Source organism: Apium graveolens, chromosome 10 (genome assembly GCF_009905375.1).
Source record: "Apium graveolens cultivar Ventura chromosome 10, ASM990537v1, whole genome shotgun sequence".
NCBI lineage: Eukaryota > Viridiplantae > Streptophyta > Magnoliopsida > Apiales > Apiaceae > Apium > Apium graveolens.
This window is the reverse complement of record NC_133656.1, coordinates 175,793,160-175,865,248: the sequence shown is the minus strand read 5'-3', so window position 1 is coordinate 175,865,248 and position 72,089 is coordinate 175,793,160. Positions and strand designations below refer to the sequence as shown.

The 72,089-nt window shown below is 35.2% G+C and overlaps 1 long non-coding RNA gene across 8 annotated transcripts; it reads right to left on the bottom strand.

Moving 5' to 3' along the window:
* Positions 1-40,394: 40,394 nt before the first annotated feature.
* On the bottom strand, positions 40,395-62,074 carry LOC141693986 (uncharacterized). 8 transcript variants are annotated; one of them, XR_012563329.1, is made up of 5 exons: positions 61,796-62,074; positions 61,169-61,441; positions 60,877-60,980; positions 41,605-41,682; positions 40,395-41,143 (listed from the first exon to the last, which is right to left on the bottom strand). It is a non-coding gene; the product is annotated as an uncharacterized LOC141693986 (long non-coding RNA). The 8 variants fall into 8 exon arrangements; XR_012563326.1 differs by lacking the exons at positions 40,395-41,143; positions 41,605-41,682 and adding exons at positions 59,403-59,610; positions 59,738-59,845; XR_012563327.1 differs by having other exon boundaries at positions 40,395-41,682.
* Positions 62,075-72,089: the final 10,015 nt, after the last annotated feature.

Sequence of the window (72,089 nt, the reverse complement as noted above, 5' to 3'; positions counted from 1 at the left end):
TTATCATTAAAGCCCTTCCAGCTCAAGCCAAAGAAACTGCTACTGATACAGTTATAACCCCTCCTGTCTCACCTATTAAAGCTACAGATGATGCTGAAGAACACACTAAAAATTATGAAATAGATATTCATAATTTGAATATACCAAATGTTCTTTATCTGAAAGCTCCATCTACAAAAGCTCAGCAATTTACAACTCAATTTCCAATTTTAAATGCTGAGATACCTTCTACATCAACCACACCAGCTCTGGAGATAAATTCTGATGTTCAGAATTTAAATGAAACTGTTCCTGAATCTCCAGTTGCTTCACACACTGTTGTGTTGTCAGAACATAATGAGTCTTCCTCAAGTTCTGAAGACAGTGATTCTGCTGAGACACCAGTTCCAATACTAGGAAAGGAAGAATTGGTGAAGAAATTTATTGAAAAGGAAGCACCTATTCCTTGGGAGGATACTCACAGAGGTGTGGAGTGGACCAAGAAGTGGAATGACATTAATTTCATTTCAAGTTCTAACATTCTGAAAGAGCATATTTCTAAAGCTGATGAGTTGCTCACAAATGCTGATTTAAAGACACAACTCAAGATCACTGCTCTATCTACCAAACATCTTCAAGGTCTACATTCTTCTAATCTTGAGAAGGTTGATACACTAAAGGAATATGCTGATAAGCTAGATCTACAGCTTAAGCTTGACAAGAACAGATATATCAGACCTACTCTTGAGAAAATTGAAGCCATTGAGAAGATTCAAGAGAAGCAACAGGCCCAAATTGATGAGGTCCTGGATAACCAAGTTTCTCAGAAAGCCCAATTGGAAGAAATCCAATCTTCAATTGAACTTCTTCTTTCTCTCTTACTTCCTGATGATGCCAAAAATGGGGAGAAGGTAGTTAAGTCCAAATGCTCACCTACTGAAATACTGAAGAAAAAGGATGATAAAAGTGATTACCAGGGAAACTCTGATAAGAGTAGAGGTCAAGTAAAAGTTCAAGAAAAATCTTCTACACAGAACAAGTCAAGTTCTGATGCTGTGAATTCTAAAAGACTGAAGTCAAGTTCTGATAAATAAAGTCTGATGTCAAGTTTTGATATTTTGATTCAGTCAAGATCTAAATACTCTCAGAAGTTTTTACAAACTCTGAAGCTAAAGGGGAAGTAGACTACTGTTTATTACAAAAATCCTAAAATCCAGACACTTGATGAGGAGAGAGCAAGAATATTATTTCTGAAACAAAATCCAGGAATGGATTTGGAAACTCTCAAGGAGGAAGAAGCTAGATTTGCTGCTGAGAACACAAATCTTAAGTCTAAAGCTTCTGATGCAAAGAAACCTCCAAGGCCTAAGGAAAAGGGCATTGTGATCAGAAAAAAGTCAAAATCTGAGACTTCAAAGTCCAAGACTAGATCACAAACTCAGATTGTTCCTAAATCAAAAGGAAAAGAAAAGGTTGGTGAACCTTTAAAGATTGAGAAAAAGATAAGTTCTTCCATTCCAGTCTATCAAACTACAATACATGATGATTTGATAGAAGATGAAACTGTTCAAATTCTGAAGAAAAGAAAGATAATTGAAGAATCTAAAACAACCTCTAACACTGCTCAAGTTGTTCAGGATGAAGAACAACAAGCTACAGAAGAAACAACAAATTCTGATCAAGTTAATTTGGAAAAGATGACAATTGCTGATAAGAAGAAGAAGCTGTTATGGAAGAAAGCTACTCCAGTTGAACCAAAATCCAATCTCTTGATGAATCAACTTGCAACATTTGGATTGAGATCCAAGCAACCTAGAGATAAAGCTGGATTAGGTTCTGATGAAGAGGAAATACAAACAGGATTAGAAGTTACTCTAAGAGATCCTTTTATGTTGACAGACAAATTATATGAACAAATCAAACAAAAGCACCTTGACAAGGTGTTGTCTGCTCAAATCGTGATAGATGCTCATGATAAGGAAAATCTAAAGGAGAAATTGATTTTATTTCTCTATGATGGATTAACTTACAGACTAGTTGATACTAATGTCCTAAAAAAGTCTGTCAAAGAACTTCAACATATTCACTATCTTCTGGAAGTAAAATCTGATGTTACAAGAAGATGGTCAGAATACATTTTGAAGGCTATAAGAGATCTATTCAGAATCTCTAGTACAAAGACTTCTCAGTATATACCAATGATTACTGAAGATGATGGAAGAGAAATTACTATGCTGAAGAATTCTGCTAAGGTGGAAGTTATTCTGAAAGGAAAATGTTTATGTTATAATGAAAACTCTTCACATCCTAGAGTTATCAGAATTGGTGATGGACTTGAAAGAACATCAATTCAAGCTCTCAAAACTGCCATTTATCAGATTGGTGATAGTAAAGATGAAGAACTAATGCAGGTCAAAGCACATTTAGTTGAAATTCTGAGGAAAGCTGAAGACAAGCTGGTAAGAGATTTTGTTAAGAATCATTATGGATTCAGATTGATCCAGTGAAGTTGGTAAAGCTGAAAGGACTGTAAGTTGTACTTAATAGTCTTATTAAACCCTTATTGTATTTGAACTTAAAGTTTTTTGACATCATCAAATCTATTAACTTGTATATTTTGCACAATTTACAAGTTGGGGGAGATTGTTAAATATATTTGAGATGTCATGTCTAATATGTTTCATGTTTAGTTTTCAGATCTTAACAAAGAGGAAATATCAGTACTTACTGGAATCAGTACTTACTGAAAGTAAGAACTTAAGGATATCAGGACTTAGATTATCAGTAGATAATATCAGAAGATGGATATCAGAACTTAAGTACCGGAGGACTAACAGTTAAGTAAGGAAGCTGATTTACAGGAAAGAAGATCGGGACTAATACAAAAAGAAGATATGCATGGAAAGAGTTAGAGGACTTAAAGAATTATATAAGATATCTGATTGATATATTTAAGGAGACAGAATTATATTCCATATCAATTAGAAGTTATCTTGTAACTGTGTACTATATAAACACAGACATAGGTTTACACTATATGTGTTATCATTATCGAGAAGATCATACATTATAACCTAGCAGCTCTAGTGATATTTGTTCATCACTGAGAGAGAACAGTTCCATTGTAACAGAGTTTATTATATCGAATATATCTGTTTACTGTTACTTGTGTTCGAAATCGATTTGATTATATTATACACTGTATTCAACCCTCTTCTACAGTATTGTGTGACCTAACATGGAAGAAGAGGTATATGTTGAACAACCTCCAGGCTTTGTAGATCCAAAATTTCCAAATCATGTCTACAGGCTTGACAAAGCACTTTATGGCCTTAAGCAAGCTCCTAGAGCATGGTATGAGACTCTGACTCAATTCCTTCTGGAAAGTGGATTTCACAGAGGCATAATTGAAAAGAATTTATTCTACCTCAATCATGGAAAGGACTTACTTTTGGTACAGATATATGTTGATGATATCATCTTTGGCTCTACAAATACAAAAGCTTTGTGAAAGATTTTCAAAGCTAATGCAGTCAAGATATCAAATGAGTAAGATGGGAGAACTTAGCTATTTTCTGGGACTTCAAGTCAAGCAAACTGAATAAGGTACTTTCATAAATCAATCCAAGTACACCAGAAATTTACTCAAGAAATTTGGAATGCAAGACAGTTCAGCTGCATCCACTCTCATGGCCACTGCCACCAAGTTAGATAAAGATACTGGAGCATCAGTAGATATTACTAACTACGGAGGTATGATTGGCTCTTTACTCTATTTAACTGCAAGTAGACCAGATATCATGTATGTTACCTGTCTTTATGCAAGATTTCAGGCTGATCCAAAAGAACCTCAGAATTTTCAAGTACCTCAAGGGTACAACAGATCTAGGATTGTGGTATCCTAGGGAATCAGATTTTAAGCTAATAGGTTACTCAGATGCAGATTTTGTAGGTTGCAAAATAGACAGGAAAAGCACTAGTGGTACCTGTCTTTGTGCAAGATTTCAGGCTGATCCAAAAGAACCTTATCTAATAGTTGTGAAAAGAATTTTCAAGTACCTCAAGGGTACAACTAATCTAGGATTGTGGTATCCTAGGGAATCAGATTTTAAGCTAATAGGTTACTCAGATGCAGATTTTGCAGGTTGCAAAATAGACAGGAAAAGCACTAGTGGAAGCTGCCAATTTCTTGGAGGCATATTGGTTTCTTGGTTTAGCAAGAAATAGAAATCAATTTCCACATCAACTGCAGAAGCATAATATATTACTGCAGGAAGCTGTTGTGCACAGATTCTTTGAATGAAGAATCAGTTACTGGACTATGGGTTAGAATTTTATAAAATACCTATTTACTGTGATAATCAAAGTGCTATTACTATGACAGGAAATCCAGTCCAACACTCAATGACAAAGCACATCAGCATTAGGTACCATTTCATAAGGGAACATGTGATGGAAGGTATTGTGGAATTGCATTTTGTTCCAACAGATCAACAACTAGCAGATATCTTCACAAAACCACTATGTGAAGCTACTTTTACAAGACTGGTAAATGAACTTGGAATGGTTTCAGGTTCTTTCTCAAAATTTGTTTAGTTTTTGTTCTCATACATAAAACTTTATGATCAGTATTTACAGATTTTCTTATCTCAATGTAATCTGTGCTTAAATTGTAACATATTAAATACTGCTTATTATCTGATATGATTCTATAAACTCTGACAGTGTTTTGAATGTTCTTTGACTATTCAATCCAATGAGGATTATCTTGTTAGATGTTGACTTACTAGTCTTGAACAAACTATGTATCCCATGTTTGAATTAGTTATTTATGTGGAAATCAATAACACAAGCAAATTCTGATTTTGATCTTAGTCAAATTTACTTCCTTATCTTATTACTAAGTCAAAAACTAGATTATTGCTTCTTATCTGTCAAATTCTGATGTCAGTAAATCTTAAGGATGAATTACATGCTTAATAAGCCTCACTTATCTGAAGAAAATAAAAGAAAAGAAAACTTGAAATAAGGTACTCCTTTGAGATCTAGAGTAAATATGTGAAAGGGAAGATCCAAGTGCATTGATGGTATTAAATTATATGCATTAGAAAAGCAATAATTTTTCTTAGTGACTTTTCACATTCTCTTATTACTAGAGAAATATTCTGATAACAGCATAAATTCTGATGGCGGTTGTAACTTATTTACACTGCGAAGCCATTGTCAAAAGAATTTCAAAGGATGCATAAAATAAGCACAAACAATTGAGGTGAATTCTTGCATAACTTTATTCTATAGTAGACTTCACAATTCAAGACAAATTTTAAGCATTTTTCTTAGTTATGCCTTATTTCTAAGATATACTGAAGTTTATCAGACTTTAATCTTTATCTGATCATTTGCACATACACACACTATCACTCCATATGAATGATGAAAATTAATGTGGTGATTAAGTTGTTTCTGATAAACAGTTAAGTATTATTTGCGTAAATTCTGAGGACAAGTTCTGATTATGTTCTGATAATTAAACTCTGAAGAAACCAGTCAGTATTTGTGTGAAGAAACACAGAAACAGTCATTCACTTTCTGAGTACAGAAGCCATGTTCTAATGACCGTTAAATTCTGATAATAGTCAAGTTCTGATACAAACTCTGATGCTTACGTGTCATATTTTAATTGGTTGATTCATTATTAGTTTTTACTGTAACGGTCATTTTATCAGAAAATAATTAAGTGAGATAAGAACAGTAATAATCATTTGATTAATGGGTTGCGTGTTGGTTTTTGCATATGCATGTGTGTAATAATTACTGCACATTTCTCGTGCCCACTAATTACTTCCTTGACCATTTACTGCGTGACAGGTGTAACTATGTCGGTTTTACTTCCAAAAAGAGCCGTTGAGTGGAAAGAGTATATATATTAGAGATAAAAGATTATACAAATCTTTTACCTTCTCTCATACTTTATCTCTTATTTCTTTTACTCTCTCTCTCTCTCTCTCTTTTTCTCTCTATTTTCTGACGGACTTTCTTACAGGCATTTTATCAAACACCTTGCGAACACACAACTTTTCACTTAATTTTCACAGAAATGGCACCTAGGGATCTTATCTATGATGGAGCCAAGTTTGTCCCCAACAACTATATGGCTATTCTCAACAAGGACGAGGCTCCTTCAGAACTTCACTTCATTCAAGATTTCTCGCTCGAAGTGAAATTGGGTATGCTCTGACCCAACCACGGACTCTCTCAAGCAAGCAAATTCTAGAGTTTTGGAGGTCTGGAGTCTATGACAATGATGGTGAAAATGGGTCCCCAAGCATCATTTTTACAACAGGGGAAGATAAGAACTTAGTAACCTTGTCAACTGTTCAACAAGCATTGCATCTGCCAGAAAACTGTACTTACAGTTCACAAGTTGGGGAGTCAGCTCTTCAAAACATGATGGCAAATCTTGGCTATGAGAAATCTTTGTCCAAGCTGGGACAACTGAAGAGGCCATATATCAGGAGGGAGTGGAGCTTCTTTTTCGATTGTATTACCAAAGCCTTTGCCAACAAATGCTCAAATTTTGATGCTATTCCAATCATGAGTTAGCAAATAGGGTATGCACTTCTTAATCAAACTCATTTTGATTATGCTACTGCTATTTTGGGTTTTATAGGTGATAAGATGAAAGAAGATAGCAACATAGTATATTTTGCTAGATTCTGTCAGCTTATATATAGTTTCTGTTGTTCTGATGCACCTCAAAACTTTAGTGAGTTAATTGAACCCTTTAAACTTCACAAAAGGGCTTTCACGGACTTATTATCTACTGATAATAAGAAGGAAATACTAAGACCTCTCCAAATTCCCCAATCTGTCAAACAATTCTTAGTAAATTCTGATCCTCATACATACACCACCATATATCCTGATGTTGCACCTACACCCCCTACTACTTCTCAACCTCCATCAACTCAGCCTTCCAATACTCAACCACAGCCTACTATCTGAACCTACTATTAACCAGCACAATCCTCTCAACCACAACCATCAGCACCTACTATCAGAACCTCATCTCTCAAATCCAAAACCAAACCAACCTCTGGTACTTCTCAAAAGGTGCCAGTTGTAAAATCTGACACATCCTCTAGGCCCAAAACCAAAAGAACTATCTCTGTGCCTAAATCTCCACCAAGGAGAAGAAGAAGGATGATTCTGAGAGATGAATCTGATGAGGAAGAACAAGTCCAGGTTCCTGCATCAGAACCTGTGACAATAGAAGCTGAAGAGGTAACTCCTCAGAAACAGAATGAAGCTGAGGGTTCTGGGATTTTGAAAAGGAAAAGACCTTCAAATTCTGATATAGATCATATCACTCCACCATCTAGAAGATCAAGGAAGACTAGAGTAGGTGTGAATTTTGCACAAATTTAATTTAAGGATGCTGAAGATGCTGAGGAAGGGGATCAAGAATCTCTGATCTCATCAGAACCAATTGTAATTGAAGCCCTTCCAGCACCTGGAGAAATTCTGATTCAGGAATCTGAAATTCCTAAAGTTCACATATCAGAACTTGTACAAACATCTGTGATTTCTGTTAGGTCACACACGCTGTAGAGGGGGTGAATATAGTGTAAAATACAATCAAATCAAACTTTAATATCTTAAGTAACAGAAAACAAACTTTATTGAAACAATAAACTCTGTTACAGTATGGAACTGTTACCTCTCAGTGATGAACAAATATCACGAGAGTTGATAGGGTTACAATGAATAATATTCTCGAATATGATAACACTTATATTGTAAACCCTATGTCTGTGTTTATATACTACACAGTTACAAGATAATCGCTAATTGATATGGAATATAATTCTGCTTCCTAAAATATATCAATCAGATATCTTTTCTTCCAAGTATTCCATTCTTCACAGAATTCCTTCTTCATGCATATCTCTTCTTATGTTTATCTCGATCTTCTTTCCTTTAATCAGCTATTGTCCTTATCTGACCGTCCTTCAACACTTAAGTTCTGATATCCAACTTCTGATGATTATCTCCTGATAATATAAGTACTGATATCCTTAAGTCCTGACTTCTAGTATAAGTACTGATTCCCAGTTAAGTACTGATTTGTCCTGTTAAGTAAGATCTGAAAACTAAACATAAATCATATTAGCCATGACATTATCAAATATATCTAACAATCTCCCCCAACTTGTAAATTAGCATAATATACAAGTTTAACAGATATTTGATGATGTCAAAAACATTAAGTACAAATGTATGAGAATTAGACTAGATAACTACAACTTACAGTCCTTAAAGCTTTACCAATATTTAACTTCTGATAACAGCTTCAGCCTGTACAAATATCAGAATTTAAGCAGTTGTAGATCTTTGACTTGGCTTCATCTTCTGATCTCTCTGATGTCAGGAGTTGTTCTGAGATAGTTCTTCAACAAACATCTCTCAACATATCTAAGTTCATCAATCATCCTCCTTTTAGCATCTTTAAGCTCTGCAGTATCTTCACCAATTTGAAAGATTGCAGCCCTGAGATCATTAATCTTTGATTTTCTTATATCCTGATCCAGTCTGATCAAATAAGCTTTATCAGACTTAAGATTGAATTCCACAGCCCTGTACCCTAGAAAGGTAGTTATAATTTGAGCTGTGTTGGGCTTCATTTCAACTATATCACCCTTGTGTTCTCTGTACTTTGGAACATATGTGCTGTCAGACTTAACAGAATAAAGCCTTTTCTGTCTCTGAATCTGATACTTCAAATAGTTTGCAGCAGTTCCTGTCAATCTGTCATCCACTTGAAGTAAGAATAGTACATGCTCCACTTCTTCAAAATACTTCAATGGAATGGCATTTTGCCTTATATGATAAACCCTACCATCTGTCATGAAGTACAACAAGATGTGTTCTTTCAAGTAGGTATGGTAAACCATTTGTACAGATTCCAGTTGATTCAATCTCTCAAGAGTTGCTCCAATACCTGGTTCACTCAAGGAAGTTGGATCATTGGTAGTGTTCTGTATTCTTCTTTCATCAGCACTTCCCAATCCAGTTTTATCTCTTGCTTCCTTTTCAGTAACTACTCTAGCTTCAAAACCACTTGCAGTAGTCTTCAAAGGTTGAGTCTGTTTTGCTTTAGTGAATCCTGGTAGGAGTGTCTTTGGTCTATCTTCTGATATCAAGTTAACTTGAGCTATGTCAGAGGTTACTTGCTTCTTCAAAATATCAGAACTTACTGTCTCTTGACTCTGAACAACTTGAGCCATGTCAGAGGTTGTCTTAAAAACTTTTCTTGAAGTCAGAGCAAGATCATCCTTTTCATCAGTAATTTCTTCATCCTCAGGAGGCACATAAACCTTGATAGGTTCACCAACCTTTTCTTTACCCTTGGATCTTGGATCTATCTGCGGTTGTGATTTAGCCAATATTGCTTCAGTATGTGTCCTTTCTTTGATCATAATGCCTTTGAGTTTTGGAAGTGGCTTTTTACCAAAAGCTTCAGATTTAGATGTGACTTTCTCTGATTTAAGTCTGGCTTCTTCTTCTATTAAACTCTCCAAGTCCATTCCTGGATTTTCCTGAAGAAATAACTGTCTTGACATTTCTTCATCAAGATCTAAAAGTTCATCAAAACTTATTCTTTTACCAGTAGCAGAACTAATTCTTTTCCCAGTATCAGAACTTGTCCTGTGACTTGTGATTTCAGCTTTTCTTGATGTGAATCCTCTACCTTGACTATGACCTCTACCCGTTCCAGAGTTTCCTTGATCATCATCCTTCCCTTTCAGTGTCTTGTCAGTCTTGCATTTGGACTTAATTACTTTCTCCCCCTTTTTGGCATCAGCAGGTAGTAGAAGAGAGACAAGCAATTCCACTGAGGCTTGGATTTCAGTAAGTTGAGATTGCTGAGAAGCTTGATTTGTCAGAATATCATTAATCTGAGCTTGTTGTTTCTCTTGAGTCTTCTCAATATAAGCAATCCTGTCAAAGGTAGGTTGGAAGAACTTTTTCTTATCAATCTTTTGAACTTGTTCCTGTTTGATAAATTCTTCCTGAATCTTGTGTAGCTCTGCATGAGTAGTTGAATGAAGACCTTGTAGATGTTTAGTACTCAATGCAGTGACTCTAAGCTGGGTTTTGAAATCATCAGAATTTGACATTTCATCAGCTTTAGTCAAGTGCTCAGCATGATGCTTCTCAGTTGGAACACAGGAAACTGAGTTCCATTCCTTAGTCCACTCCTGTCCTGCAGGAGTTTCACTCCAAGGCACTGGTGCTTCTCTGGTAACAAACTTCTTAACAAGTTCAGATTTAAGAATAGTTTGTTGAGGAGCATGTCTTGAAGGACCTGCTACATTAGCATCTGCATTTGGAGCAGCATCACCAGTATCTCCAGCATTTGCAGCATCAGAACTTACAGAATCAGTATCTTCTGATAAAATAACAGTGTGAGTAGCAATGGAGGCTTCAGCATCCTCTAATTGCTGATCTGGTTCTAAATTCTGATCAACAGCCATATCCTGATGCTCACCTAAATTCTGATCATCAGCATCTAGATGCAGAGAAGGTGTAGTAGATAACTCTGGAGTTTGAACAGCATCAGTAACAGGTGTTGTGGATGGATTATATGCTGTTGGAGCTTCTAATAGAATTACTTCAGACACAACCAAGTTGTGAACATCAATATCAGCACTTGTGCCTGGATCAACAGGAGATACAGATGGTGTGTTGGCCTTTTCAGAAACAGCTTCCTGAGATGGATTGATGGAGAAGAAGTGACTTTAGCAAATTCATTTGCCCTTCCTGAGCTGCTTCCTCTTCATCATCATCTGAAACTGGCCTATTTGCCCTCTGTTTCTTGTATCTCGTTGTAGATTTGGATTCATTGGGAGTTTCAGGAACTGTCATTCTTCTAAGCCTCTTGAGAAGCCTAGATCCCCCAATTCCAGAATCCTTCTGAGAAGTCTCTTTCTCAGCTTCAGCAATAACAGGTTCTGAAGAAGGAACCTGGTCCTCAGTATCAGATTCATCTCTCAAGGCAATCCTCCTTCTCTTTTGAGGTGTTTGAGGAACAGTCTTTGTCCGCTTTGACTTGGAAGATGAAGGCTTCACAATAGGTACTGAGGTTGAGGGTTGAACTGTCTGTGAAGTAGAGAGATAGGATTTGATATATTGCCTGAGGGTTGGTTGAGTAGAATGGGTGGTAGGTGCTGATGGTTGTTGTGGTGTTTGGGAGGTTGTTGTTGGTTGGACATTAGAATAAACAGATCAATAAATATCAGGATCAGCATTTACTAAGATCTGTTTTACAGATTGAGGAATCTGTAAAGGTCTAACCACGGATTTCTTAGTGTCAGCATTTATCAGGTCATTAAAGTAACATTTTGCAACCTTAAAAGGTGGAGTTGAGGAACTGACTAATTGAGGTTCATCAGTACAAAAAGTATATATAAGTTGACAGAATCTAGCAAAGTACACAACATTCCTATCCTCTGTCATCCTATCCTCAATAAAACCAATTATAGCAGTTGCAAAATCAAAATGAGTTTGGTTTATAATAGCATACCCGATGTGCTGACTCATTATAGGAAGAGCATCAAAATTTGAACACTTGTTCCTAAAAGCTTTAGTGATGCAGTCGAAGAAGAAGCTCCATTCTCTTCTGATATGAGCCCGTTTCAACTGCCCAAGCTTTGCCAAACTCTGTTCATACCCCAAATGGGCCATTAAATCCTGAAGAGCTGATTCCTCTGGAATTGAAAAAGTATATCCTTCTGGGAGATGAAGAGCCCTGCGTATTGTACCAGGAGTGACTGCATATGAAGAATCACCCACTTTGAAAACAATACTGGGAGTGCCATGTGTACCACCATTATCAAAGTGCCCAGTCCGCCAAAATGTCAGAACTTATTGGCTCGAAAAGACTGAAGGTTGGGTCAATGCATACCCAATCTCACTGTGTGCAAGAAGATCTTGCACAAAATGCAATTCAGATAGAGCTTCAGCATGATCAAGAATTGCAGCATAGTTATTTGGAACAAATTTAGCTCCATCAATGATTAAATCCTTAGGTGCCATGTGAAAAATTTAGATTTAAGAGTGCCTGTTAGGTGTTTGATAAAATGTATGTATGAAAAACCAACGTTAGAAGAAGAAGGAGAGTAAAAACAAGTAGAGAGAAAAAGTATGAAGGGAAATAAAAGATTAAAAAATCCTCTCTCTTTCTTACTTATACTCTGAAAAAAAAATGTTACCGTTGGACACCTGTCAGACATGCAGTAATAACGGATAGTTACTGGGCTCGAGAAAACAGTAATCATTACTTATCCACTTGCCGTTTTTCAAGGAAAAATCGTTCCACTTATCCAGATATTCCATTAATCAAGGTGAAACAGTTTTAATTCAAAATTGAAACCGTTCCCACTTATTTAATTATTTTTCACTGCAACATTAATATTCTGAAAATAAACAAAGTAAAAATGACCAAGATAAATTAGATGAATAAGTACTGATAAAGTAAAATCAGAACTTAAATTAAAACAGAATTTATATGGTCATCAGAATATGAATATTTATCAGGATTTATCAATACATTACAAAATAACTTAGAGACAAAATCTTTAAACAAAAACAAATTTCATTAATATATCAAGTGAATACATTCATGAAATTAAAATTACATCAGTACTTGTACAAGATTTCCCTAAGCTGCTAAACCTAACGTCAACAGCCTTTGTCCTAGCTCAAGAAGCAGGGCAAGGTTGATGATGAAGAAAAACAGGAAGAAGAAAATAAATCATTTCTTCTTCCTACTCTCGACAAATAGAATGGCGAGTCGAATGATTCGCTCTTGCTGGGGGAGAGCTTCCAGCCTTTCCTCCTCCAATCGCTCCAGATGGCGATGGTAATCCATATAGAAGAACAGGAGGTGGGTGAGTACCTCCTGTGGGACAGAGTCCCATATCTCATCAGGAATGGCAGTGACGTGCCATTCCTGCTGCCACTCAGCACAGCTTAGCTCCATATTGAAGGTTTCGTAGTTCAAAAACATGTTGTATCTGACCATGGTGTTTTTGAAAGAAAAAATATGAAGGTAAGTTTGTGAGAAAAGATTTGGTGAGAAGGCTAAAGGGAAGTGGTTGCTTATATAGGCAAGAGAATGCCAGGAGACGCAAAGAAATTTAATGTTGACAGGTAGAATTAATTCTACCTCGTCTCCCCAAACTTGGAAAAAGAAAAACATTCATTGGAAAGAGAAAACATGGTTTAATGCGCACAAGAAGCAAGTAAAAGTTAACTGTTCAAGTACGAGTACCACTAACCCTAACCATAGTGACTATTAATCTTCCACTTCAATATATTCTAGTTTGAACCGAGACTGTTATCAAATTTTATCCACAGATAAGTCAAGTAAAGAATTAGACTGTAATATCAGAACTTAGACTTATATCAGAACTTAACAGTCATCAGAACATAATTTCTTAACTCGAAAAAGGAATGCCTATCTTAGTAAGTCCGCAAACAAGTTCTGATTTATATTCTTCAAAACTTAATCATCAGAACATGCATCCAGAAATTGTCCTCAGAATTTGTGCAATGTGACACAATGACTGTTCATCGAAAACAACATAGATCACCACAGTAATTTTCATCATTCATATGGAGTGATTAGTGTGTGCATGAAGCTAAATGTCAGATACAGAGTAAAGTCTGATTCACTTCAGTACATCTTAGAAATAAGGCATAACTAAAACTTTGCTAAAAAGCTGTTATTATTCTGAAACCTACTGTTGAATGAGTTCATGCTTGAGTCCACCTCAACTATTTTGTGCTAATTTTATGCATCTTTTTAAATTCCATTTCACAGTGGCTTCTCAGTGTAAGTGAGTCACGACTGCTTATCAGAATTTATGATATTATCAGAGTATTTCTCCAGTTATCATAGAGTGTGAAAAGTCACCAAGAAAATATTTTGCTTTTCTAATGCATATTTACTTAATACCAGCAATGCACTTGGGTCGTCCCTTCCACATTTTTACTCTAGATCTCAAAGGAGTACCTGATTTTATTCTTTGATCCTTTTGCTTTTTCTTTTGATAAGTGAGGTTTATCAGCACTTAGTGCATTCAGCAGATTTACTAGTATCAGAACTTAACAGATGAGTAGCATTATTCTAATTTGTGACTTAGTAATAAGATAGACAAAGTAAACTCAACTAAGCTCAATTATCAGAATTTGCTTGTGTCAATAGATTTCCACAGAAATAATTACTTCTTACATGGGATCCCTTGTTTATTGAAGACTACTGGGTCAGCATCTAGCACAGTTATCCTCATAGGATTGAATAGTTATTTAAACAGACATATCACTTATCAGAGTTTAGAACCATATATCAGACAACAGTCAGTACTTAAACACATTTGTCAATTAAGCACAGAATACACAAAAAGATTAAATTCTGTAAATACTGATCATAAAGTCTGATATAACAGAGCAAAACTAAGCAGATTTAGAGAAAGAACCTGAAACCATTCCAAGTTCATTTACCAATCTTGTAAAAGTGGCTTCACACAATGGTTTTGTGAAGATATCTGCTAGTTATTGATCTGTTGGAACAAAGTGCAATTCCACTGTACCTTCATCCACATGTTCCCTTATGAAGTGGTACCTGATGCTGATGTGCTTTGTCATAGAGTGTTGAACTGGATTACCTGTCATAGAAATAACACTTTGATTATCACAGTAAATAGGGATTTTGAAATATGTTAACCCATAATCCAGTAACTGATTCTTCATCCAAAGAATCTGTGCACAACAACTTCCTGCAGCAATATACTCTGCTTCTGCAGTTGATGTGGTAATTGACTTTTGTTTCTTGTTGAACTAAGAAACCAATCTGCCTCCAAGAAATTGGCAGCTTCCACTCGTGATTTTCCTGTCAATTTTGCAACCTGCAAAATCTGCATCTGAGTAACCTATTAGTTTAAAATCTGATTCTCTAGGATACCACAATCCCAGATCAGCTGTTCCCTTAAGATACTTGAAAATTCTTTTCACAGCTGTTAAGTGAGGTTCTCTTGGATCTGCTTGAAATCTTGCACAAAGACAGGTAGCATACATGATATCAGGTCTACTAGCAGTTAGATAGAGTAGAGAGCCAATCATACCTCTGTAATCAGTAATATCTACTGATTTACCAGTATCCTTATCCAGTTTTATTGCAGTGGCCATAGGAGTGGATGCACTTGAACAATCTTTCATTCCAAATTTCTTCAGCAAGTTTCTGGTGTACTTAGTTTGACAAATAAAAGTGCCTTCTTCATTCTGCTTGACTTGAAGGCCCAGAAAATAGCTAAGTTCCCCCATCATATTCATCTGATACCTTGACTGCATCAGTTTGGCAAACTTCTTGCAAAGTCTGTCATTTGTAGACCCAAAAATGATATCATCAACATAAATCTGGACCAGAAGTAAGTCCTTTCCATGGTTGAGGTAGAACAGTGTTTTGTCTATTGTTCCTCTGTTAAATCCACTTTCCAGAAGAAATTGAGCTAAAGTCTCATACCATGCTCTAGGAGCTTGCTTAAGTCCATAAAGTGCTTTATCAAGCCTGTAGACATAATCTGGATGTTTGGAATCTACAAAACCTGGAGGTTGTTCAACATATACTTCCTCCTCTAATTCTCCATTGAGAAAAGCACTTTTCACATCCATTTAAAAGATAGTAAACTTTTTGTGAGCAGCATAAGCCAAAAATATCCTTATAGCTTCTAACCTAGCAACTGGTGCAAATGTTTCATCATAATCAATTCCCTCCTGTTGAGAATATCCTTTTGCAACCAGCCTTGCCTTATTCCTTGTAATTGTGCCATCACTGTCAGTTTTGTTTCTGAATACCCACTTTGTACCAACAACAGATCTATTCTTTGGTCTTGACACTAGGGTCCAGACTTTGTTTCTTTCAAATTCATTTAACTCTTCCTGCATTGCTTGCACCCAATCAGCATCTTGAAGAGCTTCTTCCACTTTCTTTGTCTCAGTCTGAGAGAGAAAAGAATTGTAAAGACATTCGTTTGAAGTACCTATTCTAGTTTTGACACCTGCATCAGGATTTCCAATTATCAAATCAGGTGTATGTGATTTTGTCCACTTCCTTGCAGATGGAAGGTTTTCTCTAGAACTGGATGCTCCCCTATGATCCATACTATCTTCATTTTCATTTTCTGATGCTCCCCCTGAAACTATGCTCTCTGAGTTAGATTCTTCAGAATTTAGATTTTTCGTACTATCAGAACTTGGCTTATCAGAACTTGACGAATCAGAACTTGAAGAGCCAGATGTATGTTCTGATGTTTCTTGAGATGTGGTAAGATCTTGAGTATGCTCCCCCTACATAGGTGCATCTTCCTTTGGCATAGTCACCACAGTTTCAATAACATCTGAGTTTAATCCATTAGAATTTACAGTATCAGGACTTAGACTATCAGGATTTTCAGTATCAGAATTTGAGTCTTTATTTTCAAATTTCAGCTGATCATGGTCAATAAAATCTTCAAGACCAGTAATCTTCTTGTCATCAAAGGAGACATTGATAGATTTCATGACCACTTTTGTTCTCAAATTATAGACTCTGAAGGCTTTTGTGGAAAGTGGATATCCAACAAAGATTCCTTCATCAGCTTTTAGATCAAACTTGGATAGTTGTTCAGGATGAGTCTTGAGAACAAAACACTTGCATCCAAATACATGAAAGTACTTCAGATTTGGCTTCTTTTTCTTCACCATCTCATATGGTGTTTTTCCTTGCTTGTTAATGAGTGTTGCATTTTGAGTAAAACAAGCAGTCTGCATAGCTTCAGCCGAGAAATAGGTTGGAAGCTTTGCTTCTTCAAGCATTGTACGTGCAGCTTCAATGAGAGTTCTATTCATCCTTTCAACAACTCCATTTTGCTGTGGAGTTCTAGGAGCAGAAAATTCCTGCTTTATTCCATGGTTTTTGCAGAACTCTTCCATTATCAAATTCTTGAACTCAGTGCCATTATCACTCCTTAAGGTTTTCACAGAATCTTTGACCAATTTATCCAGATGTTTGACATGATCAATCAAGATAGATGCAGTTTCACTTTTTGGGTGCAAGAAATACGCCCATATGTATTTAGTGAACTCATCCACTATGACCAATGCATATTTCTTCTTTTCAATAGACATGACATTTACTGTACCAAATAGATCAACATGTAGTAAATGATAAGGCTCAAGAATTGATGATTCAGTCTTGCTCTTAAATGAAGATTTTCTTTGTTTGGCCTTCTGACAAGAATCACAAAGGCCATCAGGAGCAAATACTGACTTTGGCAGTCCTCTCACAAGATCTTTCTTGACCAGCTCATTTATATTGTTGAAATTTAAATGAGAGAGTTTCTTGTGCCAATTCCAGCTTTCTTCAATTGATGCTCTACTCATCAGACAGATTGCGGAACCATCAGTACTTGTTGAAAGCTTAGCTTCATAAATGTTACCACGCCTGTATCCTTTCAGAACAACTTTGACTTTAGATTTACTCACAACTTCACAGTGTTCTTCAAAGAAATCAACATGATAACCTCTGTCACATATTTGACTTATACTCAGCAGATTATGTTTAAGTCCTGAGACCAGAGCTACTTCTTTAATGATGACATTCCCAAGATTGATATTGCCATATCCCAATGTTTTTTCAATGTTGCCATCTCCATAAGAAACACTTGGGCCAGCTCTCTCCACAAAGTCTGATAGCAGGGCTTTATTTCCAGTCATATGTCCTGAACATCCACTGTCCAGAACTAGAATATTTTTCCTGTTGCCCTGCAATCACAAAGACCACTAATGATTAGTTTTAAGGACCCAGACTTGCTTGGATCCTTTGGCCTTATCAAGTTTGTTAACATTTGCAGCGGATTTAGCATCAGAGTTTATGTTAACATTTTTCTTATCAGAACTTACACTATCAGACTTTGAATCAGAATTTACACTAGAAGGAACAATGGAAACTTTCTTCAAAGAAGGTTTTAATTGATAATAATCATAGTACAAACTATGATATTCCTTACAAGTATAAATGGAATGCCATAAACTACCATAATGAAAACAAGGATTCTGTGGTTTATATCTAACAGACTGACTCTTAACTCCTGATTTTGAAGGTAAGGAGTTAATGTTCTTATTCATCCTGCAAAAAGAAGCCAGATGGTTAGAACTTCCACAGTTATGACATGTTTTCCTAGGAGCATCAAGAACAGGTTTATAATCATTACTTTTATTCACACCTTCCTTTCCATTCCTATTTTTCCTAGGTGATTTTACCTTGTTTACATTCTTAACATCTTTCAGCTTATGTTTAAGCTGCTTCTTAGTCATTAAGCCTATGTTTACTTCAGCTGTCTTTTCCTGTTTTAGTTTGTCAGAAGTTAATCCCTCTCTAACTTCTGATTTATCATTATCAGACTTTACAGTTACAAACTTAACTGGTTTTAACTTTGGCTTTTGCTTAACAACAGGCTTAATTTCTACAGTTCTTTTATCATTCTTATCCTCTCCATAACCTAAGCCCTCTTTCCAATTTTCACTACTTAGCAAATTTTGAGTTGTTCTGCCAGAGTTAGTCCAAGTCCTGATTATCTCTCTTTCCTTTTCTAACTCAGTTTTTAGAGATTCATTCATTTTTAGCACTTCATCCCTAACATAAAAGGCATCATCTCTATCCTTCTGAGTTTGATGGAACATAACTAACTCTTTTTCTAAGAAATCATTTCTTTTCTTAAAAGCAAGATTTTCAGAAGTTAATCTTTCACATGTTAAAGTTTGATCTCTATAACTAACAAACATGGTTTTAAGATATCTTCTCAACTCATTAATATCATCAGTATGAAAAGCATAAGTAGTCTGAGGTACCTTTGTTTCAGCAGCTTCAGAACTGCTCTCAGCACTTTATTTATCAGCATTTGCCATCAACGCATAGTTCTCCTCACTTTCAGAGTTTGAGGTGTCTGTCCAGCTTTTCTGCTTTGTGACAAGAGCCTTGCCTTTGTCACCCTTTACCTTCTTGCAATCAGGAGATATGTGGCCTTTCTCACCACAGTTATAGCATTTGACATTAGTATAATCTCCTCTATTAGACTTTCGTCCTCTGCCTTCAGATCTTTTGAAATTCTTCTTATCAGAACTTATGCCTTTTCTAGAAAGCTTATTTCCCTTCCTGAACTTCCTGTATGCAATCTTTGTGATCACTTTCACCATAAGAGCACACAGCTTCATCATCTCCTCATCAGCATCAGTCTCAGGCAAGCTTTCAGAATCTGAGTCATCATCACTTTCAGAACTTCATGACTCAGTATCAGACTTTGTGAAAAGAGCTTTACCCTTGTCTTTCCTTGAGGTAGCTGCCTTGGGGGATTCTTCTTCGGCCTTAAGAGCAACTGTCCTTGACTTTCCTCCTTTCCTCTTGGTTCTTTGTTCCATCTCAAGTTCATGAGTCTTGAGCATTCCATAAATTTCATCAAGAGTTGTTTCATCAAGACTGTAGTTGTCTCTTATTGTTGTTGCCTTCAAATCCCAACATTCAGGAAGAGCTAACAGGAATTTAAGGTTTGAATCTTCAAGATCATACTCCTTATTAACCAGTGACAGATCATTCAAGAGTTTGACAAATCTATCATATAAATCAGTCAATGACTCATTAGCCTTTGAGTCAAAGTGTTCATACTCTTGAGTGAGTATTGTCTTCCTGTTCTTCTTAATTGTATCAGTTCCCTGACACCTTGTTTCCAGAGCATCCCATATCTCCTTAGCAGTCTTGCAGTTAATTACCCTGTTTGACATTACATTATCAATAGCACTATGCAGTAAGTGTCGTACCTTAGCATCCTTAGCAATTGATGTTATATCTTCAGCAGTATAATCACTCTTCTCCTTTGGTACGGTCTTTGCTGCTTCACCTGCAACTACAACAGCGAGCTTGGTTGGTTTGTGAGGCCCTTCCTTGATTCTATCAAGATATTCTGGATCTGTAGCTTCCAGAAACATGGTCATCCTCACCTTCCATATGGCATATTCAGATGGTCTCAGTATGGGAACTCTGATGGTTTCATACCGACTTTGGATTTGTGTCTTTGGAGGTTCTTCAGTTTTGGTAGGAGAAGTTGGAGTTTCTGTGTCAGACATGATTGTGTTTGGATCTTTAACTGTATGTGTGTTAACAGATAGGCTCTGATACCACTTGTTAGGTCACACATACTGTAGAGGGGGTGAATACAGTGTAAAATACAATCAAATCGAACTTTAATATCTTAAGTAACAGAAAACAAACTTTATTGAAACAATAAACTCTATTACAGTATGGAACTGTTACCTCTCAGTGATGAACAAATATCACGAGAGCTGCTAGGGTTACAATGAATAATCTTCTCGAATATGATAACACTTATAGTGTAAACCCTATGTCTGTGTTTATATACTACACAGTTACAAGATAATCGCTAATTGATATGGAATATAATTCTGCTTCCTAAAATATATCAATCATATATCTTTTCTTCCAAGTATTCCATTCTTCACAGAATTCCTTCTTCATGCATATCTCTTCTTATGTTTATCTCGATCTTCTTTCCTTTAATCAGCTATTGTCCTTATCTGACCGTCCTTCAGCACTTAAGTTCTGATATCCAACTTCTGATGATTATCTCCTGATAATATAAGTACTGATATCCTTAAGTTCTGACTTCCAGTATAAGTACTGATTCCCAGTTAAGTACTGATTTGTCCTGTTAAGTAAGATCTGAAAACTAAACATAAATCATATTAGCCATGACATTATCAAATATATCTAACAATTTCTCCACCTCACTCTCCAATCAAAGGTACAGACTATGTTGAAGAACAAGAGAAAAGTTCTGAAATAGATATTTATAACTTGAATATACCTACTGTTCTCTATCTGGAAGCTCCAACTACAGCACAGCTAACTCCACCTAGTTCTCCAATACTAAATGATGAAATTCCTTCTACACCAATTCTGGATTTGGAACTTGAAGATCAGAATTTAGATGAAGCTGCTCCAGAATCTCCTTTAGTTACACACACTCTGGTGTTACCAGAAGATGATGAGATTCTATAAAATTCTAGAGACAGTGCTCCAGCAAGTGCTCCAGTCAATGCTCCAATTCTTGGGAAGGAGGTACTGCTTAAATTTAATGAAGAAGATGCTCATGTTCCTTTGGAGGACACTCACAGAGGAGTTGAATGGACAAAGGAGTGGAATAAACCTGACTTCATTCCCAGCTCATATGTTCTGTCAGATCATGTTTCAAAAGCTGATGAGTTGCTGATAAATTCTGATTTTAAAACACAACTTGAAGTCACTGCTCTCAGTACCAAAACACTTCAAGGTCTATACTCCAAGACTCATGAAAAGGTTGATAAACTTCAGGAAATAACTGATAAGCTAGACCTGATGTACAAACTAGACAAGACAAGGTTTATCCGACCAATTCAGGAAAAAGTGAAAGCTATTGAGCAAGTTTAAATCAAGCAGCATGCCCAACTGGATGAGGTCTTACAGAATCAAGCCTCTCAACAAACACAGCTCAATAAAATCCAATCTTCAGTAGAACTCTTTCTTTCTCTACTCCTGACAGATGATGCCAAAAAGGGGGAGAATGTAGTTAAGTCCAAATGCTCACCAATCAAGACACTGAAGAAAAAGGATGATCATGGTGATGACCAAGGAAACTCTGATAAGAGTAGAGGTCACAGTCAAGGAGAGCAATTAGGCAGGATTATGTCTCAACAGACAAGTTCTCATCAGAGATTGTCTGGTTCTACTCAAAGGAGGAATAAGGAAGGAAAGAAGCCTACAAACTAGGATGTTCCCTTATTGATCACAAATTCTGATGATCAAGTTCTGACAACTACTTTTGATGTAATGATTCAAGTTGGAAGCCAAGATTCACAGAAGTTTTTGCAGACTCTGAAATTCAAGGGAAAGAAAGCAACATTCTTTTACAAGGATCCCAAAATTCAAACTATTGATGAAGAACTAGCCAAGAGACTATTCCTTAAAGATAATCCAGGAGTGGATTTAGAGGAATTAAGAGAAAAAGAAGCTAAATTTGCTGCTGAAAAGAGCAAACCAAAGTCAAAAGCTTATGATGCTAAAAAGCCACCAAGGCCAAAAGAAAGGGGGATTGTGATAAAAGAAAGATCTGCCATAGAGATTCCTAGATCAAGTACTAGATCTCAAACTACTACTGATCCCAAAGACAAGGGAAAAGGAAAAGTTGGGGAGACAGTCAAGAAGCAGAAAATGAAGATTCCTCAAATTCTGATGGATCCTGTATGCAAGATGGTTCAAGTCTTGGATGATACTGCTGCTGAAGATGAAACTGTTGAATATCTAAAAAGAAGAAAGATGACAGAAGAATCTAAGACAACCTCTGACAGAGCTCAAGTTGTTCAGAGTGAAGAAATTTCAGAACAACAAACTATAGAAGAATCTGTAAATCCTGAACAAGTCATCAAGACATCAACCTCTGACAGAGCTCGAGTTGATTTGGGCAAGATGACAATTGCTGATAAAAAGAAGCTGCTATGGAACAAAGCTACTCCAGTAGAACCTAAGACCAATCTAATATTGAATTAACTTGCAACATTTGGGTTAAAATCCAAGCAAGCTAGAGACAAGTCTGGATTAGGTTCTGACAAAGAAAAGATACATACAGGAGTAGAAGTTACTCTCAGAGATCCTTTCATTTTGACAGACAAACCATATGAAGAAATCAAATAAAAGCACCTTGACAAAGTGCTGTCTGCTCAAATTGTCATGGATACTCATGATGAATCAGAAGTTAAAGAAAAATTGATCCTATTTCTCAATGATGGCAGAACTTACAGATTAGCAGATACTGATGTGCTAAAGAAGTCTTTTAAAGAGCTTCAATATATTCACTACCTTCAGGAAGTAAAATCTGATGTTACAAGAAAGTGGTCAGATTACATTTTGAAGGCTATAAGAGATCTTCTCAGAATTTCTGGGTTAAAAGCTTCTGAATACATTCCAAAAATCACTGAGGATGATGGAAGAGAAATTCCTATGAGGAAGAATTCTGCTAAGGTAGAAGTAATTCTGAAAGGAAGATGCTTATGCTACAATGAAGACTCTTCACATCCCAGAGTTATCAGACTTAGAGATGGACTTGAAAGAACATCAATTCCTGCACTCAGAGCAGCCATCTATCAGATTGGTGATAATGAAGATGAAAAACTGATGCAAGTCAAAGCACAGTTAGTTGAAGTTCTGAGAAATGCTGAGGACAAGCTGGTAACAGACTTTACAAGGAATCACTTTGGATTCAGATTGATCCAGTGATATTGGTAAAGCTACATGTACTGTAAGTTGTATTTAGCTGTTTAAAATAATATCTCATTGTATTTGTACTTAAATGTTTTTGACATCATCAAATCTATTAACTTGTATATTTTTCATAATTTACAAGTTGGGGGAGATTGTTAGATATATTTGTGATGTCATGTCTAATCTGATTTGTTTAGTTTCAGAACTTATTATCAGAACTTAACTGGAAATCAGAACTTACTGAAGACAAAACTTATATCAGAACTTAAGGCGTCATAATTTATATCAGGACTTAAGTGCGGGTACACTTCAGATAAGGAATGCAGCTGATTTACAGGAGAGGATCTGGATTAAACAAATGAAGATATGCATGGAGAGTTGTACAGCTATAGGACTGCAGTAGATAATCTCTGATTGATATATTCTAGGAAACAGAATCATTATAATATCAATTCGTAGTTATCTTGTAACTGTGTACTATATAAACACAGATTAGGGTTTACACTATAAGTGTTATCATTCACGAGAATATTACTCATTATAACCCTAGTAGCTCTTAGTGATATCATACATCACTGAGAGAGTAGATTAACATACTGTAAGAGAGTTTGATATATTGAATAAACTTGTTTTCTGTTACATACTTGTGTTCATAATCGAATTGATTATAGATACTATATTCAACCCCCTTCTATAGTATCATTGAAGCCTAACATGAACTATAATAAAAAAAATTACTCATAATTATTGCATATTTTGTGTCACGCTTTGTTAGGCCGACACATGTTATAATATACATAACATAACAAAATGACGTACATTTTTCTTTATAATACCAGTTTATATCACGTCTTCATAAGTCGATAATAATCGTACTAATTATAAGGTTTTGTTAGGCCAGCGCCTGTTGTAATAAAAAAAGATTAATTAGATAAATTCTAATAAAAAATAATATTATAATTTAGATAAGAATTAGTTTGAGCCGCTCACCCGTCAAACACAATACTATTAAAAATTTATTATGATTTGGATAAAAATTAGTTTGAGTCGCCCTCCCGTCAAACAAAATACTAATGAAAAACTTATTAAAATTTAGATAAGATTTAGTTTGATTCGTCCTCCCGTCAAACACTTTATTAATAAAAATATGTATTATAATTCAGATACTTCTCCTGTCAAATACAATACCAACAAAAAATTATTATGATTTAGACAAAAACATATTTAAATATTAAAAAATAAACAGATACAGACCTCTACAAGTAAAAAATATTGTATTGGATATCTTTATATACATTCAAGAGTCAACGTCCTGCAAAATTAAATAAAAAAATAGGGTTACGATAAATAATTTTAATGATGTGTACATCGAGGGTCTATCGGCCCCTTTTAACTTACATGATCATGGGTCTTTCGTGACTCTTTGCATGTGGAGAATTGTTTAAATATCAGACATATTTGAAGAATTTTCATTTATATATAGCTGTTGAAATTTATTTTTCTTTTTTATTTGAATATGTTAGTAGCAACTTATTTTTCTTTTCTATTTGAATAAATTAAAATAAGTTTTAATTATTATAAGTATTCCTCATTTCGAATATGTAACGACTGCCAAAACTCAAGTAATATTCTAATTTTTATTTATATAATTTAAACCGCCTTGAAAATTTATAAATTTCGTCTTAGAGAAAATTTAGCTTTCGTGCTCGGATAAAAAAAAGATAAATAAAAATAAAATTTGCGATGCTAGAATTATTTCTTGGAAAATTTCATTAGTCGTTTAAAAATTTTATTGCGTGTGCGGAGATCCCTAATTTTATCGATAATATTTATTAGTCGTTAATTTTATAAATTTGTTTTTTGGTAAAATTTGAGCAGCTAATTCATGTGAGTTGTATAATCATAAGATGATTATGTAATCTGTATATATACTGATATATACATGATTTATGTTTGTTCTAATTATGAGAATACGGATTCTGAATTGGCTACTGCAGATTTGCTGAAATCTGGTTCTGATGTCCGATTTACGCAAACGAATACCCTATTCCATAGGTAAACGAGCGTCTGAATAAAACTGATAGCTTTAGCTATCAACGACTCGTCTGTAAGGCGTTTGACGTCGTTTACTTCCCGTAAACAGTGATTCTTGTTTTTCTGATTTGATTCTGATTTTTCTGATTTTTGTCATATTTTTCTTTTTATGATTAGATCATGGATAATATGATATGTTAAGATCAGATTATGTGTTTTAACATGCTTTTATGTGTTGTATGAGCATGCTGGATGGTTATGGCCTTTCGACCTTAGTGTAATGGTTTTGGTTTTGGTTTTAAATACGACTTGCATGTCGTCAATCTTTGTAATCATAAATCTCGAATGTAACTCGAGTTATTCTTGTAAGTTCATTAGATTAGTTTTACTTTCAATCATGTAATGTAATTGAAGACTCAAGAAGGCTATCCAATGGAGGTGATACAAAGAAGAAGGCGCGGCATACAAGAAGTCTAAACAAAGAAGAAGACTTATGTAATAAGTAGTTATATTTATTTCCATCACCATATTAGATTGACCTTGATCTTTATCATGGGATTGATAAAAATCACATAGGATGGGGCCATAACCAAACACATTTACTTTTGTGCACTTTATATTTACTTGTTTATTTAATTTTATATATGAGATATATGCCTATGTTTACCATGCGATGATAGATTTAGGTGAACTTAAATCAATATAAGGCGTGCTCTAGAAAATCTAGAATATGAATTGTTTTTTGCCTTAACAATAAATATTATGAATACGATCATGAGATTCTTGTGTTTATGAAACACGTAATTGAATATGAATTTTCAATATTGAGAGAAAGGATGATTTTGTCAACAACAGATTTCTATCTGTAAGAAAGGGTTATTAAGTGACGCATCTTGATAATGCTCTACCCGATCTGGGAATCATCTGATTATCGATTATTGATTTGAAATATTTAATTTAAAAGAAAGAATCTCTTTATAATATGATTATGATTGTAACGTAATATAATCCCTCTAAAATTAAATAATATCATGTAGTAATTGGCCAATGACACAACGGGCTTGTGTCGGTCATAGCCTTCCAACATGGTAGAAAGTGGTTCTTATTTTTAAATCATTGTCGTTTCGTGCTACAGCCGAGGGCTTTGATTTCGAAATAAGAAATACTTGTCTATTACATAGAGATGTGTACATTGAATTAGAATCTAAAGGTCGGTACGTGCTACAGCCATGGGCCGTTGGAGACTGATTCAATTGTACGAAATGTTGGGTTAGACTTGACTTAAAATATTGAGTTTGTCATGCCACAGCCGTGACTCAATTATTCAAGAGGCTAAACTTATATTAGGGAATAACATAAGATGTAATTGACAAGAGTTGTCTGCCTATTGAACATCACATGAAGTTTCGTGCCACAGCCGAGGTTGTGTGATGGAATGTAGGATCCCTATTCCCACTAGCATTATGAATGCTTAATTTTCACTTAGGGGTTGAAAAAATTAGATAAACTAGTGGGAGACACTTATGAATAAAGACCCGATTCATATAGTGTTTTGAAATGAAATTGAATATTTGCTAAGTGTTGTTATGTGTTTATCATTTACAGATTTACTATATTCGTCATGTCTTCTGCACTATCACTCCGGAGTATACTAGATGCTCACAAGTTGACTGGTCCTAATTTAGCTGTTTGTTTTCACTGTAACAAGTTGGGGCACTGAAAGAGGAACTGCAAGGTTTACCTTGCAGAATTGAAGAAGAAGAAGGGTAGTAAGACTACCGCTTCTGATTCAGGCATGTTCATGATCGAAGTTAATATGTCGCTAGGTCAAATTTCTACTTGGGTATTAGATACCGCATGTGGTTCTCATATTTGCAATTCGTTGCAAGGACTAAAGGGAAGTAGGAATCTTGAAAAAGATGAGGTGATTCTACGTATGGACAATGGAGCAAGGGTCGTGGCCATATCTGTAGGATCATTTAGTTTACATATGCCTAGGGGCAAGACTATTATTTTGAATAATTTTTATTACGTTCCCTCTATTGTGAGGAATATTGTTTCTATTCCTATGTTGGATGTGGATGGTTTTTCATTTATTATTAAGAATATTGAATGTTCTATCCTTAGAGATAATGTTCTTTTTGGACGTGGCATTTTAAATAATGGTCTGTATGTATGTGACGTAGAGCATGATTTACTTCAGATTGAACAAACTAATAAAAGAAAACGAGATGATGAAAATCTGAACTATTTATGGCACTGTAGGCTAGGTCATATTAGTAAAAATAGACTGCGGACATTGCATAAGGAAGGGTTACTTGACCCCTTTGATTTTGAATCATATCCTACATGCGAGTCTTGTCTATTGGGTAAAATGACCAAATCTCCATTTAGTGGACATGGAGAGAGGGCTGCAGATTTGTAGGATTGGTACACACAGATGTATGTGGACCAATGTCTACACAAGCCATGGGTGGATTTTCGTACTCCATTACTTTCATAGATGATAGATCTATATTCGGATATGTGTATTTGATGAAACACAAGTCTGAAGCCTTTGAAAAGTTCAAAGAATATAAACATGAAGTGGAGAAACAAACCAAACACAGTATTATAACTCTTCGATCAGATCGAGGTGGTGAATACTTGAATGGAGAGTTTCTAGATTATCTCAAAGAAAATGGTATAGTCTCCCAGTGGACTCCTCCATATACTCCACAGTTAAATGGGGTATCTGAAAGGAGAAATCGAACTTTGTTAGATATGGTTCGGTCCATGATGAGCTATGGGAATCTTCCAGTATTCTTATGGGGTTATGCATTGGAAACCTCAGCATATATACTGAATAAGGTGCCTTCCAAATCTGTTCCTCAAACACCATATGAGATATGGAAAGAAAGGAAACCGAGTCTTAAACACGTTAAGATTTGGGGATCTCCAGCTTATGTCAAGAAAGTTGACCCAGATAAGCTGGAATCTCGATCCGTAAAATGTAATTTTGTGGGATATCCTAAAGAGACTTTGGGGTATTACTTTTACATCGATCATCGGGTGTTTGTCTCTAGATATGCTACCTTCTTGGAAAAGGAGTTTATCCTTGAAGGAAATAGTGGGAGCAAAATTGAACTTGATGAAGTTCAAGAAGCACAAACTACTACGGATCAAGTGGAAACACCTGTTCAGACTGAACAACCTTCTGTGGAACAGCCCATTCGTAGGACAGGGAGAGTGTCTCGCCAACCTGAGAGGTATTATGGCCTTGTCATTGAGAATGACAATGAGTTGTCAATCATTGATGATGACGACCCTGAGACCTATAATGAGGCTATGAGTAGTGTTGACTCAGAGAAATGGCATAGTGCCATGAAATCCGAAATGGAATCTATGTATATCAACCAAGTATGGACTCTGGTTGAAGCGCCTGAAGGTGTTAAGCCTATTGGGTGCAAGTGGGTATACAAAAGAAAGATTGGAGCAGATGGCCAGGTGGAGACCTATAAGGCCAGGCTCGTGGAAAAAGGTTCAAACAAAGGCAAGGGATTGACTTTGATGAAACTTTTTCGCCTGTAGCCCTATTAAAATCAATTCAGATTTTGCTTGTGATTGCTGCTTACTACGACTATGAGATCTGGAAAATGGACGTGAAAATGGCCTTCCTCAATGGGGAACTTGAGGAGGAAGTGTATATGACACAGCCAGAGGGTTTTCTTTCCAAGGGAAATGAACACCTAGTGTGTAAGCTGCTGTGAACCATATATGGTTTAAGGCAAGCTTCTCATAGATGGAACATCCGTTTTGATGAGACAATCAAAGAGTTTGGTTTTATCAAAAACATAGATGAACCATGTGTCTACAAGAAGGTTAGTGGGAGCGTGGTAACATTTCTTTTATTATATGTGGATGACATACTTCTTATAGGAAATGATATACCGATGCTACAATCAGTCAAAGTATGGCTATCAAAGAACTTCATCGGTATGAAGATCTATAGAGATAGATCTAGAAGAATGATAGGTCTTACCCAGGGTACATACATCCAGAAAGTGCTTAAAAGGTTTAGCATGGAAAACTCCAAAAGAGGTCTCATACCGATGAGCCATGGAGTGTCCCTTTCTGAAAAAATGTCTCCTAAGACACCTGAGGAAAGAGAGCGTATGAGTAAGATTCCTTATGCTTCAGCAATAGGATCTATCATGTACGCGATGTTGTGTACAAGGCCTGATGTTGCTTATTCAATAAGTGTGACGAGCAGATTTCAGTCCAATCCAGGTGAAGACCACTGGAAAGCAGTGAAAAACATCCTTAAGTACTTGCGAAGGACTCAGGACATTTTTCTTGTTTTTGGTGGTGAATCTGAGTTGAAAATAGAGGAGATGTCAACATCGAGAGAGTTAACACACATAACAACGTAGTAGACCCACTCACAAAGCCACTTTCTCAGAGTCACTTTGATCGTCATAAAGACAAGATGGGTATTAGATACCAGAGTGATTGGTTGTAGTACAAGTGGGAGATTGAAAGAGATATGTCCTAAGTCCAATCATGTATGAGGATTTAGGAATAACTTTTATGTAATCTATTTTGATTTTATTGATATTAATAAAAGGCTTGTTTTGTTTTTATTGCGGGCTCTATTTATTTAAATGTTTAAATAAGCTATACCACAGTTTAGAGTAAAGCTTTTTATGGATTGTGATGAGATCATAATAATGAGACCTAAAAGATGATAACTCTAAACTTAAATAGTTCCTGGTCGTGGGATTACTAATTGGTACTTAATAATCCGCAAAGATCGGTACATACTATGCTTGCTTCATTATGAAGGATGTCTGTTCTCATAGACATTTATGTGGTGACACTATAGCTAGTATGTAGGTGCTTATTATAGAATAAGTTCACTGAATATGACTCACACAGCTGAACAACTGATGGAGTTCACTCACATGTCAGCAGTTGTTCACATAGTGATAGTTGTACAAGTATCTTTAGACTTGAGGTCATCATAGTCATCTTGTGTACACTGAACTATGCTTTGGTTTAGTTCTTAGTCTCAAGGGACAATTATAAGGGCTCTACTGGGTATAGGAATTTGTACACGAAGATAGTGTATGATCAATAAAGGATCTACCCCTTCCAGTGTAGGAAGAGAATGTTCAATGCTGATCCACTTATGTTAGTTCAGGAATCTCTTGCCAGAGTGAATGAAATTAGAAAGGAGTTTCTAATTTACATTAAATAGAACTAAGCATAGTGAATGGGAAAGCAAGTGATTAAATAAGATAGGCTTGACACAAGTTCCATGCCTTGTATTTAATCGTGACATTGCAGGGTAGAAGGAATTAATTGTACGGTAACTACTCACTGAATAGGTTCTTGGTATTCTAAGCAGTGAATTCATATTATCCGGATAGTCGTGATATGCTGAGAAGTATCTCTCACGATGTAGAATAAATATGTTTAATTAATTAATCATATTTAATGAATTAGAGAATTTATATAATAATGATGAAATAGTTTTATTATTATTTATTTCTACTACCGACTTAATATTGAACCTACAGAGTCACACCATAAAAGAGAATGATTTAATGGTGGAGAAATTAATTAATAATGGCTGATAATTATTTATTTATGAAATAAATAATTAATTGGCAAATTTAATAATTGATTAAATGAGATTTAATTGATTATAAATTAATTAAGAAAAAGTTCTTAATATTATTAATTAAGAATTTAATTTTTGGAAATTAAATCAAGTGAGAGAATTATTTCTAAAGTGTTTAGAAAAAGGATTAATAATTAAAAGGTGTTTTAATTATTAGTGAGAATAATAAAGGGTTAATAATAATATTTTATGGGAAAATTTTCAGCTAAAAATTTTGCCTATAAATATACTATTATAGACCCTTTTTTTGCCTCAACCAAAAAGATTTACAAAACCCTAATTCTCTCCATCTCCTCCTCCTTCATTACATCATTTTCTTGGTGGATACCGGTGGAGTGCTTCACACTTGAGGAGCAGCTGCTAAGGATCTCCGTTCATCGTTTTTGGATCGCCATTAAAGACCTCCATCTTTCCATTAACGTAAAGCTTCTTAAGGTAAATATACTGAACTACGAATTAAATATTATTTTTTGCATGGATCCTGCGGAGGGTTTCGGTTTTTTTTAAGATTTAAATTTACGTTTTCGCTGCGTTTTTGTACTAAAAACCCTTCATTTTCATCATTAAGAAAAATAATAAATAAAATAAAATACTTGGCTTATAATAGAAGCTTGTTAGATATTTTTAAATAGATATTTTGCAAGGAAGGATCTAGAGTGGGGATATTTTCAATTTAAAAATAATAAGCTAGTAGATATTTTCCTAAGGAAGAATCTAGAGGTGAGATATTTTTATTTTAAAAATATTAAATGAGTAGATATTTTTAAGGAAGAGTCTAGATGAAGATATTTTTATAAGAAAATAATTAAATAATGGCCCATTAAGAGTTACCAAGTTTACCTTGGTGTACGCTACGTCTGGTGAAAGTGAAATATCAACGGAGACAGGGAGAATTTAGGAGATTGTGCTTAGAAGAAAGTGTAATTAACTCAATTGTATCACGTTAAGGTAACTATTGTGGCGCCCTCCAAACCCGGGTCAGAAGTTTGGGGTCCACACACACACACCTTATTTATAACCTGTTTATAACAATAATAAAGATAATAATAATATACAGTGACCCTACTTACCAACTATCACGGATCGCAACAGGTTAAAGTATGCACACAAGCCAAACACACACTTATATTACAAACCGTCCAAATCCCAACTATATAAACTCAGAACTGAGTATTAAGCATTATTACAAACTTTTACAAACTTAAATTATTCCAAAAGATGCCTACTGGCTTAACTCGATCAACTTGAACCCCTAGCTCTCGCGCTGGACTGGGGATCCTCACTACCAATTGCTTCCTTCTTAACTGGAAAAGAACATAAACAACATTGTACAAATGAGCTAACTAGCTCAACAAGTCTCAATGACAAGACTGAGAGTAATGATCATCAAGTGAAAAGGGTTATGATATCAAGTGAACAATGAATTATGATTTAGAATTGGATATTATATTTTCATTTTAAAAACCAAGGTTAGGCTGCTGATCAGTCACGCACTAACCTCGAGCAAAGCACAAAGCACTGCTCTAACTACTGGATCCAAGGCACACATTGGCCTAGCTTGACTATTAATCTGGTCTGACCACGAATCTGGTCCACAATTTTATAAAAACAATCCAATTCTAACATAATAACAGAATAAACAATGTAAAGCAATAAACAGAATCATAAACAACATTGGATGTTCGATAATGAGATGGTTTTAATCTTTACAAAGGATCAATATGGAAATTTCAAAGGTTGACTATTAGGTAATGAAAGAATTGGATAACAAAGGAATCAATGTTTCAGGGTTACAAGGATTTGGTCTTTCAAGCATAAGGTACGATGGTTTGAATATATAAGTAATTTGATTCAGTGTTTGGTATTTAGTTTGTATGTATTTGTGGAGTAGTATCGTATATTTGTGGTTCGTATTTGGGTATACAACAGTCAATGGTTTAGAAAGAATAAGGTTTACGGCTCAAGATCAATAACTGGAATCAAGATTTTGGGTTCAGTGCTTCAAAGCACTTGTAATATAAAACAGGACTATCAATTATCTATAATATATCTCGAGAAAGTTCAGAACACTTGCCTGGTACTAGCTTGTTATACTGCACTAACTTCCAATCACAACCGTCTACTCCTCGACTATCTGTTTCCCTTTCCTACGCCTTGCCTCTTCTACTCACATATCATAAGCATCTATCAATACTCAACTTATACGATTCTATTCGAAATATACTTTTATCTACCCTTCGTTTTACCCAAATTCGATTAACGGATTGAATGTTACGCTATAAACAAGTAAACACCGAACATATAGACCGACAGTCAACCAACAAGTCATATATAGCACATAACACATCAAATAATCAATGATATATCATTTATAAAGAAGTCTCGGGTCATAAACAGGCTTTCGGGTATTTAAAATGATTTTTAAAACATTTTTCAGAATTAAAACGGGTCGTTGGATCAATTTCAGAGTAATAAACAGGTTCAGTTGGCCAAATCTGGCTTCAAAACAATTTTATAATAAGTATCGAGCCTTGAAAACAATTTAAAATAATATTTTAAAGCTCGAAACTATTTTTCGGAATTTTTAAATCATTTTTAAATAATTAAATCTAATTAAATAATTAATTAAAATTAATTAATAATTAATTAAATCAATTAATCAATTAATTTTTGAATTAATTGACCAATTAATCAATTAAATATTAACTGAAATTAATTAACTAATTATTTCAGATTTATTTTTGAATTAAAAATAATTTTTGGAATTAAAATAATAATTTTTGGAATTTTCAGAAATTAAAAACGGATTTTTATAATTAGAATAAATAGAAAATATGATTTTTAAACATTTTTAAAACAGGAATCCTATTTTTGCAAACTCTGGAAACTTCAGGGACCAAACTGCATCGTCCCCAAAAGTCCAGGTACTAAACTGTAATTTTACGGGGGGTCGCTGGAAAACACCCTGTTTCGCCGGAGAAATCGATCCAGGGATGCTCAGGCCACCACCACCTCCAGATCACATCTACACAATACCAGGAATACAACCATGCCATCAAATCACTCAACCCATCCCTGAGTTGGCCGGAATTTGGACGAGAAGTTCGCCGGTTTCCGGCGAACTCGACGTAAACTTCAAAACACAACTCCCTTCGATTCAGACATCCTCTGTTAATGAGCTATATAGCAATCGATTGCAAATTTTATAAGGAACACAACCCACTATAATACAACATCTAATAACCCCTAGATCAAAAATCCCTAAATTTCAATTAAGAACATTCATACGGGTTATAAACCCTAATTTCAAAATTCGAAAATCAAACTCAATTTTGAACATGTTATTGAACTCCAAATCAATCATATAATATATCAAAATCATCAGGGAAACAAGCTCTACAACATGCAATCATCAAATCATTCAAACAATCATCTGAACAAAAATTCATATTTTTAATCAAATTAATTCAAAAATAAATAAAAATATAGAAAATAAACCTTGATTTCTGCAATTCTGCAACTTGAAGAAACTGATAGAACACTCCGAGACCTTCGATTTGGTTACTCGAGCTTTCCAAATAGAAATCACTAACACCTTGATTTGTTGGTTTGATTCTCAGAAAGATTATATGAATATATAGATTTTCTCTGGAAATTTATATAATTACTGTCTGCAAATGATTTTCGGTACGAAATAAAATACGGTAAAGGCTATTTATAATTACGGAAAATTAGTATCCCGTTGGATCATTCTAGATACAAAATGGTACGTTTATTTATAAAAACTGATCCAAATGGTACCGGTTTTCGGGATAATTATCCAAACCAGTACAATTTGCACTGCGGTCTTGGTCTCAGTGCCTGGTTACACGTATTACGAGGTGATAATTGTGATAGTTTAATAAAAAGATCCCGTTTATCGAAAATACGAGTTTTATTGATTTACCGAAATGAATAATGTATCGAAAATGTTATGCCGGGACCCGCGCAGGACAAACCGTACGCTGGATCGAAAAAGTCAAAACATGGAAAATGCTCGGAATATTGCAATTATGTTAGAAAGGAGTTCTCGGAAGAGTTTCGGGTTATAAAAACGTAAAAACGGATGACGTCGGTTGGTTCCCGATTGTAGAAAATAGTTTTTAAATACTCGGAATTTTTTTTATAAAATCCATATATTTCCTATAAAATTATAAATCAACATAAAAATAAATAGAAAGATATGACAATTATCTATATTTTATTTTGGACATATGAAAATTAAAATACTTAATTAATATTATTTTCAAACATCCAAACACATTTAACACTTAACAAATAATTCACAGAATAAATACCGAACATACATAATAATTATTTATTAGCAAAAATAATTACACGATATATCCCAGATATTACATCCTTCCCCCCTTAATAGGATCCTGTCCTCAGAATCTCCTAAGAAAACAAATGAAGGTACTTTTCTCTCATATCACTTTCTAATTCCCAGGTTGACTCTTCAACCTTTGGGTTTTTCCACATTACTATTACTAACTTTACTACTTTATTTCTCAGTACTTTCTCTCTTTCCTCGAAAATTTCTATCGGACTCTCTACATATGACAAATCTTCCTGAAGCTCTATTGACTCATATTGTATTACATGCCTGGAGTCTGGATTATACTTCTTAAGCATCGATACATGAAAAATATTGTGAATGTGCTCCATGTGCGGAGGTAACGCCAACTCGTAAGCTACTTTGCCAAAGCGCTTTAGAATCTCAAAAGGTCCGATATATCTTGGGCTCAGCTTTCCTTTCTTTCCAAATCTCGTTAATCCCTTCCACGGTGATACTTTTAGTAATACCAAATTCCCTTCTTTGAATTCCATGTCTTTCCTTTATTGATCTGCATATTTCCTTTGACGGTCTTGTGCTGCTATCAATCTCTTCTGGATAACTTCAACAACTTCCTTTGTCTACTGCACTAATTCAGGTCCAAGTATTTTGCGTTCTCCTACCTTGTCCCAATACATTGGAGATCTACATTTGCGTCCATAGAGAGCTTCATAGGGTGGCATCCCAATATTGGCGTGATAACTGTTGTTGTAAGCAAATTCTATGAGGGGTAAATGCTCGTCCCAACTTCCTTTGAAATCAATAGCACAAACACGTAACATGTCTTCGATTATCTGAATCATTCTTTCACTCTGGCCGTCCGTTTGTGGATGGTAAGCCGTACTCATATTCAGTCTCATTCCCAAACATTCTTGAAAACTCTTCCAAAATCTTGAATTAAATCTTGGATCTCGATCGGATACGATAGATACAGAGACTCCATGACGAACTACGATTTCTTTCAAGTACATATGGACTAACTTGTCGAGTGAAAATCTTTCATTTATAGGCAGAAAATGAGCTGACTTGGTAAGTATATCCACTATAACCCAGATGGCATCATGATTAGCTTTTGTCCTTGGTAATCCAACTATGAAATCCATGGCAATATGCTCCCACTTCCACTCTGGAATCTCCAATGGCTGTAGTAATCCACTTGGTCTCTGATGCTCTGCTTTAACTCTCTGACATGTATAACATCTACTAACCCATTCCGCAATTTCCCTCTTCATATCTGGCCACCAATAATTTTCCTTTAAATCTCTGTACATTTTGGTACTCTCTGGATGGATTGAATACCTTGAACTATGAGCTTCCTGTTAAATTTCATTTTTCAACTCCGTTACTAGTGGAATCCAAATTCTAGAAGAAAACCTAAGAATACCTTGATCGTCCTTTTACGTGCACAATTCTTCACCTACCAAACGATTTATGTCCTGATCCATTACTTCTTCTTGACACTTCTTTATCTTCTCTAACAACTCCGGCTGGAAAGTCATACTATACACTTTTACTTCATCAGGCTTGCAAACTCTAATCTCCAAATCCAGTTTCTGAAATTCCTTATATATTTCTTCGGGTACTGATAACACATTTAACTTTTCCTTCCAACTCAACGCGTCTGCTACGACGTTTGCTTTACCGGGATGATAATTAATCGTGCAGTCGTAATCCTTGATCAATTCTAACCATCTCCTATGTCTCATATTAAGCTCCTTTTGTGTGAATATGTACTTCAAGCTTTTATGATCTATGTAAATCTTGCACTTTTCTCCATATAGATAATGTCTCCAAATTTTTAAAGCGAAAAATATGGTTGCTAGCTCCAAATCCTGAGTGGGATATTTCTGTTCATGTGGTTTCAGTTGCCTTGACGCATACACAATCACCTTATTGTGCTGCATCAGAACACATCTGAGTCCTTTATGAGAAGCATCGCTATAAATTACGAAATTTCCTTGATCGTCGGGAAGTGACAAAACAGGTGCCGTGATTAATCTTTGCTTCAATTCCTAAAAACTTTCTTCGCATTTATCGTACCATATAAACTTTTCATTTTTCTGTGTAAGCTTTGTCAATGGTGTTGCAATCCTTGAGAAATTTTGAACGAATCGACGATAATATCCTGCTAATCCCAAGAAACTTCTTACCTCTGTTGGTGTTCTCGGTCTTTTCCAATTTGTAATTGCTTCAATCTTCACTAGGTCCACTTTGATTCCTTCATTACTGACTATGTGTCCTAAGAACTGAACTTCCTGTAGCCAAAACTCACACTTCGAGAATTTAGCATATAACTTCTTTTTCCTTAATATCTCCAAAGTTGTTCTTAAATGTTATGCATGATCCTCTTCCGTCTTTGAATATATCAAAATATCGTCTATAAACACAATAACGAACTTATCCAAGTATTCCTTGAAAATTCTATTCGTTAGGTCCATAAACGCTGTCGGGGCATTTGTTAATCCAAAAGACATTACTAAAAACTCATAATGTCCATACCTCGTCCTGAAACCAGTCTTTAGTATATCTTCTGGCTTAATCTTTAGTTGATGGTATCCCGATCTTAAGTCGATCTTGGAGAAGTACTTGGCTCCTTTCAATTGGTCAAACAAATCATCAATTCTGGGTAACGAATACTTGTTCTTGATTGTAAGCTTGTTGAGCTCCCGATAGTCGAAGGGCAGTCTCATGCTTCCATCCTTCTTCTTGACAAATAATACCGGTGCACCCCACGGGGATACACTATGTCTGATTACTCCTTTCTCTAGCAACTCTTGCAATTGCTTTGCTAGTTCCTTCATCTCAACGGGCGCCATTCTATACGGGGCCTTGGATACTGGTTCTGTTCCAGATGCTAAGTCAATCGCAAATTCAATTTCTCTATCTGGAGGAAGTCCTGGTAACTCATCGGGAAACACGTCTGGAAATTCATTAACTACTGGGATATTTTCAAGTTTTGCTGGCTCCTGGCTTCTATCAATCACATATGCAACGAAATGCTCGCATCCTTATCGTAGTAACTTCTTGGCTTGAATCATTCTTAAGAACTTATTTGCTTGCTTCTGGCCCTTGAACGTTACTATCTTTTCATCTGGCGTCTTCACCATTACCTTCTTATTTCGACAATCTATCTGGGCATCGTGCTTAGATAACCAATCCATTCCTAAGATAATGTCAAATTCTCCTAACTTAAATGGTATCAAATCTACACAAAACTTACTACCAGAATTCTCAATCTCACAATTCCCACAAACTTGATTAACAGATACACGTTCTTGATTTTCTAATTCCACAGTCATTATTTTATTTAGATACTCAACTGAACAATTTAACATACTGACAAAATCTTGTGAAACAAATGATCGAGTTGCTCCCGAATCTATTAACACTTTAGCACATAAAGAATTCACATTAAGCGGACCTGCTACAACATCAGTATCCTGGATAGTGTCCTTCACAGACATATCAAAAACTCTAGCCCTTGGAGTCTCATTCACTGCTGAGGTAGATCCCATAATTCTTAATGCATTACTAACTGGGGCTGGTGTCTTGCAATCCCTGGCTATATGTCCTGGCTTCCCACATTTAAAGCACGTAAATCCAATTGCGGGAACCTTCACTGCTGGATTCCAGAGAGGCTGATCCTTGTTTGTTGGCTCTCTTGCTGGCTGATTTCGGCACTCCCTCGAATAGTGCCCTTTCTGATTGCACTTGAAACAAACCACATTCAACTTATTATAAACTCCTCCATGTTTCTTCCGACATATCTGGCAATCTGGAAAAGTTAGTCTCAACTGATTCGGCTGATTCACATTAACTGGACGGTTGCCCTGGCCTCCGTCGCCTGCATTTTGTCTCTTGAAATTAAAATTTCTCCCTGGCTGAAACTTGCCTTTCTTAAAAATTGGAAACTTCCCTGGTTGTGACTGACCTTCATTCCCTTCAAATTTCATTTTCTTACTTTCCTTCTCCTTCTGTGACATCTCACTCTCTGTCTCTGCAATCATGGCTTTCTGTACCACTCCTGCATAAGTATCCAACTCAAAAATGGCTACCTTTCCTCTGATCTATGGCTTCAGACCTTGCTGGAATCTTTTAGCCTTCTTCCTGTCAGTATCCACATATGACGGCACATACCTTGACAACTCTTCAAACTTACTCTCATAATCTGCCACCGACATATTTCCTTGCTTTAATTCTAAAAACTTTAGCTCCATCTGATCCTGAACAAAATGGGGAAAATAGTTTTCTAAAAACAATTCCTTAAACCTCTCCCAAGTAATAGCATATGTTCCTTCCAATGTCTTCACAGTTTCCCACCAATAGGTGGTTTCATTCTTCAAATAATAGCTTGCAAACTCAACCTTTTGTTCTTCCTTGACTTTCACCACGGCAAATGACTTATCTATTTCCTTTAACCAAACATTTGCTTCAATCGGTTCTAAGGAACCCTTGAATTCTGGTGGGTTTACTGCCTGAAAAGTTTTGAAAGTTACCTGGGGATTGGTCTGTCTTTGCTGTTGTTATGCCATGTGAACTTTTTGTTGGGCCAAGATTTGGAGAATCTGGGCTATTGCTGGGTCTATGGGTCCTGGGTTTGCATTCTAGTTTGTATTATCTTGGTTGTTATTGTTGTTGTTGGTTTCTTCATTCTGGGTGTTGGTGCGGGTATTTCTTCTGGGAGGCATTTTCTGTAAATAATCAAACAACTTATTTAGCTTTTAAATCAAATCCTTTGCATAAAAGAAAAGTTTTGGTAAAACAGAAATATCTATTTTTGAAAATAGTTGTAACAGTTGAACTAAGTAAATTGCATGCTTCTTTACAGAATATAAACAGTTATGGAAATAGGGTACATGGTATCACAGGAGTATAACCGGTGCAATAAATAAGGTAAAGTAAAACAGGTGCAATAAAGTAAATAACAATACTGGAAAGAAAAAGGTACTGATATATATAGATAAAAAAAATTTAGGTAGTACAAGCGTAAAGACGCTTCGGAAGTAAAAGCAAAAGGATACAATAACCTACTCACTAGTCAGCAGATCTAATCTATAATACAACCCAAAAGTCTACCGATACATACTACAAACTACTGTACATACTATACAACCATAACAACACTGATCATCATCTCCATCTCTGGATCTCTGGCTCAACTCCAAGGAAACTCTGGTCCTTCCAGCCTCTCAAAGTCCTTCATCACTTCAGTAGCCCATCCCATAAGTGCATCAGGGCCTCGGCCAGGTAGTGTAGCTCCATGTAGCCTAGCCTCAAGAATTCTGCGTGTCACATGGATCTCCTCTCGAAGCTCCCTCACACCACGATCAACATCTGTAGTCCTGATGATATGCTACAGCTCTCGGATCTGGGCCAACAAGGAATCACTTTCCAATAAAAGAGCCTCATACCGGTAATAAGGAACTGGATGCAATGTAGACTGGAATGGGGCACTCGCAACTGAATGCCCAGTGGAATCTGAATCAATTGGTGGGGGTCCTCTGATAGGTGGCCTCATGCCTGGGGGTGGAATAGCCTGCAGTAGTACGGGCTGCAACACATGTAGAGGTAGAATAGCCAACACTGGTGGAACAACAGGACGTGGATCTGAAGATGGTACTCCAACTGAGGGCTCTGAGTGATCAGCTGATACGGGGATGAAAGAGTCGGCCATCGCTACTATCTGAAATCATATCGCAATATAAGAATCTCGAACCACGACGCGAATTATACTAATACCTATTATACCGTAGCACTAAACCTCTCGATGTTCTATTTTTCTATTCCTTACTTCTAATCCTAACCCTCTACCCATTCCCGTCAACCTAGGCTTGTGTCAGTGACTTATAACCTGTAGCTCTGATACCAAACCTGTGGCGCCCTCCAAACCCGGGTCAGAAGTTTGAGGTCCACACACACACACACCTTATTTATAACCTGCTTATAAAAATAATAAAGATAATAATAATATGCAGTGACCCTACTTATCAACTACCACGGATCGCAACAGGTTAAAGTATGCACACAAGCCAAACACACACTTATATTACAAACCGTCCAAATCCCAACTATTCAAACTCAGAACTGAGTATTAAGCATTATTACAAACTTTTACAAACTTAAATTATTCCAAAAGATACCTACTGGCTTAACTTGATCAACCTGAACCCCTAGCTCTCGCGCTGGACTGGGGATCCTCGCTACCAACTGGTTCCTTCTTAACTGGAAAAGAACATAAACAACATTGCACAAATGAGCTAACTAGCTCAGCAAGTCTAAATGACAAGACTGAGAGTAATGATCATCAAGTGAAAAGGGTTATGATATCAAGTGAACAATGAATTATGATTTAGAATTGGATATTATATTTTCATTTTAAAAACCAAGGTTAGGCTGTTGATCAGTCACGCACTAAACCCGAGCAAAGCACACAGCACTGCTCTAACTACTGGATCCAAGGCACACATTGGCCTAGCTTGACCATTAATCTGGTCTGACCACGAATCTGGTCCAAACTTTTATAAAAACAATCCAATTCTAACATAATAACAGAATAAACAATGTGAAGCAATAAACAGAATCATAAACAACATTGGATGTTCGATAATGAAATGGTTTCAATCTTTACAAAGGATCAATATGGCAATTTCAAAGCTTGACTGTTAGGTAATCAAAGAATTGGATAACAAAGGAATCAATGTTTCAGGGTTATAAGGATTGGTCTTTCAAGCATAAGGTACGATGGTTTGAATATATAAGTAATTTGATTCAGTGTTTGGTATTTAGTTTGTATGTATTTGTGGAGTAGTATCGTATATTTGTGGTTCGTATTTGGGTATACAACAGTCAATGGTTTAGAAAGAATAAGATTTACGGCTCAAGATCAATAACTGGAATCAGGGTTTTGGGTTCAGTGCTTCAAAGCACTTGCAATATAAAACAGGACTATCAATTATCTATAATATATCTTGAGAAATTTCAGAACACTTGCCTGGTACTAGCTTGCTATACTGCACTAACTTCCAATCACAACCGTCTACTCCTCGACTATCTGTTTCCCTTTCCTACACCTTGCCTCTTCTGCTCACATATCATAAGCATCTATCAATACTCAATTTATATGATTCTATTCGAAACATACTTCTATCTACCCTTCGTTTTACCCAAATCCGATTAACGGATTGAATGTTACGCTATAAACAAGTAAACACCGAACATATAGACCGACAGTCAACCAACAAGTAACATATAGCACATAACACGTCAAACAATCAATGATATATCATTTATAAAGAAGTCTCGGGTCATAAACAGGCTTTCATGTATTTAAAATGATTTTTAAAACATTTTTGAGAATAAAACGGGTCGCTGGATCAATTTCAGAGTAATAAACAGGGTTCGGTTGGCCAAATCTGGCTTCAAAACAATTTTATAATAATTATCGAGCCTTTAAAACAATTTAAAATAATATTTTAAAGCTCAAAACTATTTTTCAGAATTTTTAAATCATTTTTAAATAATTAAATCTGTGGCGCCCCTAAACCCGGGACAGAAGTTTGGGATCCACAACACATACATAATATATAAACCTGTATATGAGATACTATTTGCAATGACCCTGCTTTACACAACCACGGATCGCAACAGGTTAAAGTATAAAAACAAGCCACAACCTTAACTTTTATTACATCGTACCAAATTCCAACTAATTTAACTTACAACTGATAATAAAATTATTCTTATAATCTTACTATCTCACTACCGCAATAAGCTCCTGCTAGCTCGATCCAACTCAATCTGGAATCCTAGCTCGTACATTGAACTGGAAAACCTTGCTATCAACCGTATCTTTCTTAACTGTAGAATACATAAAAAGATTCGCAAGAGTGAGCTAACTAGCTCAGCAAGTCACAATGACAATAATTGAGGTTAATCAATGATCAAACGAAATGATTCAGAGGAATCAAGTTTGTTGCTAAATAATCATTAGAATTGGATATTCATTTTAAGTTTTTAAAACCAAGATTAGGCTGCTGATCAGTCACGCACTAACCCCGAGCAAAGCACACAGCACTGCTCTAACTACTGGATCCAAGGCATACATTGGCCTAACTTGACCATTGATATGGTCTGACCATGAATCTGGTCCATACATAATAAAAAACTATCCAATTCTAAAGCAGTTCAATATGATAAACAATATAATTCAATACAACAAGATCATAATCAATGATGATTAAACACTTGAATAAAAATGTAAGAAAATTCATGGATATCACAAGGGTATATCAGGGTACGTATAAGAAATGGTTTTCAGTCCGTAAAGGATCAGGTATCAGATAAATAATGATTTTTCAAAGTATAGTTCTCTGATGTTATAAAGAATGGTTGGAGTATAAAAGTTTCTGTGTTTTCAAACAATTTTGTTCCAGTGTTTGGTAGTTATACATTTGGGGAGTAGTATCATAATTGTGTGGTTTGGTGTCTGAGGATCAACAAAGGATGGTTTATAAAGAATAAGGCTTACGGCACAAGATCAAGAAAAAAAATTAGGGTTCAAGGGTAAATAGTTTAAAGCACTTGCAATATAAAACAGGAGTAATTTTGAATAATAGCGACATGTTATGAAACAGTTCAAAAATATTTGCAATATATCTTAAAGAAAAGTTTGGAAGTACTTGCCTTACAGGGCTTTATAACTATTATTGATCAATTCTGAGCCGACTCTGTCGCTCAGGCTTTAACGTCCAACCACTAGATCCCATTGGATTCGACTTCGACACTCAGGTTTTTCTGTTGAAACTCTACTGAGCTCGTCGACTGATCATTAGGTTATCCTTAATCCATTGTCCACTTTCAGTTTTCCGACTAGAACCTATAGGGTCGAAATACTCTATGTTAGATACCCAGTTATGCTTGATATATCCTCACTATAACCTACCCATACGATAACATATTCCAACTCATAATTATTCATATTATAATATCACAGACAACAATTAGGGTTCACGTTCTTGAAATCGGTTCAGTGCTCATTTTTAGAAAATACGTATACTCGTCATTTTACGAAATTAGGGTTATTGAGTTTTGGACCGAACGTTCACCATAACATACAATCAAGTTTGTATAAAGTATAAGTATATATATTCATTCGACGTTCCGATAATTATCGGATACGTTTCCCGTATCAATTTCCCGAAAATCGGACAGCGTCCCCTTCATTTATCGGACTACCCGTCGAATACAATCGACGTCAAACCACAACAAGCACAACAATAACACCCATAATCCACAATCCAGACCAATTTCATATCCCAAACGCCAATACAATTTCTAAAATAATTATCTCTCTTTCTTTTCGAATAATAACTTTACGAACTAAATTATTTATTCAAAATTTTATATTTTTAATTTGTAAGACTCAGAAATAATTCATCATTGCCCAACATCCGTCAGCTCAACAAGTTCATCGCTGACGGCGGTATAATTTCAACGGTACCCTTACGGATTTCCTGTCGAAATTCCACCATAACTTCGAACCCGAATAATATATACACAATTCGTAACAATCACCAAAATAATCATCGGAGTTAAAATTAGAAAATTTAAATCAGAATCATAAAACATCACTTGAATCTCTAGAAGAACGAGACCAACCGCACAGACATAATTGCCCGCATAAAATAATACCCTCAACTGACATATACATACACGCGGTTGCGTGTATATATACACCAATAGACAGAACGGAGATCAAGGCAACAGGGTCACCGGATTAATCACCGGTGATGTGAACGGGAAGGAGAAACAGGCATAGTTACCATCGAGGAGAAACAGAGCGAGAAAAGAGAGATTTGTGGGAGAAAAAGATGGAAGAGAAAGAAAGGGGCGTGGGAGAGATCGAGAGGGAGCAGAAGAGAGATTGAGAGGATGGGGTGAGCGAATGTAGCATGTGTATTTCTTTGCTCCCCTTTTTTTCCACAGCCCACTGCCTGACACGTATGCAAAAAAACATGGACACGTATTAATATTCTGATTGCAAGCCTATCTTCATACCGCTTTAATCTATTTAATGGTACATAGCGGTGAATCATTTTTAATCGAAATAATATCAAAGTAGTCTTAAAATTTTCTAAATATCCCGAAACTAATAAAATAAAATTTTCATAATTTTTAAAGAAATTTTGAAACGCAATTTGTACCCGCATTTCACAATTACTGAACCGGGCCGGCACTTAAACAAATTCAAAAAATCATGAAAATAGTCGTAAAATATTAGAAATATCCCGAAGTAAATAAGAACGTAGTTTGTATAATTTTATAACAATTTCTAAAACACAATTTGTACCCGATTTTAGCAATTAAACGAATCGACGCGCGGGTGAAATTAATCCCAAAAATTTCCAAAATAATTTTAAAATTCTCAGAATAATACGAACTTAATAAAATATAAGTTTCATAATTTTTGAAGATTTCCATAATTAAATATGGATTTTACCATTAAACATACTCAGAAAATTATTTAAAAATAAATAATTAATAAAATATTGATTTCTCAATTTTTTAAAGTCCTAAAAATAATTATTTTAATTATAAGACCATAAAAAAGTTTTAGAGACATTCCAAATATTTATACAAATAAATTTACATTAAATCCAATTTTAAAATTGAAAATAATTCAATACAACTCCAAAATTAATCACGCGGACAACCCGGTACACCATGAATCACTTATAGCTACTAATCAAACAACACATAATGGTCAAAACCAATACACATATTTTATTTATCTAGTAATTTCCATAATCACATATTTAAATAATTTAAAATACACGAGTCGTTATATCCTTCCCCCCTTAAAAAGATTCTGTCATCAGAATCTGGTCTAACTAAACGAGTGAGGATATTTGTCAAGCATATTTGATCATAATTTCCAAGTAGACTCTTCTACTTGAGGCTTTCAAATATATTCACCATACATATACATTTATTTCCCAAGGACTCGCCTTTCAAATATATTCACCATATATATACATTTATTTCCCAAGAACTCGCCTTTAACGATCAAGAATTTAGATCGATCACTATATGCAGAACAAACTTGGACAAGAGCCCATTGGCTCCTAATTAATCACTTAATTCAAACCAGATACTTATTGCTTTAACATTAACAGGCCAAACACATTATATGCACACACTGTTGTGACGGTAACATTAACTCATGAACAACTTTATCTATATTTATCAATACCTCGAATGGTTTACTAATTTTTGGACTTAACTTGTCCTTTCTACTTAGACTGATCTAGTCTCTTTCAAGATGAAACTTGTACTAACACTACTGGTCCTATTTCTATACTCATATTCTCTCTCGATACAGTTTCGCCTTCTTTCTTTGTCTACTCCGAGCTGCTTCAATCAATATCACTACGCTCTTAGTGTGCTGAATTAACTTAAAATTTGACAACTTCCTTTCTTCCACTTTATCTCAACAAAAAAGGGGGACCTACACTTGCGTTCACATGAAGCTTGGTAAAGTGGCATTCCAAAGCTGACATCGATGATAAATGATCTTTCCAATGTTTTCTTAAAACTCAGCCTCTCAACATATCTTACATTTCCTGAATCACTTCCGTACTTTGACTCTCCGTTTAAGAATAATAGGCGGTGCTCGTTTTCAACTTGGTTTCCAAGCATTTAAACATCTCTTACTCTTTTCCATTAGTTAAGGCCGAAAAGTAATCTCATATATTCACGTATTATCACATTTAAGTATTTGAGCTTCAGATTCCGCTCTTTCCAATTCGTTTATTAACTCCTCGGTGGTCTTAATTACATCCAAATCCTTTCTGTCGGCATAAAGCATCTGTTACCCTACGACTTTGCTTAGGTAGTTGTTAATGGATTAATTCGGAATCTTTTGTTAACCTTAGTCAAAATTTCATTCTTGAAGACTCAACGTATAATAGCTTTCCTTCTGATCTTTGGAGAAAAAAATCCTTGGGCATTCCACACAGACTTTCTTATTCCTTGAATAGCTGAGGATGTTATAAATAAATACAATTTTCTTATCCAAGTACTCCTTACACACCACGTTCCTTAATTCCTTATAGTCACCTGATACACTTGTAATTTCACATAATATCACCAGAGCTTGCAATGCTCTCAACTCACATTCATAATCTCTGATATGTTCTCAGGTCGGTTCTTAAGTTAACTCCCGAGATATAACATACTTCTTGAATTAGGTCTCGTAAGTAATTAATTCTTTATAGGGGTCACTTATTCTTATTCGTTATTTCGTTAAACTCCCGATAATTAGTACATACTCTCATAATTTCATTCCTTTTCTCCCTTAACATCACCGGTACACTTCACGATTCGCTTTTTATAAAACCACTCCCTGGGTCTGCCTTATCCACTAGGCCTCTAATATCTCGCCTTAATCCTTTGACATGTCCACACTTCCTAATCCACCTTGAAATTTCCTTCTTATACCTGGTTATCACTATTTTTCTGTAAATTTCCGTATATCTTGGCATTTCTTCAGTAAATTAAATACTTTATATTGTGAATTCCCTGTGGGATCTCATTTCTTAATCCTTCTACTTATAGCATCCAAGTGCTGGAAGAAAACCTGGGGATATCGTGATCGTTCTCCCGGGCGCATAAATTTCCTTTTAATAACTACCAACATCATGATCCATTATCTCCTCTTGACATCTTATATTTTCCTTCACAACTTCAACTGAAAGGTCATACTATCCATCCTTGTTCCTTTTGGATTATAAATTTTAGCTTCCAATTCCAACCTCTAGAATTCTATAGTTAATTCTTCTGGTGCAGTCTCTATGTTCGATCTCTCCTTTTTGTTTATCGCTCGCCACTACATTTGCTTTTTCTCATGAATACATACTTCAAATTTTTATGGTCCGTATAAATCTTACACCTTTCTCCATACATATAATGTTTCCCAATCTTTCAAAGCGAGTATTATTACTTCTAGTTCCAAATTATGAGTAGGGTACTTCTGCTCATAAGGTTTCGGTTGTTTGGATGCATATACAATAACTTTATTGTTCTGCATCAACACACATCCTATTCCCTTATGAGAAGTATCGCTATAAACTACAAAATCTCCTTGATACCTTCAAAGTGATAAAACATATGACGTAACCATTCTTTCATTTAACTCCGCAAAACTTTCTTCACCCTTCTCCACTTCATATAAACTTCTTGCTTTTCCTGGTTAGCTTCGTCAAAGGTATTGCAACTTTCAAGAAATCTTGCACAAATTTTCAATAATAACCGGTCCAGGGTAAAACTTCTTACTTTTGTTGGTGCTTTTGGCCTTTCTTCATTCATAGTAACTTTAATTTCTGCTGAATCTCTTTTGATCTTCTCTACATTGACTATTTATACTAAGAACTATACTTCATACAACTTTTTTCTTCTCCAACTTCCCAGTTATCATTAAATGTTTTGCATGGTCCTCCGTTGACTTTGAGTATCACAACTACATCTTATCCAGATATTCCTTAAAGATTCTATCCATCAAGTTCAAATATTACTGGTATATTGGTTAATCCAAATGGCAATACGAGAACAATACTTAGTTCTGAAAATTATCTTTGATATATCCAGAGGTTTATTCTTCAATTGGTGAAATACCAAGTCTTAAATTAATCTTATAAAAGTTCTTTGCTTCTTTCGTTTGATCAAACAAATCATTGGGTCGAGGTAACAGATATTTGCTCTTGATAGTAAACTTGTTGAGCTTCCGCTAGTTGACGCATAATCTCCTACTTCCATCTTTCTTATTAATATTTAATATCGGTGCACCTTATGGGGTACACTAGGTCTAATCGCTCCTTCTTCTAACATCTCTTGCATTTGCTTTGCTAATTTCCTCATTTTAACTAGTGCCATTTTGTGGAAGGCCATGGTCACTGGCTTCGTTTCAGGTGTTAAGTCAATCACGAGCTTCATTTCCTTATCTGGAGAAAATTTAGGTAATTCATCTAGAAATATATCTTGAAACTATAAAATCTTCAAATTCTGTTTACTCCTGACTTCTATTCATAATCACCATAGTGCTTACCTCTTGGTCACTGTAACCTCTTAGCTTAAGTCATCGTTAACAAATTATTTACCTTCTTTCATCTTCTGAGCCTTACCACCTCTTCATTTGGCATCCTCAGAATTATCTTTTCATCACGACGATCTATCTGGGCATCACGCTTAAATAGTTAATTCATTCCTTAGAATAATATCAAATCCTCACAAACTTATTGTCAGAAATCTCACTTTCACCATTGGTACTTACTTACTTAACAAATACACGTTCTTGAATTTTCTAGTCTTTTAATCATAATTTTACCAATTCAACAAGGTAAATCATCTTATCAACAATACCTTAGGGAATAAGCAATCAAGTTGCTTCCACCTCTTCCAATACTTTAACGCATAAGGTATTCACCATAATCTTCCATGTCATCACGTCCGTATTCTGAATAACATATTTCACAGGAAAATCGCATATTCTCGTTCTCGAAGACGTATTCCTTATTGGGGTAGATTTCCTTGATTTTTAGTGCACCCCTGACTGGGTTAGTGATTTGCAATTCCCGCCATATGCCCTTTTTTGCTTCCCATACGTGAGAGGTAGATGGAATTTTGCCCACTTGGTCCATAATACGTTGATTTTTGTTTGAAAAACTCTTGCAAAGAATGACAGTACAACGAAGCAACTAGAAGGATTCACAATTCAACAAAAATTAGAGTTGAAAAGAAAGAAGAAACAAGGATTTGAATATGAATGAGACAATCATATTGGTACTTAAGATGACCAGTCTTTCATACCATATGGCATACAACACATGATTAGGTGGCGTCCCACCTGACTCTTCGTCATTCTGACAAAGTGTCTCACCATAACACTGTTTGTCCCAATTAGAAAGCAAAACTTGAGGGATAATTAAATTTGAAAGGAATGCAATATCCTCCTTTTCGATATCATAGCAAAGAGTTTATTTAAAAAAAAGAAGTTCATACTTATTTAGGAATCAAAAAGGAATATACGCTGTAATATTGAAGACAAGAACGATACCATTGGTCACCATCCACCTTTCATTTATATTCATCTTTCGAGCTTGATCGATCATATCCCAATTGCGTCATATAACAACTTTAGAAGGTACACTGAAATGCCTTCTCAATTTAAGCATTATAGTAGATTCTTACTTATTAAGTCTTGCGTCCGCAACATCGCACCTACTTGTATAATACTTTAACAATTCAATCATAATGGCGTCCTTACCAGATAACTTCGAGTTTCCTCTTTTTAATTTAGAATAACCACGAATCATTCAATATAACGATCCTTTTGTTAATAATATTCTTCTTTTATAAAAGTTTGGAAATCTTCCCAATCTTCTTCGATCACGCCCAAGCTCATTTTACATCAATGAATTCTTTAAACTTTAATGGTCTCTGCCACTGGATGAATAATTACTCTGTACACGGATTCTGTTATTAACCTTGTCAAACCGTTAGGAATAATCAACTTCTTTATAATCGCGGGTTACTTCGTTCTCTGAATTAACAATACTAAGTCTGAAATAAACATCCTTCCAGGTAATTCGGATCTTTTAACAAACAAGAAACTCAAGTAGTAACTTGACAACCAAGGTTTAAAACTTATTTTATTAAAACAGCTTTTGAAAATTTGTTAAGAAAATCTCTTTCGAGAGTTTGTTTAAGAAAATTTTAAAAATCGCACACTTGGTTGTCCTCACTATATGAGTTGGTTGTTGTTCTTCCGACCTATAACAAGGTACCAAATTAAAGAAACAATCACATAAAGGTCCGTTCACTTCAATCTACCTTTTCTCCTTCATCGTGTCCATTTACCTTCCTTAATCGATGAAATTTCAATTGTTGCGCACGTTATCTTATTCGTAACTTCCTATCAAGGCTCCCAAACTGTTAACAACCTTACAATCGTTAAGTGGAACAGAATATCCGATAGTCAATAAGTCTATTTCATAGAACCAAAATTTGCTCATATCACATCACATCACTACTTTACATATCGCATTTATCATAGAACCATCATTTAATTCTATAAATATTCCAGATTTATACTTTTCTCTCTAACTTTTTCAAAATTCATCTAATCCATCCCACAACTTATCACAGGTGGCCTAATCACTAATAGCTTCTTGTAACCTGGTAACAGCTATCCTCTGGAACACTTGAATCTTCTTTCTAAACTTCTTCTCACTTTTATTTGTATCCCAATACTCACCATTTACTGCAACTCCCGAATCCATCCTCATAGGTACAATTGCTTCATAGGACAAGTGTTAAATTGGGGGGTATAGAACAGGGTGTAGGGTAAACTAAAAAGGTATATTCACAACCGAAAGTCCAGTAAAATAAGAATAAACGGATGGAGGTTCTTAAATAGGTAGTCTCATAACAAGAGGTGGTAGAATAGCGTGGAATAACTTGAAAAGGTGCAGCTGTCATAACAGAAGGTAGTGCCATTAATACTGACGGAGGAACAAGGTTCAAATCTGAGAGAAGATGACGATCCTCGAACGGAAAGCTCCAAACAATCAGATGATACAGGGAAATTAGGATCCGCCATTGCCGTTGTCTGGGAATCACGTTGCTAGTTAAGAATCCCGAATCGCAATACGAACCGTGCCGGAGACCTACTATGCAATCACACTCAACCTCACAACGTCTTATCTTACTATTTCCTATCCCTAATCCTAACCCTCTACCCAATCCCGACAATCTAGGCTTATTTCAGTGACTTATAACCTATAGCTCTGATACCAACCTGTGGCGCCCTCCAAACCCGGGTCAGAAGTTTGGGGTCCACAACACATACATAATATATAAACCTGTATATGAGATACTATTTGCAATGACCCTGCTTTATACAACCACGGATCGCAACAGGTTAAAGTATGAAAACAAGCCACAACCTTAACTTTTATTATATCGTACCAAATCCCAACTAATTTAACTTACAACTGATAATAAAATTATTCTTATAATCTTACTATCTCATTACCGTAATAAGCTCCTGCTAGCTCGATCCAACTCAATCTGGAATCCTAGCTCATACATTGAACTGGAAAACCTTGCTATCAACCGTATCCTTCTTAACTATAGAATACATAAAAAGATTCGCAAGAGTGAGCTAACTAGCTCAGCAAGTCATAATGACAATAATTGAGGTTAATCAATGATCAAACGAAATGATTCAAAGGAATCAAGTTTGTTGCTAAATAATCATTAGAATTGGATATTCATTTTAAGTTTTTAAAACCAAGGTTAGGCTGCTGATCAGTCACGCACTAACCCCGAGCAAAGCACACAGCACTGCTCTAACTACTGGATCCAAGGAACACATTGGCCTAACTTGACCATTGATATGGTCTGACCACGAATCTGGTCCATACATAATAAAAACTATCCAATTCTAAAGCAGTTCAATATGATAAATAATATAATTCAATACAACAAGATCATAATCAATGATGATTAAACACTTGAATAAAAATGTAAGAAAATTCATGGATATCACAAGGGTATATCAGGGTACATATAAGAAACGGTTTTCAGTCCGTAAAGGATCAGGTATTAGACAAATAATGATTTTTTTCAAGGTATAGTTCTTTAAGGTTATAAAGAATGGTTGGAGTATAAAAGTTTCTGTGTTTTCAAACAATTTTGTTCCAGTGTTTGGTGTTTGGTAGATTACATTTGGGGAGTAGTATCATAATTGTGTGGTTTGGTGTCTGAGGATCACAAAGGATGGTTTACAAAGAATAAGGCTTACGGCTCAAGATCAAGAAAAAAAAATCAGGGTTCAAGGGTAAATAGTTTAAAGCACTTACAATATAAAACATGAGTTATTTTGAATAATAGCGACATGTTATGAAACAGTTCAAAAATATTTGCAATATATCTTGAAGAAAAGTTTGGAAGTACTTGCCTTACAGGGCTTTATAACTATTATTGATCAATTCTGAGCCGACTCTGTCGCTCAGGCTTTAACGTCCAACCACTAGATCCCATTGGATTCGAATTCGACACTCGGGTTTTTCTGTTGAAACTCTACTGAGCTCGTCGACTGATCATTAGGTTATCCTTAATCCATTGTCCACTTTCAGTTTTCTGACTAGAACCTACAGGGTTGAAATACTCTATGTTAGATACCCAGTTATGCTTGATATATCCTCACTATAACCTACCCATACGATAGCATATTTCGACTTGTAATTATTCATATTATAATATCACAGACAACAATTAGGGTTTACCTTCTTGAAATTGGTTCAGTGCTCATTTTTAGAAAATACGTATACTCGTCATTTTACGAAATTAGGGTTATTGAGTTTTAGACAGAACGTTCACCATAACATACAATCAAGTTTGTATAAAGTATAAGTATATATATTCACTCGATATTCCGATAATTATCGGATACGTTTCCCGTATTTTCGTAGTTCAATTTCCCGAAAATCGGGCAGCATCCCCTTCGTTTATCGGACTACCCGTCGAATACAATCGACGTCAAACCACAACAAGCACAACAATCACACCCATAATCCACAATCCAGACCAATTTCATATCCCAAACGCCAATACAATTTCTAAAATAATTATCTCTTTTTCTTTTCGAATAATAACTTTACAAACTAAATTATTTATATAAATTTTATATTTTTAATTTGTAAGACTCAGAAGTAATTCATCATTGCCCAACATCCGTCAGCTCAACGAGTTCATCGCTGACGGCGATATAATTTCAACGGTACCCTTACGGATTTCCTGTCAAAATTCCCTCATAACTTCGAACCCGAATAATATATACACAATTCGTAACAATCACCAAAATAATCATCAGAATTAAAATTAAAAAATTTAAATCAAAATCACAAAACATCACTTGAATCTCTGGAAGAACGAGACCAACCGCACAGACACAGTTGCCCGCACAAAATAATACCCTCAACTAACATATACATACACGCGGTTGCGTGTATATATACACCAATAGACAGAACGGAGATCAAGGAAACAGGGTCACCGGATTAATCACCGGCGATGTGAACGGGAAGGAGAAACAGGCATAGTTACCATCGAGGAGAAACAGAGCGAGAAAAGAGAGATTTGTGGGAGACAAAGAAGGAAGAGAAAGAGAGGGGCGTGGGAGAGATCGAGAGGGAGCAGAAGAGAGATTGAGAGGATGGGGTGAGCGAGTGCAGCGTGTGTGTTTCTTTGCTCCCTTTTTTTTCCCTAGCCCACTGCCTGACACGTATACAAAAAAACATGGACACGTATTAATATTCTGATTGCAAGCCTATCTCCATACCGCTTTAATCTATTTAATGGTACATAGCGGTGAATCATTTTTAATCAAAATAATATCAAAGTAGTCTTAAAATTTTCTAAATATCCCGAAACTAATAAAATAAATTTTCATAATTTTTAAAGAAATTTTGAAACGCAACTCGTACCCGCATTTCACAATTACTGAACCGGGCTGCACTTAAACAAATTCAGAAAATCATGAAAATAGTCGTAAAATATTAGAAATATCCCGAAGTAAATAAAAACGTAGTTTTTATAATTTTAAAATAATTTCTGAAACGCAATTTGTACTCGATTTTAGCAATTAAACGAATCGACGCGCAGGTGAAATTAATCCCGAAAATTTCCAAAATAATTTTAAAATTCTCAGAATAATACGAACTTAATAAAATATAAGTTTCATAATTTTTGAAGATTTCCATAATTAAATCATTTAAAAATAAATAATTAATGAAATATTGATTTCTCAATTTTATAAACTCCTAAAAATAATTATTGTAATTATAAGACCATAAAAAAAAAATTCAGACATTCCAAATATTTATACAAATAAATTTGCATTAAATCCACTTTTAAAATTGAAAACAATTCAATACAACTCTGAAATTAATCACGCGGACAACCCGGTACACCATGAATCACTTATAGCTACTAATCAAACAACACATAGCGGTCAAAACTAATACACATATTTTATTTATCTAGTAATTTCCATAATCAAATATTTAAATAATTTAAAATACACGATTCGTTATAAAATCTAATTAAATAATTAATTAAAATCAATTAATATTTATTTAAATCAATTAATTAATTAATTTTCGAATTAATTGACCAATTAATCATTTAAATATTAACTGAAATTAATTAACTAATTAATTCAGATTTATTTTTGAATTAAAAATAATTTTTGGAATTAAAATAATAATTTTTGGAATTTTCAGAAATTAAAAAATGATTTTTCTAATTAAAATAAATAGAAAATATGATTTTTAAACTTTTCTAAAACAGGAATTCTATTTTTGCAAACTCTGGAAACTTCAGGGACCAAACTGCATCGTCCCCAAAAGTCCAGGTACTAAACTGTAATTTTACAGGGGGGTCGCCGGAAAACATCCTGTTTCGCCGGAGAAATCGATCCAGGGATGCACAGGCCACCACCACCTCCAGATCACATATACATAATACCAGGAACACAACCATGCCATCAAATTACTCAACCCATCCCTGAGTTGGCCGGAATTTGGCCGAGAAGTTCGCCGATTTCCGGCGAACGCGACGTAAACTTCAAAACACAACTCCCTTCGATTCAGACATCCTCTGTTAACGAGCTATATACCAATCGATTGCAAATTTTATAAGGAACACAACCCACTATAATACAACAGCTAATAACCCCTAGATCAAAAAGCCCTAAATTTCAATTAAGGACATTCATATGGGTTATAAACCCTAATTTCAAAATTCGAAAATCAAACTCAATTTTGAACATGTTATTGAACTCCAAATCAATCATATAATATATCAAAATCATCAAGGAAACAAGCTCTACAACACGCAATCATCAAATTATTCAAACAATTATCCGAACAAAAATTCATATTTTTAATCAAATTAATTCGAAAATAAATAAAAATATAGAAAATAAACCTTGATTTCTGCAGTTCTGAAACTTGAAGAAACTGATAGAACACTCTGAGACCTTCGATTTGGTTACATGAGCTTTCCAAATAGAAATCACTAACACATTGATTTGTTGGTTTGATTCTCAGAAAGATTATATGAACATATAGATTTTCTCTGAAAATTTATATAATTACTGTCTACAAATGATTTTCGGTACGAAATAAAATACGGTAAAGGCTATTTATAATTAAAGAAAATTAGTATCCCGTTGAATCATTCTAGATACAAAATGGTACGTTTATTTATAAAAACTAATCCAAATGGTACCGGTTTTCGGGATAATTATCCAAACCAGTACAATTTGTACTGCGTTCTTGGTCTCATCGCCAGGCTACACGTATTACGAGGTGATAACTGTGATAGTTTAATAAAAAGATCCCGTTTATCAAAAATACGAGTTTTATTGATTTACCGAAACGAATAATGTATCGAAAATGTTGTGCCGGGACCCGCGCAGGACAAACCGTACGCCGGATCGAAAAAGTCGAAACATGGAAAATGCTCGGAATATTGCAATTAGATTAGGAAGGAGTTCTCGGAAGAGTTTCGAGTTATAAAAACGTAAAAACGGATGACGTCGGTTGGTTCCCGATTGTAGAAAATATTTTTTAAATACTCGGAAAAAGATTTTATAAAATCCATATATTTCCTATAAAATCATAAATCGACATAAAAATAAATAGGAAGATATGACAATTATCTATATTTTATTTTGGACATATGAAAATTAAAATACTCAATTAATATTATTTTCAAACATCCAAACATATTTAACACTTAACAAATAATTCACAGAATAAATACCGAACATACATAATAATTATTTATTAGCAAAAATAATTACACGATATATCCCGGATATTACAACTACTGCATTTTTATCTCTCATGAATTTATTAAGATTGGTGTCATTATCTTTAATTTATTTCCAGAGAATAATTAGGGATTAGATCATTAATGTTGTTATTTTCAGTAAATTTATTTGACAGTGTATTGTAAGATTGCAACTTTTGAGTTTTATTTATACATATAACAAAATGATAAGATGTAATAAAGGGGCTTGGGATTTTACAATAAAAGGGGGTTACAATCGGGTAAATAAGTTAAAGGGGAAATAGGACAGTAAATTAGGTTTTTTCAGATTAAGTTTTCTTTTGGTTGCTTTGGTTATAAATTCAATTGCAAAAGTTAATTAGGATGGAGAATAAGCTGTATGTATGTGAGTTTGTTTGACCGTCGGAGGAGGAGAGAAAGGGGCGGCGCCACCGCAGCCGTTAAGTCGCCGACGGTGGTTCCCGTTGTTCGTGACGGAAAACGAAGGTTGCAGGAGGGGGGTTTTGTGTTATTGGTTGTGTGTGTGTTTGTGTTTGTTGTGTGTGCTTGCATGGGTAGTGTGTGTATTATTTGTATGTGTGCGTTTGCAGTGTGTGTTTTGGGGGGGATGAAGGTGGAGCCACCACCGATATGGTGGTGGCGATGGTGTAGGGCGACGGGTTGAATTGGGTACGGAGGAAGAAGGCGAAGCAGTGTAAGGAGGTTAAAAAAAATAAAGTAGTGATGTTGGATGTTATGTATGGTCGAAGGGGAGCAGCCACCGATGCGGCGGTGGTGGCGGCGTTGACGCCGTTCCTGGGGGCCGAGACAAAAGAACGAGGGAGAGAGAGAGAAAGAGAGAGAGAGAGAGAGAGAGAGAGAGAGAGAGAGAGAGAGAGAGAGTTTGGCCGGAAAATGGGTAGGTTTTGATTTTGGAAAAAATGAATGATAGAAACTTGTAGATCGGGCTATGGGTAGCAAGAATATGCGAAGAAAATGAGGTTTCGGGTTAGCCAGAAAATGGTCGGCGGTGGCGGTTCCGGCCGGCGGCAGCCAAGGAAGGTGAGGAGACGGTGGGGGAGGAAAGGTGGAAGATGAGTTGGGAAAGATGAGGGTAAAGCTGTAAATTGATAATAGAAAATTAAATTAATTTAATAAATAATAAGTATTGTTAAATTGATAATAAATATTGGGTAGTAACATGTAATAAAACAATTGGACAAATAAAATGAATATTAAAAGGGAAATATTTGAGACGACTTCTTTTTAATTTCTTTCAGTTAAGGTTTGATTCCTTATTTCGGGTCAACCACATTCGTTTCTTGTCGGTTACGTCTATTGTCCAGATGTATCCACTTTTATTGAAATCAAGAACTGATTCATTATTCGGATCAGAAATTATTAGGAAATATATTAAGTTTATTACTCGTAGTGATTGGTCCTACTCGCAACAATTCTGAACGTTATTTAGTCGTTTGGTTATTCTTTTGCTTTGAGATAACCAAATAACTTTTCTTTGAACTCGACCATTCTCTACATTCGAGATGGTTACCTTCTTTTCTTTCAAGGCGATACTTTGTTCTCTGGATTAATCCATTGTTCAGGTTAATGTAATTTATTTGAGAAGTGCTAGCTGTGTGCTAGACTTAGCAAATAAATTTTCTAGTCACTAGTACAAAATTAACTTTTAGCGTCGGTTAAAAAAGGTCTATGGCGTCGGGTTTTAGGCATAGTATATGAAGGGGACGCTATAAGTGTGAGTTTCTACGTCGGTCGAACAGGCGACGCTTTAAGCTGATTTTCATCGGTCAAAAACCGAGGCAATAGAGCATTAACCGACGCTAATGAAGCTCCAACAGCGTCGGTTTTCTGAAAGCCCGACACTTATTGTACTAACTTTGGCGTCAGTTTTACCTACTGCCGACATATATAATTCTGACCTATTGCGTCGGCTTGTGGCGTCGCACCTCCTTTAACCGACGCCTAAAGGTATTTTTTTTGATTTTTTTTTTGCATTTTATTAATACCCTGAATATGCTGGCATATACACAAATACCCTCATCTAAAAATATACATACACAAACATCATGCACTTTAATGCTATACTTTTTACACATGGAAGAAAAATTACACCAAATATATTATCAACAATTCTTTCTAGTCATTTTCAATTTTTGGCACATCCTTCAACCTCTCGTTATTTTCTTGGATAATGAACTTGAACTTGGTACTACCTTGATCTATGCAAAAAACCTGTAATTTACATTCTGGTCAGTCCAATCGAAAAGGTTCATCCTAAATTTTCTGGTCTTCTTTGCAAGGATACATATTTTTATTTTTAATACTATGATCTAAAAATACAAATACAGAGATTTAATACCTTCCTCCTCGTATAGCTTCTGTAGGTTGTCACAGACATAATTCTTGACAACCCTTCTTACAAAAGACTTATTTTATTTATCAGAGTGAACTTCGGCTATTAAACAACCTGCACAACACCCTGGTTATCATCTATCTAAAAGCTATACTGTATGAGTACTCAATTATAGGATTACTAGTTTAGTCTCACTTTCTATTCAGTAGTTTTAAAAATAAATACCAGATAACTAATCAACTGCCAATTTTTTTTGTACAAAACTATAGTAAACCAATGTCTAAATTACCTGTGTCACCCTCGGCTATTTTCTGAAGACTTTTGTTCTTACATTTGATCAAAATACTTGATTTGACCATCCAACAACAAATAGAATAGAAGAAAATATTTTCTTGCATGTATGCTGCCCACAAATGATTCTCCATAACCAAAATATTAATGTTTATACTTGTAGTGTTATATTAATATAAGAACGAAATTGAGATAGGCAAAATTCAATAATATGATGTACGGTTAACAAGTTGCTGCTGATTACGGAGGTTATGCAATTTCCCCAGACCTCACTTGAATTGTCACAATTTATACTTGCTGAAATTGTAGATCTCAATGTTGATATGGTTCATGTTCAGTACAAAAGGTACTAACCTTAACTTACTTGTATGTCTTACTCAGATACTTGAGATGTTTTAATTGAACAGGGGTACTTTTTTGTACTCATCATCTCAATGTAACGTACCTTTAACACATTATTTCAAGTACTTAATATAAAAATTTTGGTTGTCACATTTTGTAATGTTTATGGACTGCATTTATATACAACTTACTAACTAGTTACTACATAATAATTGACACGGTTACAAAATACATTAGTTATACCAGTAGTTTCTATGTTTAGGTAAAAGGGATTACTTTTGTCCTCGGAAAATTGTGGTAGAAAAAGGGAAATTAGATTTACACTGCGTAGGAATTCATATTTCTACCAAGTTTTCGTTAGCAATATAGGTTTGTATGGTGACGTAGATCCAGTAAAAGTAAAGGGAGCACACAAAATCTAATAAAAGAACAGATTGTAAAACAAACCTAAATACTTTTGTTTTGTTCTACTATACACACTCAAACGCGTACATACAAACAGAGTGCATTACCTTTTCGCCAATGCCATGTTGGATGAGAATGGTATCAACCGAGATTCTCGTAATGACCTCTCCAATTATTATTTTAGTGTCAAAGAATATTGCTATTCTCCTGCCTGAGTTTGCAACCACAAAGTGTCAGCGATGTCGAGGAAAATTAAATGATTATATTAGGTGTAAATTCTGATTTTTTCTAGAACTTTCATCTGAAAATATAATCCCAGCAAAAACTCTAAATTTCCAATATGTTTTAATAAGTAGATTGAAACAGTTAGAGTTACTAAGGATTGAATAAGTTATCTACCTTCGGGTAATTATTCCATCTATTGACTGTGACTTAGAATAGTTCATTGCTAATGACCCATGTGTCTCAAATTCAGAGCATCCTCCTGGAGAGTAATATTTCAAATTATCCAGCCCTCTTATCAGGCCAAACTATAACTTGTTCGATAACCTTTCATGAGAAAAGTTCTTCCTTTTGAGATTCAACCTTGGTCTGTCAAGAAGCTTTGAGAGATCATATTTATCCATCAGTGACATTACTTAGAAGCCTCCCTAACCGGCTTTTAATAATAAACTGCAGAAAAAAGACAACGTGTATAGTACAGAGTCTTCCAAAGTTCGAAGTAAAACATAATTACACACAAATGTTGGACAAGAACTAGTAAAATACATTGCAACAAGTCAATAAGCACCATAAAAGTGGATCATCTTTATCTTAATAATCAAGAATATAAACATTACACAATTAGTATTGTTGTTATAAATGTCCAGATCCTGTTTTCAAGGATTTTAAAACTATCACTTTTACAATTAACTAAAGCCCACAAAAAGGAAATTCAAAGAATTATCCGTTCAAACCAAACAGCATAATATAATAGACCAGTTTAAAAGGTTCTAGAATGAACAAGGCTAAATTTTATATTCATACCAATTTACTTTGAGGACACCTCTGCCATCTAATACAAGGATGAAACAATCTTAAAAAAGCCTTCATACAATTGGGTTTTTAGGGTTCGCTAGTTTAGCCCAATTTGACAAATCGATTTGAACGCTGCAAGAAGTAGGCTCAAGTTAGCAAATTATCAGCCTCTTTTGCAAGTAATGGTAAGGTATGTCAAATTGCTAAGATATTTGGGAGAAGAGGGTAAGCGGCGTGGGGACCAGGGGAGGGGGAGATTAGTGTGAAGGTGAGGTTGACTGTGTAGGTGTAAATTGTAATTACCTTGTGGATAATTTGATACTCCCTCTATTTTTTATTATATGACGTTTGACTTTTGTGCACATATTTCTAAGTGTTTTGACCGCATAATTAGAATAATAATTTTTAATTTTTTCTTTTTGTGAATAAAAATATATAACTAAAACTTTAATTTAGAAAAAGAAAATTTTAAAAAATATTATTTTATCTATGTGGTCAAAGAAATTAGAAGTGTGTGCACAAAAGTCAAACGTCATATAATAAAAAACAGAGGGAGTAATTATTTTTTAAATTTTTTAAAAGATAATTTATCAGCCTTATTTATTATAATATATAATTTATTCAAAACAAGATTATAATTACAAAATTTTGGTTATATAATTTTAAAATAAATTATTTTATTTAATTAAATTGAAATAAAATTTAATTTAAACTAATCATGTCTGTTCTTCGAAAGTGCAAAAAGTATGGTTGATAAAAGTGCAAAGAGTATATATACACGAATCCAAAAGATTTATATTAAGCATATATTTATTTAATATTTTAAAAATACTATTTTTTTAAACATATGCAACCTTATATATAAACAAAATAAAAGTGCAATGCATGCAGAAAAAGTTTTAGTTACATTTTACTAAAATAAAAAAATTGCATATCTAGTTTATTTTGTTACAAATTATATTTTTACAAATATTTCCAGAAGATGAATAAATTACAAAAAAGAAAATAAAATAGTAGTAGTTTAAGTAATTTTTTAATTTATGCATATATTTTTATATGTTCAGATTAAAATTATTATTAAACTTGCTTGCTTTAATAATATATAAATTTTTTTATTATTAAAAAATTTAACAAAATTTAGGAATTACATCGATCAATAGGGTACTGAGATAATATTTATACTTTCATTTAAAGCTAAAAATTGAATGTCCAATTTCATTTACAACTATCTTGATATAAAATAATTTTATAGCATTTATAAAATTTAATCTTATAAAAATTAAATAATAATATTTATAAATCATAAATAAAAATATACACATGTTTAGTTAGCTCGAAATATAACTTTTTTTTAAAACCTGACACATTTTATATAAATTTTATTTTAATGGTCCATGATGGTTAACCATGGTTAGTGATAATGTGTTATGTTCAAAGTGACATTTGGCTCTGTGGAAGCTAGGGTTGTGTGGTAACCCATTTATGATTACTTGCTAGCAAAATTTGAAATGTAAGGTGGGACTTGCCTGAAGGCACTGATCACGCTACATGCGAGTCCTGCAGGAGTCGATACTTGTGACATGGTAGTTGATCGAGCCATGGGGTATCGAAAGGTGGACGACCAGTATGCTCTTGTGTCATTTTGTTTAAAGATGTGTTTGAGTTTGTTGATATTCTCAGATTTGAGATTTATTATTTAAGTCATCAGTTTATCTTTTATTCTTAAAATTTCAATTATTATTCTGTTATTTCCTATTTTTGGGGATTGGATAAATAGTGAATTTGCTGAGCATATTAATGCTCACTCTTGCTATCATTACATTTCTTGTAGCAGTCAAATCAGAAAGTGATGAACATCCAAATCTGTGTGCGAAGGGAAAGGAAAAGATGCCAATTTCAAGCAAGGATCGTTAGATTGTCTGTGTGCCAGTTATATTCTATGGAAGTCGCCTAGTAGTGGAATAAAATTTTAGTTATGTAATAAAGTTCTAGTGGTTAGTACTTTGGTTCGCGGAGTATGTATGATATTAGTAAGTGATCCTTGGATCTGTGAACGTTATAAGACAAATATAATAAAGTACTTTTTATGGTATTGTAATAATAAACAGGTATTTGATACACTGCATGACGTGACGACCTAAATCCGTGAAAGAGCAGGTTTGGGGACGCCACAGAGGTGGTATCAGAGCTATAGTTATATTCTGAGGACGCGAACCCCTAGGAATGTAATACAAGAGAGAAATAGGATTATATTAAGTACGTATAACCTTAAACCTATAAGTATATAACTAAACCTAACTATTAAGGTATAAGACTTACTAAGGAGTATATTAGGGAATTGAGTAGATTTTAGAGACTAATATCTAATAACGGCTTGGTGTAATTGTGTGTATATATATATAGATGTCAGGTACCCGATCTATTCATGATAGATCCCCGACGTCATACCCTCGAGATGCATTCAACTCTGGATCCGAGTCTGACAGTGATCCTTGAGAGGAGATTATGTTATCGACAGTGATAGCGATGACTCATCCATTTCGGTTATACCTCCACCACCAGTTTCACCACCTGAGATCATTGATTTAGATGATGAGGTTGACTATGTACCTGTAGGGACACTTATAGCTGTTTCTGCTCCTGATGTACAGACTCCAGTTGAGTTTGAGGGTTCTGTGTTTACTTCACTGGCGGAGATCACCCCTGTTGTACCTCTATCTGCACCCACTCAGACACTATCATCTGCTTATGTTCCACCCTGGTCCAGAGAGGGGGATGTCATGGTTACTGAGTTGGTTAGTCACTTCCACCCTACCCCGGTCGAGCCCCAGACCCAGATGACCACTGCTGATATGTATCGTTTTGAGATACTGAGCCCTGTTAGGACCGAGCATGTTGATGAGAGCCAGCTTTCACCAGTTCGCACTGAGTGATTGATTAGCTCTGCACCTCAAGGACCACTTGTCTCTTTATCTGCTCTGCTTTCTGCACCAGCTCCTGTTTATATGTAGGCTCCTGTAGAGCCGGCTGTTCTTGGTCCCATAGTTCCTGGTACTTCTGAGGCACCTGTTTGTGATACTATGCCTCCTACACCTCCAGTATATATTCATACTCCAGACCCTAGCCCTGTAGGCGCTACGGCTGTTATGCCACCGTTACCCCTTGCTCCTGATGCTGCCGAGACTGGCATGGTACCACTTCACATTCACTACTCATTGTTCCAGCAGCATCAGTGATTATGGCATAGGTATGAGAAGCTTTTTGACACTAGGGAGTCTCTTATCAGGCTACTTACTACTACGGACCCTACTTGTGTTCACCTTGGTGGTGGTACTTTGACTAGGGATGTTCAGATGGAGATTGTCCACCAGATTGCTGAGACTATTCTGACTGGTTTGAGGAGTTCTATTGCTGGGTTACCATCTTCAAGTTCTGGCCAGGTTGATAGAGCCATGGTGGCTGCACTTGTGGAGAGAGCTATCACGGAGTTTCGTGGGAGGATCGCCTCGTTGTTCGGTCATTGACCGATTATGACTATGGATATTGTGCAGTCTTTTGACTTTTTGAGGGATAGCACGTCTATATAGTGTGTATTTCTATCTTTTGGTGACTCTTACTTATGATGCTAGCTGCTGACTTTATTGCTGATAGTTATGGTGATAGATTTGATGTTGATGAGGCTTGCGGACTTTTTGTTTTGATGTAGTCTCGAGTTTGACATAGTAGTTGACTTGATCTCTTATATGTAGTAGGATGTTATGACGATGTACTTTGACCATTATGGTGTACTGATATTTTGACCCAGCCTGTTGGGGTATCACTTTGGTTATGTATTATGATACACTCTCTGTCAGCAGACTATGATATCATCATGAGAGGGTTGATGACTCGTTTACATCATGGATGTTATCATATTTTATATTTGTTAGCATTTTATTATGTTGCATTGGTAGATAGAGATTTTACATGGTTACGATAACTACCGAAACTTTTCAAAAGATGGAAAACCGTTTTTTTTAAACCAACATATTTTAGATGAACACGAATAACACCGAAACTACTAAGTTTTCTAAACTTAAAACTTTGCTTAAAAAATGATTAAAACTCGAGATACACATAATGAGATATGATTTATATTTTGGGAAAATAGTTTGATTATTGTTATGTTACTCAAGTTTAAGAGACATATTTTCGGAAAAAGGATTTCATAAAAATATTCGACTCGAATTTGAGGTTTACCTTTCTATCATGATATACGAGAATTTTTTCCGGAAAGACTATTATTTACACCCATATTATTATTAATTTGTTAAGATATTATACTGTTTTGGAATATTTTAATCAACCTATTGTTTTATTCTAAATAGCAAGAAGATGCCAAGAGGACAGCCTAAGAAGAATCCTCCACCTCCACCAGAAAAAGAGAGCCATGATACCCAACCTCACCTACAACAAAACCAAGACTGAAGGCAACATAGGGACCCGACCCCACCTCAAAATCAAGATGACCCTATGCGACTGTTGGTAGAATTTCTCGACAACAAACTCAAAATCCTCCAACTGGAGGAGGGGGACCACAAGATCGGCAAACCTCATCTACTGTTAGCTTCAAGTCCTTTAAATCTTTGAACCCGCCTGAGTTCAAAGGTACCACCGATCCTGTTGAGGCTCGAGTTTGGCTTCGTGAGATTGAAAAGACATTTGAAATAGTTGATGTTGAAGAAGAAAAGAAAACTATCTTTGCTGCCTACATGCTAAAAGGAGAAGCTAATTATTGGTGGGAAGCCAAGAGAACACTGGAAACCACTTTGCCTATACCATGGACTAGATTTACTGAACTGTTCCTCAAAAAGTACTTTCCAAAATACATGGAGAATCATATGGAACTTAAGTTTTTAGAACTTAAGCAAGGAAACATGTCAGTAGATGAATATGAAACTAAGTTCACTGAGCTCTCTAGGTTCGCTCCATACCACGTTGACACTGATAAGAAGAAAGCCAAGCAATTTCAGCAAGGACTAAAACCTTACATTCAGAACCGTATAGCTGTGTTTAAAATCACCAACTACACCACACTAGTTCAGAAAGCTATAATTGTGGAAAGTGGAAGCGAGCTGTACGCTAAGGACATGAATGTGAAGAAGAGAAAGTTCCAAAACCAGAGTGGAAGAAGCTTTGAGAAAAAGGTTGAAAATCAGACAGGAAAACGACCTTTTATGAAACATGAGGACAGGAATGTTGGCAATAGAAGGATTGAAAATGTTGGTGCTCAGAAGGATAATCCCAGATTCAGGACCCCTCAAAACTCTAACTAACTTCTGGGCATACCACCTTTTACCTGAGTGCAAAACATGTGGAAGAAAGCATCCTGGAGAGTGTTATCAGGCAAATGTCACTTATTTCAACTGCGGACAAAAAGGACACTATTCATCTCGCTGCAAAGAGAAAGCTACTATTTGTTACTCTTGTGGAAAGAATGGTCACATGGCTAAAGATTGCCGTAAGCAAGCACCTAAGGAAAGCTCTACACTTAGACTTATGGAACCTTCAAGCAACAAGCCTACTACACGTACTTTCAACATGACGGTTAAGGATGCCATTGTTGATAATGATGTGATAGCATGTACGCTTCTAGTTAATTTTGAAGATGCATGTGTTTTAATTGATTCCGATACTACAAGATCTTTTATATCTTTGAAATTTATGAGTAAGTTGGGCATTGAGTCAGTTACATTAGAAGAAGTTATGGACATAGAAGTAGCAAACCAAGAAGTTGTCAATGTTGATCAAGTATGCCTAAATTGTGACATAGAGATACATGAACAACATTTTACAGCTGACCTCATTCCTTTTAAGTTAGGAGAATTTGACGTGATTTTAGGAATGGATTGGTTAGTTAAATATGACGCACAAGTCAATTGTCGACGAAAGCGAGTAAGTGTGAAAAAGCTAGAGGGTAAACGAGTAATGTTGCACAGACGAAAACAAAGGAAGAAGTTCTTAACCATGATGGAAGCAAAGAGATTCCTTCGGCAAGGATGTCAAGCTTATTTATCTCTATTGCCTAGTAAAGATACAATTATTTAAGGGGGTTGGATACAATTGTATAAATGTTTCGAACAAGTAATAAAATATAATAGCTTTTTATATATCTGATAAAAACTGTTACAAAATCCTTTCAAGAAATACTGATGTTCTTGAGAGCTGCTAGGTCGAATGATCCTCGAGTGTTGTACCCTAAGTGATGACCTAAATTATGTGTATATACTACACAGCTACAACAGATTAATCTAAGATATGCATTATCAAAAACTAACTGAAACTGATACATATCTTAAACTAAACAGATAAATTCCTATCTCTCAGACGTAACAGATATCTACTCCACATTATAAGGAACAGAACAAATCCTCTAATGCTGACTGTCTTCAAATACTGATGTCATACAAATCCTGATGACATCCCAAATCTTGACGGTACATCAGATCCTGATGACATCCGAACAGCTAGATGCTGAGCTTCTTCTTGATCATTGAGAATTCGATATGTAACAATCTCCCCCAATTTATACTTAATGCAATGAAGCATAAATTCCATTCTTAATGATGCCAAAACCAATCTACAAAATGTACAAGGAGTAAAGCTTACTTCAGTATCTTCAGATAACTGACAGTTGTTCCAAGAAAGTTCTTTAATCTTTCTTCCTTCTTGTCTCGTAGGACTTTAACAAGCTTTTTCTTCAACTCTCTCTTCTCTTCAGTGTCTTCTCCAAGCTGATAGATAGCTGATCTTAACTTAGAAATTGAACTTTTGCTTATCTCAAGATCACCAATCAACATGAAGCTTAAACTGACATCTTTATGATCAGGACTGAAGGATAACCGAGGATTGTTGAGAAAAACTTGTAGCACTGCAGCTCCCTTTTTCATCTGCATTTCTTGACCAGTATAAGTTTTGTACTTAGGAACATAATCACCATTGTATTTATCATCTTTTGTCATGACTCTTCTTCTAATCATTTCAAGTATCATAGAAGATCAGTTTCTGGTGACTTTGTTCTCAACTCTAAGAAGATAGTGAATGTATTTCAATTCTCTCACAGTCTTCATTAAGAGTTTCTGTAATGTAAAACTTTTTACTTTACCATATCTGAAAAAGTACAAAATCTCTTCTCTGACATCATTATCATTTATCTTTTTATGAACAATCTTCACAGCTTCAACTTTCTCAAGATGTAAAGGAGAAATTCTTTCACCAAGATTTTCTGTCAGATTATCTATATCAAGCAGATCAGATTCCAAGATCTCCATACTGGAATGACCAATGCCTCCTCTGGTTCGAGATTTGATAAGTTTCAGTTTTTCATTGTATACCGCCCAAGAAGGCTTCTTGACAGACTTATTAACATCTTCATATTCTGAGATAGAATCTCTTAACCCAGCTGACACAAATTCAACATGCTTGAACCCTTAAGAATAATTGAATACATGGATGTCTTTCCATCTTCTGTTCTTCTTGCCGAGAGGAACATAGCTTGAAGACAAATCATCAGTTTTCCCTTCTGCTTTATTCCATAGCTCCCTCTTTGATTTTAAAACTCTCTGCAAATATTCTTTGCATGCTTGATCAGCTTCCCTTCTATTAATCTTTTCTTTTTCATCAGCCTCTGAAATGTGAGGAGTGATTATCGGAAAAAGAGCTGACTCATTTAATGCTTTGATCACTTTTTCATCAGAGTTAAAATCAGTTATCAGGTTCACAGCATCAGGATCTGCTTTTATCTCAGGATTTGTGTCTACATCAGGAGTTACATTCTGATTTGCTGTATTAGCTTGATCAATGTCAGTGGTTGATCTTTTCTTCCTTGGTATAATCAACTCTTCTGGCTTCTGAACCTCTTTATCTTTTTCATTTCCTTGTACAGGAACATAACCTTCTCTGGATAGAAAATTCAGAAAAGTAGAGTTGAAAGAAGTCACTTGCCTTGATCCAGAAGTTCTTCCACCTCTTCCTCTTCCTCTTGCTCTTGCAGATCTACCACCTTTTCTTCCTCTTCCTTTAGAAGTCTTAGCTTTAGCTTCAATTTGGGCCAAAAGCTCCTTTTGTTGCATAACTGCTTCTTCAGGTGTTAGATCAGGAAATTCTTCAGTTATATACCCAAGAGCACTCCTAGCATTCTTTTGCTCAAACTTCTTGTCTTTGTAGTACAAGACAATCTCTTCACCTGTTTCCTTATGTCTGTAAGGAAAGAACATTCCTTTAGATTCTGCTAAATTTGAGATTGTAATATCATCATCCTCAGGAGCACCAGCAGTAGTCTTGTGCTTGGCTTTATAAGCACCAGTAGACTTCCTTTGTCTTGAAGAATCATTCTTTTTATAATGTTGAAGTTGTTGAGCAATAGAAGCAATTTGAACATCTGTAACTGGATTATTCTTATCACCATCATCATCAATATCTTTATCCTTTATCTGAATAGAATCTGGTGTACATTTTGTAGCAACTATCTTCTCCCCCTTTTGGCATCAGTATTTGAAAGAAAAGAAAATAGAGCATCCAGTTTGTCACTTATAGAAGAAACCTTGTCTTCCAAGGAGGAAAGTCTAGAGGCCATGTTGTCTTGAGATTTAACAACATCTTTGACGGTATTTTTCACACTTTTGATTTCAGCTGAGTTAGGTGTGTGAAGCAAAAATCTATCAATTTTCTCTTTGACACCAACATGAGACTTCTTCATTTCATCAAGTTCAGACTGAATTCCTTTAACAGAAATAGTTGTGGCCTTATGATGCAACTTCAGATCAGGAGTTTGATTTTCATCATAAGCATGATGAATATGTTGCAGGCCAACAACAGATGAGATAGAAGTATTTGCATGTCTCCATTTATAATTCCATTTTGTCTGTCTAAAATACTCAACATCAGGATTGTAATAAGAAGGATTTTCAGTGAAGTGCGAAGAAGAACCAACATTGGACTTCTTAGATGCATTAATTGCAGACTTAAGCAGTATCAGGATCATCATCATCACTATCATTGTCAGAGTCAGACAGACCATCAGAAGAATATGCAGAGTCAGGCAGAATTGCCTTGCCTTTATCCAGATTCTTTGCAAGAGATGCCTGTGGTTGATGTGATCCTGAAATAGAAACATAGTAACACCTAAATCTCTCTGTTCTTTTCAAGTGATCTCATCATTTCTCAAACAATATATTACTTTTAAGAGTAATATTATTCTCACAGAAGAAACTTTATAAGTAAAGAAAAACTTATAAGATTCTTGTCTAAAAACTACCTCTCCTTTTGACAGTACATGAGACTCCCACTCAAAATATTTTTCATTTTTTTTATTTTCACACAGTCTCACAGAAAGGCTCAATCACACATATAGCAAAGAAATAAGAGATGGCTGAGAAGAGTTGTATGCTTGTCATATAAATAGAGGTAACCTCAAATAAGAGACTATTTATAATCATACAAACATGAGAATATATGAGAAGTTAACAATACCTGAAGGTGATTCCTCAAGTGGAAGTGATGAAAGTGGAGGAACAAACAGCACACCAGGATGATTTTTCAAACTAGCAACTAGTAATGGATCATCAATTGTAGCTAGTGCAGTTGAAGGATGATTCTCAATAGAAACTGTTGTATCATCAGGATTTGATCTGTCAGGAGAAGGTGAAAGACCAGCATCAGTACTTTGAACTGATGGTTCTTGTGGAGTCTGAGACATGTGAGCTGCTTCAGCAATGCTTGGTGAAGGTTCTTGTGTGCTCTTCTCAAAAATAGGATCATCAATGATTGTATCCACTCATGACAGTATCTCCTGATGAGTTTGCTTTTTATGAAGTAGTTGAACAGAGTCTGCAAGAAGATCACTCTGAGCAATATTAACAATGATTTGTGTAGCCTCAGTGTCTGTATCTTCCCTTTGAGAAGATGGTTCTTGTGTGACTAGATGTGTTGCAGTTACAAAATCCCTTTAAGACATAGGTTCTTGTGTACTAACATCCTTATCAAGAGGCTGAGTCTTCTTCTTCTTTCTGATATATCCAGCTACTTCTTCACTTCTTCTTTTCAACTGACTCTTTGGAGTTTTCTTGTGTTCAGCAGTTGCTTTAATTACTGGAAGCTTGTCAAGCAGAGCACTAGCATCATTAGTTGGCTCCTTGATTCTAGTAGTGTCAATCAAGTCATCAGGATTTTGATCAATGGACTTCTTGATTTTTGACAGGGACTCTATTGGCATCTGATCATCTGATTCAGAATCTTCATGAATGATCAGTCTTATTTTCCTGAT